The sequence below is a fragment of the Physcomitrium patens genome, chromosome 23 (genome assembly GCF_059467195.1).
Source record: "Physcomitrium patens ecotype Gransden chromosome 23, ASM5946719v1, whole genome shotgun sequence".
Classification (NCBI taxonomy): domain Eukaryota; kingdom Viridiplantae; phylum Streptophyta; class Bryopsida; order Funariales; family Funariaceae; genus Physcomitrium; species Physcomitrium patens.
Genome location: NC_143432.1, coordinates 9,865,539 through 9,937,627, shown reverse-complemented (window position 1 = coordinate 9,937,627; position 72,089 = coordinate 9,865,539). Strand labels below are relative to the sequence as shown.

The following is a 72,089-nucleotide window of genomic DNA, read 5'->3' as shown; positions in this document are numbered from 1 at the left end:
TAGTAACCTGGATGTTCCCGTAATTAGACTGCATTGGGTTGCCCGATCAATGCAGGTCTCATACTGGGTAAGATGCCCGTAGTAAGACCTGGATTTTCCCGTAATTGGATCAAATTGGTCCTTCGCGTCAAACTGGCTGAGGCCCGTAGTAAGACTTGGATTTTTCCGTAATTAGACTGCATTGGATTGTCCGACCAATATAGGTCTCATATTGGATAAGAGGACCTGGATTGGATTCTTGAAATTGGATCCAATTGGCGCTTCGAACCAGGCTCACCCGTCGTGTGAATTGGTCCTTTTTCTTCCTGCTGACTCCCGTTATTGGAATCGAACTGAGCATTTCAATATGCCCCGGCTGACTGTAACGGGATGACTGAACCTGACCACTTAGTATTTGCAATGGAGTTGGTCGTTGCTCCCAATATTCGAGGTAACTGAACATTAATAAAAGTCCCCTTTCTTTATATTTTCACGGTATACTCGTGTTACAATACGACAACGCTTCTTTTAGGTTCAGCACTATTGTGGTTTTCATCTTTTCTTGAACGATAAGATCCAATATTGGATAATCTAGAGGTTTTTCTGGTAGAGTTTCAATCCATGTATGGAGAACATGATGCAATTTGTGTTGCAACCAATAAGATCCGTATTTTACGACAAGGCAATCGATCAGTAACGTTGTACGCTTCATAATTTCAACAACTTACAACTGATATCAAGTGGGATGATGCTGCACTTATTAGCCAATTTTTCTACAAATTATAATATGAGGTAAAAAAATTAATGCTCAACTTACTTGATCCTCAAACATTGAGTCAAGCAATTGACTTTGCTGTGAAGTACGACAATCGCCTTTTTGAATTTCGATCTGAGAACCGTACAAGTGGACCTCAACATTACTATAATTCAATGGCAACACCAACACCTCTTCAACACATACATTCGGAAGTAGAGGATATGTAAATTGATGCAGTACGTTTCAAACCTCTTACTGAGCAAAAAAAGACTCGTCGCCGTCAAGAAGGATTATATTTATATTGTGGAGAACCAAAGCATACTGCTCAAAATTATCCAAAAAAATGACGCAATCACAAAATGAGGAGTATGGCTGTGAAAGAAGACAATATGTCAAAAAACGAGTTTGTCTAGCTACAATAGAGACTGTGCAGCTCGAACCTTGCACAACATCTAGTAAAGGTCCTATTTTCTCCTCAGAGCCCTCTCCTTGTTTTACATTAAATATTATTTTAGGACCTAAATATTACAAAGCCTTTGCCTTGTTAGATTGAGGAGCCTCGACGTGTTTCTTAGATGAAGAATTTACTAAAAGACATAGCATATCTTTAGTAAAGAAAACTAAATCTGTTCATGTAGAAGTTATAGATGGTCGTCCATTGTGTTTTGGAGATATTACTCACAAAATCCTTCCTATGGAAGTAATAATCAATGGTCATAATCACTTTGTAGTATTTAATATCATTAGATCTCCCTCTAATCCAGTCATTTTAGATTTATCGTGGTTAGAAAAATACAACCCTCAAATAGATTGGATTTCTCGAACTCTTACTTTCTCTAAAAGTATAACTAACAGTGTAGTTAATCAAGTAGAGAGTCATAAGTCCAGTTCAATTAAACTCATATTTATAGGTGCAAAAGCTTTCTTGCATGCTGCTATGAAAGAATCACCATATATTATTTATGCCACACCTGTTTCTACTGGTGGAAAGACTTCAAGTGGCATTCCAAGCCAATATCAAGAATTTCAAGATGTATTTGGAAAAAAAGAATGCGGATACACTCCCTGAACATCATCCCTATGATTGCTTAATTGACCTTCAAAAAGGAGCACAACCATCATTTGGACCAATCTATAGTTTATCACAAAATGAGTTGACTCAACTCAAGGAGTATATTGAAGAAAATCTTGCCAAGAATTTCATATGCCATTCTAAATCTCTGGCAGGAGCTCCAATTCTATTTGTGAAGAAAAAAGATGGATCATTGCGGATGTGTGTTGATTATCGAGGACTCAATAAGATTACCATCAAGAATAGGTATCCACTACCTTTAATATCTGGACTTCTTGATCAGTTGAATCAAGCTAAGATCTATACAAAAATAGATCTCCGGGGAGCATACAATCTAGTACGCATCAAAGAAGGAGATGAATGGAAGACTCCATTTTGAACTAGGTATGGACATTTTGAATACAATGTCATGCCTTTTGGACTTACAAATGCACCAGTAGCTTTTCAACATCTAATGAATGATGTTTTTCAAGAATTTTTGGACGATTTTGTGGTCTGTTATGTAGACGACATCTTGATCTATTCTAAGAATCTAAAAGAACATGAACTTCATGTTTGTCATGTGTTACAAAAATTAAGAGATACAGAACTCTATGCCAAGATAGAAAAGTGTGTATTCTACACTACTCAAGTCGATTTCTTAGGTTACATCATTTCAAATGATGGACTTATGATGGATCCTAAGAAAGTTCAAACTATTATAGATTGGAAGATTCCAAAAACGGTAAAAGATGTCCAATGTTTTTTGGGATTTGCCAACTACTATCGAATCTTCATCAAGGACTTTTCTCGAATTGCAACTCCACTCATACGTTTGACTTATAAAGACAAACTCCAATGGAATCAAGAAGCGGAAGTTGCTTTTGAATCTTTGAAGATAGCATTTGTTTCTGTACCAATCTTGTATCGTGTTGATTTTTTCAAAGCATTCTTTATGGAAACAGATGCATCAAACTTTGCTCTAGATGCGATTTTATCACAAATGGGAACAGATGACAAACTTCATTTAGTAGCCTTTCATTTAAGAAAATTCTCAGCAACACAAATCAATTATGGGATCCATGACAAAGAACTTCATGCAATTATAGACTCTTTTCAAGAATGACATCATTATCTAGAAGGCGCTTCCAGTCCAGTCATCGTGTATATGGATCACAAGAACCTCGAGTATTTTATGTCAGCATGTGTATTAAATCGTTGTCAAGCTCGTTGGAGCATGTCTTTATCAAGATTTGAGTTCATCATCTCTTATCAACTAGAAAAACAACAAGGTTTGTCCAATGCCTTGTCTAGACGTTCTTATCTTGCACCAGAAGAAAGAGATGTAGCTTTTGAGCAACAAAGAACGGTTCTCTTGAAGCCGAAGCAATTTCATCTTCGAGCAATAAAATCAAAATTGACTGTTGATTTAACTTTTCATAAGCAAGTCCAGTTAAGTATGTCTTCAGACCCTCTTGTTCATGATATCAAGAATAATTCTTCTAAATCTCATGATCCTTCTAAATTTGAATTCAAGAACAACCTACTCTATTTTGAAGGACGCCTATATATTCCAGAAAGAGAAGCAGGTTTATGTATTCTTCAAGCTCGTCAAGACTTCCTAGCAGCAGGACATTTTAAATATATAAAGACTTTGGAGCTGATATCTAGGGATTTTTGGTGGCCTCAAATATAGAAGGTAGTCAAAGATTTTGTACAATCATGTGATGTTTGCTCAAGATCAAAAACTCCTCGTTATCGACATTTTGGACTTCTTTAGCCATTATCCATTCCAGAACAACCATAGTCTTCTGTTTCTATGGACTTCATCACAGATCTTCCAATCTCAGGTTCTTATGATTCTATATTCGTGATAGTAGATCGTTTTACCAAGATGGCACATTTTGTATCATGTACAAAATCTATCACAGGTGAAGAAATAGCTAAGCTCTTTTTTGACAATATCTATCGCTATTATGGATTACCCAAGGATATTATATCAGATAGGGGAACTCAATTTGTATCAAGATTTTGGCGGACTCTTTTCAAGATTCTAAAAGTGGATATAAAACTATCTTCGATATTCCATCCTCAAACTAATCGACAAATGGAGCATGTTAATCAAGTTTTGGAGCAATATTTAAGATATACCATTAACTACCAACAAGATGATTGGACAACTCTTTTGCCATTGGCAGAGTTTGCTTACAATAATACGGTACATTCTTCTACAAAATAAACACCTTTTTTTGCTAATTATGGTTATCATCCACGACTTGATACTTTTCATTTTTCAAAAGTTGATAATCCTGTTGCAAAAGATTTGGCAATTCATTTATCAGAGCTACATGCAACGATGAAGGCGCAGTTAAAAGACGCTCAAGAAGAACAAAAGGTCAATGCGGATGTCTTTCAAAAGGAACAACCACCATTCTTCTTGGGTGATAAGGTATAGCTACTTCGTCGCAATATCAAGACCACTCGTCCTTGTGACAAGTTAGACTATCGAAGGCTAGGACCATTTTCTATTTGTGCACAAATCAATCCAGTTGCATATCGTTTACATCTACCGGAGTCAATGAAAATCCATCTAATATTCCACGTGTTTCTTCTTGAACCATACAAGACAGTGGACATACCAAGAAGACGACAAGCTCCACCTCCTCCTATATAAGTGGACAATAATGAAGAGTTTGAAGTAGAAGAAGTCTTAGATTCAAGGCAGCGCCAAAATAAATTAGAATATCTTGTCCATTGGCACGGATATGGTATTAGTGAAAGCACATGGGAGCCAATAAAGAATCTTGCAAATGCAGCAAAGGCGGTGGAGGCTTTTAAATAATGACATCTATCAAAATTAAGATGAAAATCTTCTTTATAAAAGAAACAACATCTAGTCAAGATAACATTCTACTTTCAATCCTTGTTTGTAGCTTCTTTACAATTGTGACACTCAGAAGATGGAGAACTAACAACCAGTGGATTTGACTCAAGAGCCTTCATTTGCTGACCTGCCAGAGGAGACATTATGATTGTCACAACTTTTAAGAAGACGCAATCGAGATGAAGATCTTCAAGAATGACATGTTCTTCTTTGAATAGATGGCGAGATACAATGCGTTTGATATCACGATTTGGGAAGGGACTCCCGATGTTTGGTGATTTTGCTAGAGGTAGGAACAACTCCTGATGGTGTTCCAAATGTTCTATTCGAAGGAAGTTATGAAAGCCTCAACAATGATCAAATAACTGGGTAGTCTTCCTGCCCTGGTATGGGACACTACTGATGGTTGAGAGGCCCTATCAATCATCTTCGAAGAGAACAAAGATTAGAGTATGTAGCGAATATAATTTTTCGCATCATAGATTTTCTCAATATATTATGACTGCTCCTCGTGGAACTCGTTCCTAGAAAGAGGGGTAATGTCACGGACATACTCATGTAAGCTAGTAATTACATATACAAATAGGTGGAAGTAAGTAAAAGTAGATAAAAGTAAATTAATTCTATAGTATTTAATATAGAAGCTTTCTAGAAGCTTCATAGATGCTGCCTTGACTTCATAAGTGTCTTTAATTGACTTTTTGGATTAGAAACGTGGTCAACAAGTTGGCCATGTGCCACACATGTTGTTAGCTTGAAGATCAAGCTAACTATGTGGCCCACACGTAGAAAAACTTGCCTTGTAAGTCAAGGCATGTGCCCTACAAAGTCAACACATATTGGAGGTCTTATAGAACGTCGCCACGTAGCTCTTAGTTAGATAGTATATATAGAGACAAGAGTGAAGGCTTCTTCACTCTTGTCAACTCCTTTCTTGCTTCCAGTCTAGTTTTAAGGGTCTCTAGTTTTCTTGTCTTTTGGCAATAGCCATTCTAGTTTCTCTTTCAATATACATACTTGTTTATTTATATTTTCTTACCTTTCTTTGAGTGAAGGTTCACTTGTCTGAATTGCTTTTTCATCGAGTTCTTGTCCTTGACAATGACATTACAAAGTACATATACATAATTCAATGTATATTTAAAATGCATATGTATGATTGAAAATATAGTCTTTTATTAATTTCTTTTTCAATATATATTTGATTGTATACTCTTTGTGGGTGTTAAGGACATGAATTTCAAAGAAAGAAATCCTCAATACACTCTTAAAATACTAAAAAGAACTAAAAAGTCACTCAAAGATGATAAATTATTAAACAAAAATGGCTATTGTCAAAAACAAAAAGATTAGAAAGTCTAAAAACAAGACTAAGGATTTAAAAAATATTGACAACAGTGAAGAAGGCTTCACTCTTATTTCTATATATATTCTTAACTAGAAGCTATATATAGAGGTAAGAGTATGTCTTTTAGGACCTCCAAAATATGTTGATTTTGTATGATATGTATCTTAACTTACAAGATAAGTTTTTTATATTTACACCAAATAGTTAGCTTAAGCTACAAGCTACCAATATGTTATTAATTTATTGACCAAGTTTTTAAGCTATCAATCAACTATCAATACATTTAAAGTCAAAGTAGTATCTATAAAGCTTTTAAAAAGCTTCTATAGAAGGTATTATGAAATTAACCTACTTTTATCTATTTTTATCTATTTCTATCTAATCATATAGGTATTTATTAGAGTACCTATGTATATCTATGACATTATCTCTTCTTTTAGGAATAAGTTCCATGAGGAGCAGTTATCATGTATTAATAAAATCTAAGATGCAAGAAATTATATTTGAGACATACTCTAATCTTTATTCTCTTTGAAGATAGTTGATAGGTCTTTTCATCTATCAATAGTGTTCTATAATACATGAAAAATACTACCTTGTTATTTGATCATTGTTAAAGCCTTCGTAACTTCTTTCAAATAAAACATTTGAAACACTATCAAGAGTTGTTTCTACTTCTAATAAAATCATCAAACATCATGACTTTCTTCTAAGGTCGTGATACCAAACATATTATAACTTGCCATCTATTTGAAGAATAACATGTTGTTCTTGAAGAACTTCATTTTGATTATGTCATCTTAAATTATCACAACCTATTGTAATGTCTTCTTTCATAAGTCAACAAATAAAAGCTCTTGAATTGAATCTGTTGATTATTGGTTCTCCATCTTCTTAGCATTACAAATACACAAAAACTACTAAAAATGATAGATGATAGAGGATTATCTTCTTTTGATCTTATTTTTGTTATAGTAAAGATTTGCTATTCTTTATCTTGATTTTGATGAATGTTGTCAATGAAAAGCTTCAACTCTCTTTACTGTATTTGCAAGGTTCTTTGTTGGCTCCCATTTGTATTTATTAATGTCATATCCATGCTATTGAACAAGATAATTCAACCTATTTTGGCTTTGCTTTGAATCTAAGACTTCTTCTATCTAGAATTCTTGATTATTATCTACTTCTATAGGAGGAGGTAGTATTTGATATCTTTTTTAGATATTCACTCTCTTATATGGCTCTAAAAGAGATATGTAAAATATGAGGTAGATCTTCATAGACTTCAGTAGATATAATCAGTAAGTAATATGATTGACTTGTTTAATAATAGAAAAAGATCCAAACCTATGATAATCCAACTTGTCACAAGGATGGTATCGTATTATGCATTGTTCTATTTAGAAATACACCAAGCATCTAGCTATAGAATGTGGAATTATATTTTACAAATATCTAGTAAAATCCTAATATATTTTACCTTTATAAGAAGAATGTAATTTGAATTTTAATTCAAAATTACTTAAATTCAATACAAAGTGCTCAAAACACTCTTATTAGTAGCCTCAAGTATATATAAATTCCAATTTCTTTATTACTTCAATAATTAGGCAATTTCAACCTTTCTTTATAAACCTTAATCCTAATCAGTAAGCTTTAGTGAACTGAAGCTTGTATTCTAATTGTTCACTTGGAGTATAATTTTGCATACAAATGCCACTATAAGTCTTTTATGTGCTTGATAAGAATCCATTCCAATCCAACTTACAGATTATGAAAAAATGCCCAAAAACCATACTAATGTTATTTGGCTACCAACTTGAAAGTTGATGCAAATGTTCCAGTAGTGATTACTCCTTCTTCAATCGTTAACTTTAATTCAAAATTTATTTGTAGCTTGATCTTTAATTTTTTCAACATCATGCCAAATTTTATCTTGATCTAATCAACAGATCTTCAGATATCATAGAAATCCTATCCAATCCTAAACTGCCAACTTTTGGTATGTTTTTGTACCAAAACCTATATATCTTTCAATTGCATTGTTAGATTATGATAAAATTTTACATACATTTAGCACACCTAATTAATCGTGTATTTTCAAGATTTGAATTGTAGATGTGACACCAATCTTACAAATTAGCTGAGAATACTAGTCCTAATTGCATTGTGTAAATTTCAAGTTGCCAATACAAACCCTGATTTTGAACAATAATTGCAAAGTCCAAACAAATCCTATCAAAACAAATCTTTTATCTCTAGATTAAGCTCCAACTTAGCTCTTAAATTCTAATCTCCAATCTTCAAATGTAACCCTATTTTGTCCCAAGCAATCATTTTAGTGGCCGAAGGTCTGATTTTGATCCTATCTCACAAACGATCAACCCCTAGGTATCAATCTAACCTATCTTAAGGATTTTCTTAGTCCAATCCTATCTTCAACTTAATCTTAGTATCAACCATATTAATTTTTTTATCTCTTTTAATCTGATTTTATCAATTTATGGTCTTTTTAAAATAATAAAAGAGTCTTTGCAACCTAGAAGGTAAAAGTATTAACCAACTTTCAACCTACTAACTATTAAGATAAGAAAATAAACTAAGAGGATTTTATAAAAGCAATGTTTAGATACCTTGAATTATTATTGAACTAAGATAATTAGATATTAATTAAAAATTTAATTTTGATTATAATTTTAGTAGATAATCGTATTATATCACAACATCCACTCCTTCTTAATATCCACATCCTGTCACATGTGCCAAATAAACCATATGTCATAATTGGCACTACACCATCTCTTCATTTTTTTCATCAAATCCTTCATTTCTATTTTCACTATTTACTTCAAAATAATTATCTTCTTTAAAAATATTGATATCTTTAGCATGATCCTCTACATTGATTTTTCTATCTTATCTTTTGGAAATCTTCACTTGCTTTCCAATAATAGGTGTCTTCAACCTTGTACCATATAACTCCTTTAATGAATATGTAGCATTATCATGAATTGTTACTACCACAAATGGTCCAAACCAATATTTTAAAAACTTCCACAAATCACTATGTTGATTATCTAGACTACTGTTATAAACAAGTATCCAATCACTTTCTTCAATTATTCTAGGCCTTAATCAATTTTGCTCATCAAATCAAGTCTTATTTTCTAATCTTGACTTTTGTAACCTTTCTAATGTTAGTTCTACATCTTTCAATGTTTGTTCAAGTTGTCTAATTCTAATAACTAATAATTCTTCTCTTGTCAACCCATCTTCTCATGGTAGTATACTCCAAATTGACTCATATTCTTCAATTGGTATAATTGATTTTTGACTTTTCATAAGTTCCACTTGCATATATCTTGTCACTGAACTATGTGTTGTTCAATCAGTCAATAATATATAAGGTAGAAGTTGAGGCCAGTCTTTCACTCTTCGATTACAAGCTTTAATTAAGGCTTTTATAATTGGTGGATGTTTACATTCACTCTTTGCATTCCCTTCTAGATTATAAGTAATAGTCAATGATAATTTAATCCCACGTTTCTTAAAAAATTCACAAGCTTCATGTGCATCCAATTCTCTATAATCTGCAATAATTTTTTTTACACATCCATAGCAACAAATAACATCCTCAATTAAAAAATTAAAAATTCCCTTTATAGACTTTATTTTTAGTGCCATGCCTTCTACTTGGTTTAACAAATCTTCACAAGCCAAAACTAAATATCCCATTTTTCATAATTTCATTGGCATAATAACCAAATCCATAATCCATTTAGAATGGATAGTTAATGGATATGTCCGATGTAACCTTTCTCGATGTCATCTATTTGAATACATCTGACAAGTTACACAAGATTCTACAAATGAAATTACATCTCAATATACATTCTTCTACTAATATTGTTCTTTTAATTTAATAAAAGTAGTCCAAATTCCTCTAGGTCCCACCCATAGACTATCATGAAACTCCTTGAGTAGTCTTTGTTGATCTTCCTTGGTACCTATTACTTGTCGTCGCATCCTAATATTTGATTTTGGCCTCTTCTATAGAAATCTTCCTTGTAATACAAACATATATATTTTTTTCTTGATTTGTATGAATTTTTCAACTGACCAATTAGTACGCTTGGTTAATGTGCTCAAATAATGTCTAATATTCAATAAATCTTCTTCATAATTTTCTTCATGAAATAGCTTATCTTCTTTGTTCAATTATATAATTGAATAAAATTTTGTATCCACATCATGTCAAGGACATATATATGTAAACTAATAATTACTAATATGATTTAAATAATAGTAGATAAAAATAAGAAAATTCCATATTATCTTCTATAAAAACTTCTTAGAAGCTTCATAGATACTACTTTGACTTTATAGGGGTCTTTAATTGACTTTTTAGATTAGAAACATAGTCATCAAGTTGGCCATGCACCACATATATTGGTAGCTTGAAGAATAAACTAACTATGTGGTCCACACGTAGAAAACTTACCTTATAAGTTAAGAAATGTGTTTTACAAAGTCAATATATATTAGAAGTCCTATAGAACATCTCCGTGTAGCTCCTAGTTAGATAGTATATATAGAAGCAAGAGTGAAGCCCTTTTCACTCTTGTCAACTTTTTTTTTGCTTCTAGTCTAGATTTAAGAGTCTCTAGTCTCCTTGTCTTTTGACAATAGCCATTTCAATTTTCTTCTAATATATATATCATAATATTTTATTTCTATTTTGCTATTTTTTTTTTGACACAAATTTTTCAAGTTTATGCATCTTTTTCTAGTTCATGTCTTTGACAAATTGACATGAACTAGAAGAAGATTATACTTATAATATTAGAGCTTTGTCTTCTCTTGATTAAGAATGGATTATCTCTTTTTCTTGATAAAACATAAACATATTAGAAATTACAGATTACTTTCTTTTAAACTAATATTGTTCTTAGTATCTTCTTTGTTCTCAAGTCTCTTCTTCTACTTGTCTTGAGTAATATTAGATATTTATTTTCTAAGTATTATCATGGCAGAGCTTCTTGAAATGAAGAAAGCAATGGCACAAACGCAAGAGCAATTGAGAGAGTTAGTACTTGCAATGCATCAAATCAGTTTACCACCACAAAGAGCAACAAGAATGACAGGAAGTGAAGACATAGATATGATTGAAGCTGCTTCAATATCTGCATCCAATCATATCCCTTCTCCTATAGTAGAACATCCTTCCAATACTAGAGAATCAAGAGTTGTCATGTTTGAAAAATTTGATGGCATAAGATCCAAATTTTGAGGATTTATCTATCAAGTATAACTTGTGATTGAACTTCAACTCCAAAGCTATCCAAATTTAAGATCAAAAGTTAGATTCATTGATACACTGCTTTTAGGTTCAGCATTATCATGGTTTTTATCATTTTTTGAATGGTGAGATTTAATATTAGATAATTTAAAGGTTTTTTTTGCAGAGTTTTGATCCATGTATGGAGAACATGATGTAATTCATATTGTAACCCATAAGATCTATATTTTATGACAAGGCAATTAATCCGTAATATTATATGCTTTATAATTTTAACAACTTGCAATTGATATCAAGTGGGATGATGTTGCATTGATTAGCCAATTTTTCTAGAAATTATAATATGAAGTAAAAAAATTGATGCTCAACTTTCTTGATCTTCAAACATTGAGTCAAGCAATTGACTTTGTTGTGAAGTGTGACAATCAATTTTTTGAATTTCAATCTGAAAGTAGAATAAGTAGACCTCAACATTATTATAATTCAATTGCAACACCAATGCCTCTTCAATACATAGATTTAAAAGTAAAGGATATACAAATTGATTTAGTATGTTTCAAATCTTTTATTGAGTAAGAAAAGACTCGTCGTCATCAGAAAGGATTGTACTTATATTATAGAGAATCTAAATACACCGCTCAATATTATTCAAAGAAGTGATGCAATTTTAAAATGACGAGTATAAATATCAAAGAAGATAGAATATTGGAAAACGAATTTGTCTAGCTACAATAGAGACAGTGCAATTGGAATCTTATATAATACCTAATGAAGGACCTATCCTCTTGTTAGAATCTTCTCTTTATTTTATATTAAATATTATTTTAGGATCTATATATTACAAAGTCTTTACCTTATTAGATTTAAGAGTCTCAATATGTTTCTTAGATGAAAAATTAGCTAAAAGACTTAATATAACTTTAGTAAGGAGAACTAAACGTATTCATGTAGAAGTCATGGATGGTCACTTGTTGTCTCTTGGAGATGTTGCTCACAAAATGCTTCCCATAGAAGTAATAATTAATGGTCATAATAGCTTTGTGATATTTAATATCATTAGATCTCTCTTTAATCTAATTATTTTAGATTTATCATGGTTAGAAAAATACAACCCTCAAATAGATTAGATTCTTCGTACTCTTGACTTTCCTAAAAGTATAACTCAGAGTATAATTAATCAAGTAGAAAATCACAAGTCTAATTAACTTCTTAGGTTATATCATTTCAAATAATGGACTTATGATGGATCCTAAGAAAATTCAAATAATTATGGATTGGAAGATCCCAAAAACAGTTTGAGATGTCTAATGTTTTTTGGGATTTGCCAATTACTATTAGATCTTTGTAAAAGACTTCTCTCAAATTGCAACTCCACTTACACATTTGACTTATAAAGATAAATTTCAATGGAATCAAACAGTGAAAGCAATATTTGAAGCTTTAAAGATAGCTTTTGTTCTTGCATCAATCTTGTATTGTATTGACTTTTTTAGAACATTCTTTATTGAAACAAACACATCAGACTTTACTTTGGATGTTATATTATCACAAATGAGAATAGATGATAAATTTCATCCAATAGCTTTTCATTCTAAGAAATTTTTAATAGCCGAGATTAACTATGAGATCCATAACAAAGAGCTTCTTACAATTATGAATTCTTTTTAAGAATGACATCATCATCTAGAAGGCGCTTCCAATCTAATCATTGTGTATACAGATCACAAGAACCTCAAGTATTTTATATCAACTCATATTTTGAATCGTCACCAAGCTTGTTGGAGCATGTCTTTGTTAAGATTTGAGTTCAATATCACTTATTGGCTGAAAAAACAATAAGATTTATTTGATGCCCTTTTCAGACATTTTTATCTTGTACCTAAAGAAGGAGATGCAGCTTTTGATCAACAAAGGATAATTTTATTGAAGCCTAAACAATTTCATCTTCGAGCAGTGAAATTAATATTGATTATTGATTCAAATTTTCTCAAAAAAATTCAATTAAGTATGTCTTATGATCCTCTTATTCATGATATCAAGAATGCTTCTTCTAAGTCTCATGATACTTCTAAGTTTGAGTTCAAGAATAAGTTTCAGTTCAAAAGATGCCTATATGTGTTAGAAGGAGAAGCATGTTTACATGTTCTTCAAGCACATTATGACTTTCCAACAGTAGGATATTTTGGATACAATAAGACTTTGAAGCTAATATTTTAAGATTTTTAGTGGCCGCAAATGTGAAAGGCTGTAAAAGACTTTGTTCAATTGTGTGATATTTTTTCAAGGTCAAAAACTCCTTACCATCAGCCTTATAGACTTCTTCAACCATTATCTATTCCAAAACAACCATGGTCTTTTATTTCTATGGATTTTATTACGGATCTTCTAGTCTTAGGATCGTATGATTATATATTTGTGATAACAGATTGTTTTACCAAAATGACACATTTTGTAACATGCACAAAATCTATCACATGTGAAGAAATTACTAAGCTTTTCCTTGACAATATCTATCAATATCATGGATTGCCAAAAAATATTATATCAAATAAAAGAACTCAATTTGTATGAAGATTTTGGAGAATACTTTTTAAGATTTTAAAGATGAATATAAAGCTTTCTTTGGCCGTTCATCCTCAAATTGATAGATAGATAGAGCATGTAAACCAAGTTTTAGAGCAATACTTAATGTGTACCATCTTTCATCAACAAGATGATTGGAGAACCCTCTTGCCATTGACAAAGTTTGCTTATAATAATATGATGCATTCTTCTACACAAAAAACATCTTTTTTTGCCAAATATGATTACTATCCATGACTTGATATTGTTGACTTTTTAAAATTTGATAATCCTATGGCAAAAGGTTTAGAAAATCATTTATTACAACTACATACAACAATAAAGATGCAATTAAAGGAAGCTTAAGAATGAAAAAAGATCGACGCGGATGCCTATCAAAAAGAATAACTATAATTCAATTTAAGTGATAAGGTATGGTTATTTTATTGTAATATCAAGACTACTCGTCCTTGTGATAAGTTGGACTATCGCAGGCTTGGACCTTTTTCTATTTGTGGATAAATTAAACTACTTGCTTATCGGTTATATCTACTAGAGGCAATGAATATCCATCCTGTCTTCTACGTGTCTCTTCTTGAACTATATAAGACTATGAATATAGCAAGAAGAAGATAAGTTCTACTTCCTCCTATAGAAGTAGATAATAATGAAGAGTTTGAAGTAGAAGAAGTTTTAAACTCAAGGTAGTGCCAAAATAAATTAGAATATCTTGTCTATTGGTGCGGTGTCATATTACGTGCTTTCATGCTCGAGAACGCACTTGACGTCTAGCTGTAGAAGATAGTATAGAGATTCGCTAATATTCAAGCAGTCTATCAGTTTTTGACTGTTGGAATATAAACGATTGCAAGAATATATCGTAAATCTATACGGATATCCTTTGACTGCTTGCCAAAATCCTTTTTGTCCCAGTCGGTAGGTCTCTAGACGTTACAGAGAACCTCAAACAACCCAATCTGCTTATCTTCGATAGTGCTTTATACTCACGACCTTGTATCCACTGACTGTCTTGTTAGATTAATCCAATAAATTTCATTCACTCTGCATACTCAATCCTATAGACACCCTTTTAATTCTTCAATCACAGACGTAACTTCGATTTCACAAAACAGTCAAGAGTATTCACACCTACTTCATTAAAACCATGATTCACCAGTACAACACATTGACTTAAGCAACGATTGCCTCAGTCTTTCCAAAATCCTATAAAAAAAAAAAAATCCCAATTCTCTGTCTTTTTTCCTCCAAAGCATGAAGCTAGCTCTCCGCCCTTTTAAAACCCTTATTCTCTCCCCTCATTTCTTAACCTATCCTCTCTTTTAACCCAAATTCTCCCCTCTTTCAAATCCTAGCCTCTGAATTTCTTCAATCTTTCGTCTTGGATCCGGAATTGGCTCCACGGTCAGAGCTTTCTCCTCCATTTTTTTGCCTTTTAAAAGGTTCTTTTTCTAGAAACAACAATCTCTGAAACAACATAGAGAATAGGACAGCCTGAAATGGAATCGAAACTCCCGTAATCAGGACCACATTGAGTCGCCCGACCAATTCAGGTCTCATATTGGCTAAGAGGTTTATAGTAAGACCTGGCTGTTCCCGTAACTGGGTCAAATTGGTCCTTCACGTCAGGCTCGCTCAGTCATCGATTTAGTCCTTTCGATTCTGTTGACTCTCACTATTGGACTCGAACGGAGCATTTCGTTACTGGTAAGTATGCCCTGACCGACTATGATGGGATGTCTGAACTGGCCCCTGAATATTGGCACTGGAATTGGTCGTTGCTCCCAATATTCGAGGTAACTGAACATTAATAAAAGTCCCCTTTCTTTATATTTTCATGGTATACTCGTATTACAACAGAACAACGGATATAATATTAATAAATGTACATAGGAACCAATAAAGAAACTTATATATGTAGCAAAGATGATTGAGACTTTTCATTGATGACATCTATCTAAATCAAGATGAAAAATAGTAAGTCTTTGCTATAAAAGAAATAAGGTCTAAAGAAGATTACATTCCATCTTCTATTTTTTTTTGTAGCTTCTGTGTATTTGTGATATAAAGGAGATGGAGAACCAACAACCAACAGATTCAACTCAAGAGCTTTCATTTGCAGATTTATTAGATGAGACATTGTGATTGTTACAACCTTCAAGACGACAAAATCAAGTTTAAGATCTTCAAGAACGACATGTCTTTCTTCAAATAGATGGCAAGATACAACATTGTTAAGGTAGAAAGAGTTTGCCTTAAGAAAGCACTAGGCTCTTAGTTTTCACTAATTGCTCAATCAAGCTTCAAAATAAGAGAAGTGTGAGCTCTCAATTATACTCTAGAATTTAATTTTTTATTATTTTCTTATTTTATAATAATTAAACATGTTAGATTAGGATTTATATAAGTAGAATTTAGTTTTATAGAATTTTTAAGATTACAACCCTTGATGGTATAAATTATAGCCTAATTCCTTCAATTAGGTTTATTAGGACTAAAGTGATAAGAATTAGAAAATTAGAATAACAACTTAGTTAGTTTAATAATTTAGAGATTTTTAGTCATTACTATAACGGTTGACTAAAAGCCTATGAGTGCATCTATAATCATTCACATGATTTAGGAGTTGGAATTATATTTCTCTAAAAGATTTAGGGAAGTTAGCAATGATAATTTTAGATTTTCTTCCAAATTTGATAAATTCAAGTAGCATGGTGATTCTTCTACTTAATGGGAGTCTTTTTAATGCAATGGTGGCACCGGATTTATCTCATGGAGTGAAGAAAACAAGATCAGCAACCTCTCCTTCAAAATACAAGAGAAGCAATGAAATTCTCATTTTGAAGAATTTCACAAAAATTGCCAAGATCCTTCTAAGTAAAAACTTCCATGAAAATTATAATTGAGCATGGATTGAGGCATATGAGTAGTAGATCTTAGCTTAAAAAGGTGTTTTGAATATAATAGTGAAGTTAGATTTATAAAAGAATGCTTTCTTGACCACTTACAAGAACCATCAACCTTGATAACAAGATTGGCTTTTGGATGAATGAAGGTCGTAGATCTAGATTAGGGATCTTAAAAATCAATGGTGAAGATGTAGCCACCCTTCTACGAGCCTCCACTCAATTGTATAAGAGAGGCTTGGTTTTCCAAGCCCTCTCTCTCTCCTCTTTCGGATGAAGGGTAGAGCCATGCCAAAATTTGGCCAAAATCCTAATCTTAATTTTATTTATATTTTAATTCTCATTGTGAACCTTGTAATTGTGTATGTATGGATTTTTCATTGTGAAGGATGGTCATCAAGTTTTAAAATATATTTTATTGAGGTAGATATCTCCTCGGCCTTTCAAATACCCCAAGGGTTTCAAGGGCCTTGGATTTTCTTCAATCAGTCAAATAGTTTCTTTTGTTTCAATGTGAGATTCTGAATAGTTGAAGCTTTTGTTGTTAGCTTTCCAACAAGATAAGAATAGCTTGATTTGGAATAAGAAGGAATTTTTGGTGAATTTTTGAGTTTAAGAGAGTCGACTACCTTTGCAGTTTGAATCAATCGAGTTTGGAAAGGCATTTCTCAGTGCTTGATGATTGGCTTTATTTGAAATTTTGGGAGCATCAAGTTTTATAAGTTAAGCTCTGAAAGGCACCAGTTTTGTTGAATTTGAAGACAATCTAAATTTTTAGTGAATCTCTAAGTGAAGAGGGTTGGTCACCGCTGCAGTTTGGATTACTCAACTTCAAAGGAGGAGTTCTCATGACTGGATCATTAGACTGCAACAAAGATTGTTGGATCAAAAGCGCCTTCAAGTTAGCCTTGCAACAAGCTAAGAATCATTCAAATTGAAGCCGATTACGAATTTTGGAAAATTTTGGAGTAGAAGGGGGTCACTGCCTTCAATCCTTACGTATTATCAAGGTACCTTCGCTTTCACCTTTCTTACTTTATTTTTACTATCATCTCACAGTGACTTGTAATCTCCACATTTCACTTTTTTGCTAATAAATTTTAAGTTTAAATTTTAACCTTAAATATTCTCACTTTAACTTTTAACTTTTAAACTAAACTTTTAATTTTAATTTTTTACTTAACCTTTAATCTTAACTTTTAACTTAATTTTTTTTTAAACTTAACCTTTTAATTTTAACTTTTAACTTAACCTTTTAATCTTAATTTTTAACTTTAACTTTTTAACTTAACTTTTAACTTAACTTTTAATTCAAACTTAAGTTTTTATTCTTATGGTCGATTAATAGTAATAATTTAGTTAATTATTTTTACTATATTTTTATAGTAAATTTCATTTAACATGTTAATTTAATATTGGTAATCATTGCTTGGAAGGTGTAAAACTAATTGAATTTTTAATATAAATATTTAAATTAATCTAACATTTATACAATTGGGAGCTCTGTAATTCCACCTCTTAGACTTGTTGTGTGGCATAGGTTTTATCAAGTGGTGAAATTTGGCCTCATAAGAAGCCCTAACTTCATATATAAAACTTCCCTTTTTGGAGCAATTACACCAAATACATGAACCTCAAGTAACCAAAAACATCCAAAATATTATAAAATCCTCTAAAACCTTGTAAACCCTTATGTGGAAATTTTCCCAAACTTCAATACCTCATATCTCCTCATCCGACTGTTCAAACTTATTCAAATTTTACATAAAGTATTGGTGTATTTTTATCAATCTCTACAACAAATTTGAATTACAAATTCATTGTGGATCTTAAGATATTATTAAAACCCTAACAATAGTTTTAAACCCTAGCTTACATACACCTACGTGTTTTTTTCTTCATATCTCACAAAATAAGTACTCAAATACTATGAAACTTTGATTTATAGCTTTTTAATCTGATAACTCACACTTACGGAAATTTTGAGCCAAAAATTCGTCCAAAGACTTAAGATATGGCTCTAACCATTACTATCAACAAAATGACTTACTTATTGCCTTTGAATTACATGTGCTGTCTTCAATGCCCTATAACTCCTTCATCTAGAATTAGAATTCATCATATAATATATATAAAATATAGGTAAGAAAGTGTTCTCTCCAAGTCTAGTCACTAATCTTTCACTGCTTTCCGTATGCATATGTTATGCTTCAAAGACTGATAGTAGGTACAAATTTGATACTTTAACTTTGAATACCTATATCTCCTTCATAAAAACTTGAAATTATACATACTCTTCATCTAAATTATACCCAAAATCCTGAACTTGCTGACTTTAGCCTCCAAAGTTCAAATTTCCTCTTTGAAGTTGCCAAAATCCTTATTAAGATCGTAGGCAGCCTCTTCAAAATCCATTGGGCATGGTATTCGACAAATAGGGATGAAGTTTCCTATTCCTTGCCTTCATTTGACCATGCCTTGCTTTCATCCCTCCCAATTAGCCTCCTAATAATTTATATATTTTTTTTAGGCTTCTACCTTCTTCTAAGGCTTCATACTATATATATATATTAAAATTAAAGTAAGTAAAAGAAATAAAGTAAGGTTTCTTATATCACTTCTTTTTATATTAATCTATTAACCAGTTTAACACACATCTAGATTTGTCAATATATAATATATTTTAACTAATTTTTATATATTATAAGTATTTATAATACAACAATATATTTGGTATCATGACCTTGGAAGAGATTCTAGATGTTTGGTGATTTTATTGGAGGTAGGAGCAATTCTTGACGATGTTCCAAATTTTTTATTTGAAAGAAGTTATAAAGGCCTCAACAACGACCAAATAACAAAGTGTTCCTCCTGCCTTAGTATGAGATATTATCGATGGCTGAGAAAGCCTATCAACTATCTTCAAAGAGAATAAAGATCGGAGTATGTGGTAAATATAATTTGCCACATCTTAGATTTTTTCAACATATGAAGACCGCTCTTTATGGAACTTGTCTCTTAAAGAAGAAATATTGTCTTAGATATATATATATATATATAAATCAATAATTACTTACATGATTTAGATCATAGTAGATAAAAGTAGGTCAATTCCATAATATATTCTATAGAAGCTTTTTAGAAGCTTCATAGATACTACTTTGACTTTGTAAATGTCTTTAATTGATATTTTAAGTTAAAAACGTGGTCAACAAGTTAGCCATGTGCTACAGATGTTGATAGCTTGAAGAATAAACTAACTATGTGATCCACTGCTATATGATCCTAAAAAAATTAACTATGTGACCTACAAGAAAACTAACTATGTGATCCCAAGAAAATTTGCCCTGTAAGCTATGGCATGTGTCCTGCAAAGTCAACACATATTAGAGATCCTATAAAACATTGCCACATAGCTTCTAGTTGGATAGTATATATAGAGGCAAGAATGAAGCCCTTTTCACTCTTATCAACTCTTTTCTTGCTTCTAGTCTAGATTTAAGAGTCTCTAGTTTTCTTGTCATTTGACAATAGCCAATCCAATTTTCTTCTAATATACATACTACTTTATTTCTATTTTCCCACTTTTCTTTTGATATAGATTTTTATCAAGTTTATGCATCTTCTTTAAATTTATATCTTTACTACATCATCAATATCCTCAATCATTTCATCTTCTCTATCAATAATTCTACCAAGCTTAATAAATATGCCCTTGGTACTAGAATTAGCCTTAAATTTTAAGGTATATGTGGTATAGTAAAAATAACCATAAGTATTACAATATTTGGATCTACACACCTAATTTCATAAGATTCAAAAGTAAATGATCTACTTTGTTTTGTCAATATTTCTTTGAAGCAAACAATTTTTCATGACAACAAAGAACCATCAAAATCAATCTTCAATTCTTCAAAAGTCTCTTTATTGAATTTGTGTCTAAAATTCCTTAGATCCTTCAAGATCTTTTTTTTTTATGCTTCTTCCATTTGTTCTTTAGAATCTTCTGGCAAAGATTCAAGAATGGATTTCACCTTCTTATCTATTATCTTATATTTTGTCTCAACTATAATCTTTGGTACTTGAAAAGATTCAATCTTATCATAAACTTCTTTTAAGTGAATTTGTATAACTTTATCATTGTTACCTAATCCAATAAATGTAATTAATTCTAAAAGATTTTCTAGTCCATTTCATTCATAAATATCAGTAATCTTTCCATTATCTTCTAATATTCCTAATCCATACAACTCTTTTTTAATAGCACATAATTCCTTTCTTTCTTTTCTTTTTAAGTCTTGAATCTTCTTATATATAATATTTTAATTTTCAAAAATGTCAATAAATCCTCCATCAAAGGCACCTATGTCTTGCAAGTATACCTCTCTTTTTGTACCTCTATAATCTTGTTTTATAGCAGTACCTCCAAAAAATCCTTGAATTCTTCAATAATCCTTGGCAATGGATTTTCTATCAATTTGTCCCGATTTTTCTCATGATTTAGAGGCATAGTCAAAAATTGTACTACCATCCTCCCATTCTTATTACAAATTCGTGCATAAGCTGAACCATCATTAAGTACCTTTGTTTCCAATCAAATTGCAACAATATATGGTTGCTCCAAAATAAGTGGATAAGACATTGCATCTTAAATACAAAAGTTTTGTTCAATTGCAACATCACCAATTCAAATTTTCACATCTAAGCAAGTACCATATAACTCACCTAGTATATTATTAGGTGCCTATATTTTCCATCCATGCTCCATATCAATTGGCGACCTTTGTTTTATGTAAAGATCCTTAGATATAAGATGTATCTCTAAACCATGGTCAATCAAAGCAACAACTGATTCATCTATAATTCCAACATTTCCTAATGCGTCTATAGTTGCTCTAGCTCAATGCTTCTAAGTTTAATGACTTAAAACCTCCCTATCTTTATTACTTTGATCAATAAAATGTATTCTTTGATTATGAATCTTATCCTCACTTGTTGATTATTTGTAACAATTATCAAATACATCTTCTTCACCCTTATATATGTATGCATCAATAGCATGATTCAATCCAACTTCTCCCATTAATTGCTTCTTTTTTTTAATATTGTTAATAATGATATCATGAAATTTTTTCTTGGTAATTTCTAAAATCTCTTTCAATGTAAATTCAACCTTAGCATTGATCACACCTTCGTCAAGCACTTCTTTTAAATCTATTGTCACTTCAATATTAGAGAGTAATTTTTAAGTTGTCAATGTACGTTTATCTTTCAACTCCTTTGCTTTTTCTTCCAATATTATTAAAGTATCCTTTGTAGATAATTTTTATGAAGCCGCTGCTCAAGCAGTATTTCCTCAAATTTACCTCTTAGAAGAATTTTCTTCTCTTATATCATCAAAATTTTCTTTCTTTTTTTCTTCCATTAAAGCTTCATGTTGGCTTTTAGTAATATATGCATGTACTGACAAAGCTTCTATATGATCCTCTTAACCTGTAGCACTACAAATTATTGTAGTAATTCTCAATAAAGCTTTCCGTGGCATCTTTTCTTTTTGCATTATAGAAATGGACAAAGACCAAAGTCTGCTTGGTTGAACATTTCAAACAAAATTTTTTCTTCCATCAATATCCATCCTAGTTCCATAACTTGCAGCTTCCATTGTTGTAATTCCATATATTGCCAAATAATCCTTAATCAATGCTTTCATACTTTCTTTACAAAAGTTGATTTGGAAAAGTTCACTAATATCCTTCAATACAACTTTTCCATCTTTTTAATAAACAATGCCTTATTATACCATCTCATCGAATTCACCACAATCTTTTTGAGAATAAGAATCATCATCACACCAAATACATCTTTGCACATACTCTTGTTTAAAAGTAGTTTTTGAACTTGTTGTAGAAGTCTTCTCCTCAAGCCTTGTAAGTTTAATTTGAAGATCTTACATCCTACATATTATTTCTTAAAATACCATATCTTCTTTCTTTGATATAGTTAATGGAGTTTGGACAATAGACATAGTCAATCGTGTAGTAGGCATTGGAATCTTTGGTACTTGTACCATTCTTTGCATACCAATCCTATGCTTTCTTTTTTCTCTTTTGGCAAGCAATCCAATAGCATCTTCAACCGCCCTTAACTTTCTTGTCTATTCTTCATCCTCTTCCTTCACTTCAAGAAGAACCTCTAACTTCTCTTATAATTTTTCATGAGAAGATTGAAGAAATAATTCAACCTTGTTTGGTCTCAATATTAACTTTTCTATTTTTGATAATCAAAAAAATTACCTTTCAAATTTTCTTAATAATTTTATAGCTTGCAAATTCTTGTTAGGTCGTTCAATCCATTTCAAGAATGATTTCTTGGTAACTCAATAAATATCGTCTAAAAAATATTCATCCTTCAACGCATGTAAAAATACCTCCCATAAACTTCCAAATTTCTCCATAATAAATCTTATATGCTCTTTTATCACTAATATCATAGCAAGCTCAAATAATTGAATCATTCTTTTTTCAAAATACTGATTCAATTCTATTTCTTGCACATAACATCTTAAATATTTTAAAATATTCCTCCCATCAAATTGATCAATCCTATTAACCACTACTTGCAATGATTTAGTTGCCAAAGCCTCTTTGCAATCATTCCTTTGTTGCTCTTGCATAAATAATGTAAATTCTTGAAACATTTTTGTACTATTTGAATCAAAGTATATACCTTCTTTACTAGTTGAAAATCCACTTGAAGCTCCTTTTCAAGATCCACTTGTAGTTGCATCCAAAGCTATACCAAAGACACCAAATTCAATCTTCTTGCCTTCTTGCACCATTAATTTCAAATAACCACAAATACAATCTAATACCTTCTACTTCAAACTTTTATGTTGGATTCACCAAATATATCATATTACGTGAAGTCTTGCTTGAGAATGCACCGGACACCTGACTATTAAAAATAAAAAGAAATTTCAACAATAAGATCCTAAAAACTCTAATAGAATTTTAAATAAACTCTAATTAAACCTCAATAATATTAATCAAGCTTTAATCAAATCTAAAAGAAATTTTGAAGAGATTGAAAAAGAAACATGAAGAAATTATAAATTAACCTTAATATATATATATATATATATATATATATATAAGTAATACTAAAAATATAATAAAAATATCTTTAAATATTAAAATTAAAAATTTAATAATCTTAATCAAATCTTAGACCAAATCCTAAATCTTAACCAAATCCTAATCTTAATCAAATCCTAATCCTAATCCTAATCAAATCTTAATCCAAATAAAATCTTAATTTAAATCAAACTAAATCCTAATCCTAATCAAATCTTAATCCAAATAAAATCTTAATTTAAATCAAACCAAATCCTAATCCTAATCTTAATCAAATCTTAATCCAAACCAAACCAAATACTAATCGAATCCTAATCAAATCTTAATCAAATTTTAAATTACAAACAAATTTCTAACAACCTTATAATAGATTTTAAAATTTAATAACTAATATTTGAACCATTGATTTCAACTCAAATTTTTTAAATTCATTACTAATTAAGTTAAGAATAAGCACAAAAAAATCAAAGAAGATCAATATTACCAAATAGATAATAATTTCAAAAATATACTTCGGAATCAGTTTGCCTCCTTCTCTGACCTTGACGCCAATCTCCAAGAGCCAATTACTCCTGATTGAACTATTATTTTGCTTCCAAATTTTACATACTTATTAGAAATCAAGCTGAACATCTTTATAAAAACTTTTGCTTCAATATAATTAGCGAATTGACAAATATCTAAGAAAACCTCACTAGTTCTTAAAACCTTGAATTCCAAGACTATAAGCCACAAAAACCTTCATGCTTTTCAATCTAACCATTTGATCAAATCCAAATTTATAATACGCATCTTTTATAACTACATCCACAAATCCAAAAAAATTCACCTAGAGATCTATTACCAAACTCTTGAAATTATCCAAAATATCAACCCTATTTTATTTTCCAAAAATCAAAGTCACCAAAAACAACATTGACTTTGCAAAGCTCTTACAAAGTCATTATCAATTCAAATCTCCCAAAATTAGCATGTATAGAAATCCTATCAAGTCTTCCTTCCAATCTCTATTTTTAATCAACAAAAGAACCCTCAAATTATCATCGGATCTCATTTTGTACCTCAGGGCCTATTTTCAATCTATGTTCATAATCGGCCCTCTCCAAATATCAATATCTAATTTTTTTTAGGTAATTTATACTAAAATCAACTCCTAAATCTTTTCTATATATGTTTATATCTTTTATTTTTCTAATCTCCCTTATTTTGCCTTATTTATGGCGCTACAAAGTAATTAAAAATCATTTTTTTAAAAAGACACTATTACTACTAAAAGTTTTATTACCTTCCTATCTTTTATCTATATTTTTTTATTTTATCTTTTAACTTGGCTCTTCTATAATAAATTCTATATTATTATCTCTTACCATATAGTCGTGTTATAATACAACAATAAATACTCTTTATATTACAACAAAGTAACTATACCTTGTCACTTACATTGAATTATAGTTGTTCCTTGCAATAGGCATCTGTATTAATCTTTTGTCATTCTTGAGCTCTCTTTAATTGCGACTTCATTGTTACAAGTAGCTCTAACAAATAATTTGTCAAATATTTTGCCATAACATAATTAATTTTTGAAAAGTTAAAAGTATCAAGTCATGGATGATAACCATAATTGGTAAAAAAATGTATTTGTTAAGTGGAAGAATGTATCAAATTATTATATGCAAACTTTATTAATGGTAAAAAAGTTATTTATTCATCTTGATAATAATTGATGGTACACCTCAAGTATTGCTCCAAAACTTGATTCACATGTTCTATTTGCCCATCAATTTAAGGATGAAAAGCCAAAGAGAGCTTTATATCCACCTTTAAAATCTTAATGAAAATTGAGTCCTTCTATGTGATATAATATTTTTAGATAATCTGTGATAGTGATAAATATTGTTAAGAAAAAATTCAGTTGTTTCTTTAGCTATGATAAATTTTGTATATGGTACAAAATGTGCCATCTTAATAAAATAATCTACTACCACAAATATAGAATCATATAAATCTAAGATTAGAAGATTCGTGATAAAATCCATAGAACTAGAAAACAATGGTCATTCTAGAATAGGTAATAGTTGAAGAAGTCTACAAGGTCAATGGCGAAGAATTTTGGATTTTAAACAAATATCACATGATTGTACAAAGTCTTTAAGTGCCTTCCATATTTGAGACTATTAGAAATTTGTTGATATTAGCTTTAAAGTCTTATTGTATATAAAATATTTGATTGCTGAAAAGACATGATAAGTTTAAAGAACATGTAATTGTGTCCTACCTTTTGGAATGTATAATTGTTCCTTGAAATTGAATAGGTTGTTTTTGAATTTGAACTTAGAAGTATATTGAGATTTAAAAAATTTATTCTTGATATCATAGAAAAGATCAAAGGACATATTTAATTGAATTTTCTTGATAAAGATTGAATCAACAGTTAATTTTGATTTTATTGCTTGAAGATGAAAAAGCTCTAACTTCAAGAAAATTATTCATTTTTTATCAAAAGATGCATCTCATTCTTTTGGTACAAGATAAGAATGTCTAGAAAGGACATCCTATAAACCTTATTATTTTTGAAGTCAATAAGTCATCTTGAAATCAAATCTTAATAAAGACATGTTCCAACGAGCTTAGTGACAATTTAAAATAAGTGCTGATATGAAATACTCAAGATTCTTGTGATCTGTATACATGGTGATTAGACTTGAAGTACCATCTAAATAATGAATTCCATTCTTGAAATGAATCCAGGATTACAAGGAATTTTTTGTTATAGATCTCATAATTAATCTTGACTTCTAAAAAGATTTTGGAATGAAAAGCTATTAGATAGAATTTATCATCTACTTCTATTTGTAATAATATTACACACAAAGCAAAGTTTGATGCATCTATTTCCATGAAAAATGCTTTCGAGAAGCCAACAAAATATAAAATTGGTGCAGAAGTAAATTCTTTTTTTAAAGCATCAAACAATGCTTTGGCTTCTTTATTCAACTCAAGTTTGTCTTTATAAGTCAAATGTGTAAGTAGAGCTACAACTTAAAAAAAATTCTTGATGAAGATTTAATAATAAGAAATATATAATATATTATTTTTGAAATCTTTTAATCCATGATAGTTTGGATATTCTTTGGATCCATCATTAGTCCTTCATTGAAAATGATGTATCTTAAGAAGTCAATTTGAGTAGTGTGGAATACACACTTTTCTCACTTGGCATATAATCTTGCATTTGTAAGTTTTTGTAACACATAACGAACATGAATTTCATATTCTTCTATGTTTTTAGAGTAGATTAAGATGTCATTAAAATAATAGATGATAAAAATATCAAGAAACTTACAAAAGACATCATTCATTAGATGTTGAAAAAGAGCTTATGTATTTTTGAATATAAAAGGCATGATATTATATTCAAAATATCCATATTTGGTTCAAAACACAATTTTTTATTCATCTCCTTCTTTAATGCATACCAAAGTATATGCTCCTTGTAGATCTATTTTTGTATAGATCTTTGCTTAATTGAATTGATTAAAAAGTTCTGAAATCAAAGGTAGAAGATACCTATTTTTGATGGTGATTTTTTTGAGTCATCAATAGTCTATTTACATTTACAAAGACCCGTCTTTTTTCTTCACATATAAGATAGGAGCTCCAATTGGAGATTTAAAAAAATGTATGAAATTTTTAACCAAGTTTTCATCAATATATTCTTTGAGCGCAACCAATTCATTTTGTAATAAGCTATAGATTAGTCCAAATGGTGGTTGAATTTCTTCATGAAGATTGATGAAACAATCATAAGGATGATACTCTAAAAGAATATCTGCATTTTTTTTTTCAAAAAAATCTTGAAAATCTTGATACTAGCTAAAAATACTACTTGACATCTTTTTACTATCAAAAATAAGTGTGGCATATAAAGCAAAAGATTACTCTTCTTTTAAAAAATGCATAAAAGCTCTCGCATCTATTACTAAAGATTTGGATGTACTAATCCTTTGTATTTCTACTTGATTAACAAGATTTTGAATTAAACTATTAGAAAAATTAAAATTATGAAAAATCCAATTTATTTAAATATTATACTTCTCTAACCAAGATAATTCTAAAATAATCGAATTGATTAGAGATTTTATCATATTAAATATTAATATACTATTATGATCTTTAAGTGCTACATCTAAAGGAATAGTCTCATGTGTAACATCTCCACAAGATAACAAATGACCATCTATGACTTCTACATGTATATGTTTAGTTTTTTTAACTAACAATATTTCTTGTTTTTTGACAAAATCTTTGTCTATAAAATAAGTTGAGGCTCTGAAATCTAACAAAGTTAAGACTTTGTGATTTTTTGGTCCTAAATAAACTTCTATTATAAAACAAGGTGAGGGATCTAAGGAGAAAATAGGACCTTTACTAGGAATTACACAAGATTCCAGCCACATGATCTCTATTATGGTTGGAGAAACTTATTTTCCAACATATTGTCTTCTTTGGCAACCATGCTTTTTATTTTGTGGTTGCATTGTTTCTTTAGACAATGTTGAGCAGTATATTTAGCTTCTTCACAATATAAGCATAAGTTTTCTTAACATTGCCTACTCTTTTTTTACTCTATGAAGAATTTAAATTATACTATATCAATTTGTATTGGTTATGACCTTGATGAATGTATTTCTAAAAATTTGAGAGCTATCATGATTATTTGATTTGTCCTTTTTCAATCAAGTCTTTATTCTTGAAGTCTTTCAAATAATCAATTATCTTATGCAATGGCTTGAGTAATAAATTGTTCCAAAGATTTTATTTTTAACATTATCAATAATAAATCTTGGACATTATCATTTAATCCATATAAAAAATTGATTGATAAGGTTTTTGTCATTCTACTCCATATTACAAGCTAGGTTTTGGAATTCAGTACCATATATGGTGGTTGACCGTGATCTTTGCCGTAAATATAAGAACTTAGTCTCTGCTATTCTTTCTTAATTATTTTTTCCAAATTTAGCTGTAAATACTTTTAGAAATGAAATCAAATCATAAAAGAGTTGTAAATTCTTTTTTTATTAAAAGTAAAAATCAAAAGAGAGACCTTCTTGATAGAACAACACCTATGAATCTGAGTTGAATAAATCCATTGGAGTATTGGAAGGCATGCAACCTTGGATAGAGCTTGATTTGTTGCAAAAATCTTAAAAATTTTGATCTTGTTCTATCAAACTTTTCAAACATACTAATCTCTATCTCCATCATATTTATAGAAGTAAAATTTTCTAGATTTAGCTATGAAGTTGATCTACTTGCTTCCTTCAATTTTACAATTTTTTATCACAAACTTTGTACTTCTTCCATAGGCATAGAAATAGTACATCCATGATTCATATTAGAAATACATGAGATTTCTATTCCTTAAGTATTAAAAAGTTCATGAAGATGTACAAAAGTTGCAAATCTATTCTCACTTCTATTGAGAGTAGCATCCATAATCTTTTCTTCTATAGACAACTCAAATAAGTATAAAAAATTAAATTAAAAGAAGGTAATCTTCAACCTCTAATATCAAATAAAATATTTTACAAAGAGATATAATCTACTTTCTTTAAAGAAAAGATCAATGTTAGAAAACAAGATTGTTTGTTTAAAAGTAGGTAGTTTGCAAACTCCAAAATACAACAATAAAAGTGAAATAATCTACTCTTTTCTAAAAAAAGATAGAAATAATAAGTTAGCACTCTTGTCAAACTGTCAAGGACATGAATCTTGAAGAAAAAAATCCTCAATATACTCTTGTAATACTAAAAAGAACTAAAAAGTCATTTAAAGATGATATATTATTGAACTAAAATGACTATTGCCAAAAATAAGAAGACTAGAAAGTCTTCAAATAAGACTAAAGAATAAAAAGGTATTAAAAAGAGTGAAGAAGGCTTTAGTCTTGCTTCTATATATATTCTTAATTAGGAGCTATATAGCAATCTTCTATAAAACCTCCTAAATGTGTTGATTTTGCAAGACGCATATCTAAACTTGCAAGGCAAGTTTTATATATATGTGGCTTATTGTTAACTTGTTTTGCAAGCTACCAAGAAGTCATTAACTTGTTAACCAAGTTTCTAACCTACTAATCAACTATAAATACATGTAAAATCAAAGCAACATCTATGAAGCTTCTAAGTAGCTTCTCTAGAAGATATTATGAAATTAATCTACTTTTATGTACTTTTATCTACTTCTACTTGATTATGTAGATATTTACTAGAGCATCTATGTATATTTGTGATAGTGGATCTATTTTTGTAAGGATCTTGGCTTGATTTAATAAAATTAAAGAGACTTGATATCAAAAATAAAGGATATGTATACTTGATGGTGATCTTATTGAATTGTCAATAATTCATACACTTCCAAAGTGATCAATTTTTTTTCTTCAAAAATAAGATAAGAGCTTCTACTGGAGATTTTAAATGACTTATAAAGTTTTTAGTGAAATTTTTATAAATACAATTCTTAAATGTAGCAAATTTATTCCATGATAAACTATAGATTGGTCCAAATGGAGGTTGAGTTCTTTTTTAAAGATCAATTGAGCAATTATAAAGAAAATACTTTAAAAGAATATTTATAATATTTTTTTAAAAAAATCTTAATAATCTTAATATTGGCTTAAAATGCTACTTGAAATATTTGCACCATAAGACTTGAATGTGGCATGAATAACAAATAGTGAACTTTTTGTAGTATGTGTGAAAATTGTTATACCTACAAATAAAGATTTGATTGTAAAAAGCTTATATTTTTTTATTCAATATAAAAAATTCTTAGTTATTTCTTTCAATAAATTGAGTTTATAAAAAATTAAATCTATTTAAAGTTTAAATATTTATAACCATGATAAATCTGAAATAATTAGGTTTGAAAGGATATATAATAATATTGAATATTATTAAGTTGTTAGGACTATTTATTACTATATCTAAAAGAATAGTTGTATAAATAACATCTCCAAAAGATAAAAATGAACTATCTATGGCTTCTATATATATATATATATATATATATATGTTTAGTTTTTTTTTCTTTATGATATTCTATATCTTTTAATAAAATCTTTATCTAAAAAATAAGCTAATGCTTTTGAATCTACTAAAATAGAGACTTTATAATATTTAGGATTTAGACAAATATCTATTATAAATCAAAGAAAAGATTCTAAAAAAAATATGATCTTTTCTAGGTGTTATATAAGATTTCTATTGCAAAATTCTTATTATAATTGAATTTTTTTTTTTTAACATATTTCTTTTTAATAGATTTATTTTATATTTTTTATTGTATTACTTTTTTGGACAATATTGAGTAGTGTATTTTGGTTTTCTACAATATAAGCATGATCCTTCTTAACAATGTCTAATCTTTTCATGTATAGTAAGAGATTTAAAACTTATTGCATCAATTTGCATGTCTTCAACTTTTAAATATATGTATTGAAAAGATAAAAATGTTACTATTGAATTATAAAAATATTATAGACCACTTGTGTGGTTCTCAGATTGAAATTCAAAAAGTCACAGTTCATAAGAAGTCAATTGCCTAATATCTAAGGATTAAGTAAGTTGAGCATCAATTTTTTTACCTCATATTGTAATCTATAGAAAAATTGGTTGATGAGTGCAGTAATATTCTACTTAATATTGATTGGAAGTTGTCAAAATTGTGGAGCAAAAATAATATTCAAATAAACTTGATTTGTGATTTTAGAATTGGATAACTTAAAGATTGAAGCTCAATTGCTATTTGTACTTGATTGATAAATTTTTAAAATTTCAATCTTATGCAATTAAAATTTTTAAGCAAGCTTATTTTTGATTTTTTGATGCTTGAATAATATTCTATAATATAAGAAATAATTTTATTTGGTACAAATATGAAAGTAGCTCCAATCATCTTTATATCTTTACTTCAAGATGGTCTTATTGACCTTTGTGATAATAAATTTAATTGATATATTGAAAGCATAAATTCTCTCATTTATATTTGAATTTGTACTATTGCACTCTTCATTTCAATAAGTTTTTCCATAATGATATAATAGAAAAGAAGTTATTTAAATGTAAATTTCTAATATGATTATATCTTATCACAATAGAAAAGAATAATTAATTCTTAATCAAATAAAAAAATCTAATATTATAAGTATACTCTTGTCAATTCATTAAGGACAAAAAAATTAAAGAATGTGAATAAATAAGTAGAAATTTTATCAAAGAGAGATGGGAAAAAATTAATTTAAAAATTATAAAATAAATTTTTTATTGCTAAAGATTAAAAAATTAAAGATCCTTGAAATTAGACAAGGAGCAAGCATAGAATTTTTAAGAATAAGAAAGGCCTCACTCTTATTTCTATATATACTACCTAAGTAAGAGCTACATGATAATTTCTATAGGATCTTTGATATATGTCCAACTTGTACCACAAGTGGCCAACTTGTTGGCTAAATTTTTAATCTATTAATCACTTATAGATATATATGTAATGTTTAATCTGCATTTATAAAGATTTTTAGAAGTTTTTCTAAGAGATATTATATAATTTATTCACTTTTACTTATTTCTATTTAATTTCACTTATTTAGGTAATTATCATTGTTTATTATGTCTATAATATAAATATGGTATTAAAATTAGAATGGTTATTATAAAATGCAAAAAGATTAGAAAGTCTTGAATCAAGATAAAATACAAGAAAGACATTGATAAGAGTGACAAAGGCTTTATTCTTATTTATATATGTACTATCTATTAAAGAACTATGTAGCAATGTCTTATATTCTATATGACACTTGTCTAACTTTCAAAACATACTTCTAATTTGTAAGATGAGTTTTTGATATATATATATCATATGACCAACTTATAATACAAATGGCTAAATGTGCAACATGAAGCCAATTTTTTAGCTAAGTTGTCAACTTATCAATCTTTTAAAAATATATATAAAATCTACAAAGCTTCTACATAAGATATTAATAATTTAATCTACTTATTTCTACTTATTTCTATTTAATTCTACTTATGAAAGTAAATATACTAATAAATTTTTTATAATGAGATATTATTAATGATTATGAAGATCTATTAATCACTTTCATATAGAATATAAATTATAGTTTGTTCCAATTATCATATGAAAAATCTTAGACTTAATCCATTTATGAAGTAATTTGATTGCTTTTGGTGAAATTTGTCTTTTCAAAAAAAGGCTAATATAAAAAATATATATATTACTTAAATAAATAAATATAAATAAAAATAGATAGAAATATATTAGATAGATAACATTTTTTTAAGAAGTTTTAAGAAACGTTTTAGACATGTCATGTAATTATTTTAACTTTTCTTGTAAATTTTGTAGTTTTAAAAAATAGAATCAAAAGTAATCTATAACTTGGTATTGGAGCCACAAGCCTTATGGTCTTTAAAAAATTACTATACAATCTTTTTAATAACTACTATATATACAAGTTAGATATAGATCATCTTTAGTCTTATCAATATTTTTCTTGTATTTTAGTTTTGACTTAAGACTTTTTAGATTCTTTGTAATTAAGAATAATCACTCTAAATTCTTTTAATTTTATATTTATCTTTTATTTTATTACTCTCTATTTTAAAGACAAAAGAATATTATTAATTGGCTTGATTAATTAAATGTGATTTTTAAGAACCAATATAATAAAGAAATCCAAATCAATAGGCTCTAGACAATAGAAGGCAAGTCAAAAATACCAATTCATATTCTATTGGTCATCAACAACTTCTACTTTGTCAATACTCTAGATTTTATAATGCTTTTAAAGATAATAATTTGAAACACAATAGAAAAAAGTCTCAACATTAAGTTTTTTTAATGCTACAATATTAATCTAATTTAAAATAAGCTTTGAAAATTTTGACACCTAAACTAATTCAAATAATAATGGACCTTATTGCAAATTGAAGATATCTTATTTTTTGGCTTTTCTTATTATTCCATAAGCCAATACCTTTGATTCTTGGACAATATTTTATTGTAACTATGGTCCATCTCAAACAGCTTTATGAGAGATGCTAATTAATTATTTCTAATTGGTTTCAAAATCAAGAATATTCTAACTATAGTTTACAACCTTGTTCACTACTACATTAAATTTTGACTCTTAAGAAAAAATAAAACCAAATTGTCTTTACTTTATAGCAATGGATCTAAGATTAAATAACCAATGCAAATTGTCAACACTAAATAAAGAACCTAATTACCTAATTAATGGAAGTACAATGACACATTAAAAACCTTCAAAGACATAAAAAATTCATCACCTCCAACAACCTTAAAATCAAGTTGTTCATAACAAGGCTAACGTGTTACACAAATTAGTCATGGTCAATATAACTCAATTCAACACTTGTTTAAGCGACCTTGAAAATGCAATATGTATGCCCTCTCACCATCACAAAGAGTGCAAATCCAAACTCCTCTTGATCTAATATGCTTACCAAAGGTTGGCTTTGGAAGCCAGCAAACTCCAAGCACCACATCTTACAGGAAGCGCATATCAACTCTAAATAACAGTTTTTAATTAAAGTCCTAGCCACAAATTCCATTTCAGATTTCATCTGAAGTCCCGCTTCTAATTCAATCGATTATCTTGGTTTTTGGAATTCATTCAGTACGAGCTGCGGCTTTGCCGAGTTGTGACAGATGAGCGATGCACCATGAGGAATCCAGGTTTGCACGACGTTCGATTTCTGGTCATAATCAGTAAATCTGAATGATTGGTAGGTTGATATATTTAGCACTTATATATAAAAGAATTTCGTTACATGTAACTTCCTGGGCCATGGCTTTTGATACTGTGCAGAAATGTGTCGAGTGTGATGGAATTATCCAGAGAAATGTAGAAGTAGCTAAAAGTGTAATTGTCTTGCCGCGTACTCCTACCTAGTTTGGGAGCTTGTGATCTACCTCCTTTACATCAAAGCGGCTAAATTGAAAGCTTGTTTAAGATGATACACGCTAACTTTTGTTCCTGGTCGGTGCTCTGTTGGTGACCTACCCGGACATCCATGTAGCTGAAACTAGAAAAGCTTCGGCAAATAGTACTTCCGTCGAATTTTTATTGGAATTCATGTTACACGAAGCAGAGGGGAGCTGGATCAGCGATTCCCAAGGTAATTGCTTTGAAACAAATGAGGAAGCTTAGCAATAGATGCATCTCAGAGGGTGAACCGACTTTGATTCTTCGAGACTCTTCCTGTTCTTTCTGGAGAGTCCAACATCTACACTGAAAAGTCCCACGTCTCACCACTTACAAATCGTATAAATGTATCACTGAGATCATCCCAAATCATATCGATCACTTTCAAATCTTCCTGTTTTGCAGCTGCATCTCGAAGAACTGAGGCACATCTGAGCTCGCAGCTTCACCCTTGACTATTTTTTTTGATTGAGCTCACTGTTCTTGAATCATCAGTCGTTTACCGTCCAGTTAGATTCGACACACTAGAGGATGGTTCTCGTTTTGTCACAGTGGTTTGGGCGAGGTTGCGCCAAGTGTTCAACGTTAGGCTTGTACAGTCCAATGTTCCCCGATCTTGTTATTGTCAAAGTTCCTTTACATAGACAGTCTTGTGCGCCAGCGAGTAGCCCTGCCGTTCACAACACCCGTGCAGTGAGATGGGATGAAACAGCAGAGGCTCATGTCTTCAAGCTTCGCCTTCCAGGTATGTATGGAAAGTTATCTTGGTCCAGAACTTGATTTTCTGAACTACAATTATCTTCGATACAAGTTTGTCCATAATTTGCAGCCAATATTACCATTGTGTGCAGTATGCATGACTTACTTTACGTAATGTACAGGACTAAAGAAGGAGGACCTGAACGTTCAGATAGATGATCGGATTCTATACATCAGTTACAACAGTGAGCCCAAAATCGATAAAAAGGAGGATGAAGCGTTGTCCAGCTCCCAGAGTAAAGAGAAGAAATCTGGAAGCTGCAGCTTTAAGCGCAAGTTCAAGCTTCCAGAGAATGCAGACTTGGAGCAAATCAAAGCTGATGTAACCAATGAGACTTTAACAATCACTGTACCTAAGCTCGCGATGAAGTCACCAGAGATTTGCATAATCAATGTGAAAAGTAGTGATCCGGCAGCAACCCCACATGCCACCTCATCGACGACTCCATCAGATAAGTCCAAGGCTGCCAATGGATCCCAATGTCCCTCAACCTAGTGCACAACCTGACATCATCGCTCAGTTGTTGTTGTAAAAGTTCATCACTACTCAATGAGCTTAAATTACATATACGTTAGGAATAGATCACAGCATGGATACATACCAGACAGGGCTGATTCTATTGGTTGGGACCTTAAAGATTTCTAAGAACTAAGTTGCTAGGATCCACCAAGAATCAAGTGATTAAAGATTTTCAATAACCATCTCTTTCCTTTTCTTAGACTTTTGATTTAGCTTTGGAAGTAAACAATCATTTCAATGGATAGGTTTGATTTCAAATTTTTAAACCAAGACCAACCAATCTCTAACTATTACAATTCCATTAATAAAGATGATCATTTTAAGGACTTCAAACCTCCAAATACTTAACTTATAACATTTAATTTGATAATATCTTTTAGAGAAGCTTCTTAGAAGCTCTATATATGTAGATTTGTCTTTCAAAGTACATACAAGAGATAAATAAGATGAAGACTTAGCAAACACGTTGACTATGTATTGCACATGTTGATCACTTGCTTTATAAGATGGCCTCATGTTGCACATATTGATCACTTGTATAATTTGGCCATGTGGCACACATATTGGAAACTTATATTGCAAATTATATACATGTTCTATAAGTTGAGCACATGTTAGATGATCTGTAAAATGCCACCATATAGGTCTTTAATTAGATAGTATATATGGAGGTTAAATTTATAATATTTGTTATTGTTGTTGACTATCAAAAGATATTATATTAAAAATAAAGACATAATTTGTATCTAAATTTTAAAGAACTTTTTTTAAGATATTAAAGGTTGATATAAAAGCATCACTATCTTTCTATCTTAAAATTGATAGACAAATAAAGAAAATAATTCAAATGTTAGAATAGTATTTTTAACATACTATCAATTGCTATTAAGATAACTAGATAATTTTTTAAAAATTAGAAAAAATTCTTGTACTAACATGATATATTCTTCTATTGAAGAATCACCATTCTATGCTAATTATGCTTATTATCTATATATTATTTCATTTTATTTTTTTAAAATAGATTATTTTTTAGTAAAAGATTTTATAATTTTATAAAATCAATAAGAAAAAAATATCAATAAGAAAAAAATCAAGGCATTATTAAAGGAAGATCAATAAGAAAAAAATATCAATAAGAATATTATTGGTCTTTCTATAATAATGATTGATAATTATTTTAATTGATATTTTTATTATTAATTTCTATATAAAATAAATAAAACAATGAAAATATAAATAAAAATATCAAATTCTATTCTAAATTAATAAAAAAAATATGATTACTTTATTGTAATAAAACACTAATTAAATATTAAAAAAATTAGAATTTTATAGAATTGGACCATTTTTTATTTGTAAAAAGAATAATCCAAATGCATATCAATTACATCAAACAAAGTCAATAAATATTAATCTTATTTTTTATGTATTTCTTTTAAACCTATACAAGATAGTATATATTTTAAGAAGAAGAAAATTGCAACATCTACTAATAGAAATTTAAATTATTTAAAATATAAAAAAGAGGTTTTAGACTCAAGATATTGCTTCAATAGATTAAAATATCTTAAATATTGGCACAAATATGATATTAATACATGCACAAGATAATCATTAAAGAATCTTACATTATAAAATAAAAATATCATTGCTTTATATTAATAACATCCTTCAAAACCAACATAAAGAGTCCAAAGATCTTATCAAATAAAATAAAAAAAAGATTAATTTAGAATCCACTTTCTTGTAAATACTTGTACATAAATTAAAAAACAAAGAATATGCTATAGGTATCTATATTTATTTTTATATATTTTTAAATAATTATTAATAAATATAATTAAGTAGAAATAAATAAAAATAGATTTTATTAATAATATCTTTTTAAAAAGATTCTTAGAAGTTCTATAGAGGCAAATTTGACTTTAAAAGTGTTTTTAGGTGATTGGTAAGTTCAAAGCTTGATGAAAAAGTTGTATACATGTTGCCCATGTTGGCTATATGGTATACATATTAAAAACTTGTTCTATAAGATAAAATATATATTATATGGCCTATGTTGTCATATAACTTTTTAATTAGATAATATAAATAGAGGCAAGAGTGGACCTTCTTTACTCTTATCAATGCCTTTCTTGCTAGCAATCTAGTTTCAAGAACTTTTCATATTTAGCAATAGCCATTTTAGTTTTTTGTTGAATATATGTATTTTTTTAATATACATATTTTTTATTTATTTAAATTATTTGAATTTTTATCCTTAACATATCATCATTTTAATAAAATAAAATAAAATATATAATTTTTATTTATTTAAAAACTAATACTTCATAGAAGATTATAATGCCTATAATATTATCATTTTTAAATTCTTAATATTACTAATATATATATATATATATATATTATTTTTTATCAAATTTTTCAACTAATTATTTTATGTTTTCAACTTTATAAATCTAATAATAAAAGTCATTTATAAATAAATAGCTCTTTAATTTTAATTTTTAAAAAATTAAATGGATCTAATTTAGTTATTTTTTATAAATTTAATATTTTTAATTTTATATGAAAGTATTTTTTTAATATAATAATAAATTATTTTTAAATATAAAAAAAATATTGATTGAAAATAACAAATCTTAAATAAAAACATATATTTAAACTTTTAATAATCTTCTAGTATAGTCATTTAATAATACTAATAACAGATTATACATGTACCAATGGCCATGAATCATACATCCACAACCACCAAAAACCAATTATAAGAGGAAAATACAAGCAAGTGATCAAATTCTAAAGAGATTACATCTTGCAAAAATTCAATTAACATCAAAGCCAATCCATAATTATTATCCATTCAATAACAAACAAGAGTTGAAAAAAAATGTTTGATAGGGTGTTTGTTCTACCACATTCCATTTTCATCTCTTTCATACTTATATTGGCTTTTATTTTATTATATATATATATATATATATATATATATATATATTCTTTTTTGAAAGCAACCATGTTTTGCTCCCTTCAATGGCACTTGCAATCTTTTTGCTAATCTATGCCAAATAAGGTTAATCTTTGTTCTTCTTTTTTGGAGCTAAGTTTGTCCATAAATGCAGTAGTGGCTTATATTTAGTCATTATTTAAAATGCTATCAAGAGAAAAAAAAAAAAAAAAAAAAAAAAAAACAATACAATGCTCTTTTACAATTTCTTGCCAAGCCTCTATTCGTATCTTTTGCTACAATTGAAAATTGAGGTTCCCTTAGAAGAAAATAAAAAAGATAAAGAAGATTGAGACTTGTACCTTCACAAGGTTGATAATTTATTTGCATTGGCACAACTCACATTTAATATAAAGTCACTTCAAAACAAGCATTTGAGAAAAATTGGAAATTAATTTTTTTCAAATGCAAAATCAAATTGCAAATATATTTGATATTAAATTTTATATTTTAAAATATAATAAAATATAATATTTAAAAAATAAATAAATAAATAAATAAATATATAGGTTTACAACTACCTATTTTGTTTGTAACAAAGATAAGTTATATGATAGTATAATTGATGTTAAGATTGCATCTTTATACAAATATATTTTCTTACATCTTCTATAGAGGGAATGAAATATGTGATTGTCTATCTTTTATAAAAAATAAAAATAAAAATAGAAAAATAACTAAAATAATATATCATCCAACTTTAAAAAATGTATTAAGAAAATTTCAAGTGTTAACTTATTTTTTAGTATTTTTCAAACTAATTTTAAAAATACTTCTATTTAAAGAATATATATATATATATATATATATATATATATATATATATATATATATATATATATATATATATATATATATACTTGTATAATAAAAATATAAGCTATATTATGATATTTGTAAAATTTTATTAATAATTTGTTTATTAAATGTTGAATTTATCAAAAACCTTTAGCTCAAACATAGAATTTCTATCATTGGAAGATGAGAAGTAAAATTCTTAGCAATGGATGATAGAAAATATTATGGAAAAAGTAATTTTAGTAAAATTTGATAAAATAAAGATTTATTTTTACAAATTTTTAAGAAAAATCTTTTGTAGAATTTATAAGAATTTTGAATTTTCAAATATTTTAAAAATATTAAAAATTTTAATTTTTTATAATAATCTTTTAAAAAAATTATCACAAATTAAAAAAATGAGTTTATGCATTTTATATTTTATTTATGTTGAATTTTTATAATTACATGTGTATGGTAATAGGAGTAACATATAATACAAGTACACCAAGATGAGCAATATAATGACTACCACAAGATACATTTCACTTTCTTTTAGAAGAATATTATATATTGTAGTTCAAAAAGAAAAGTGAAGAAATATCCCCTGTAAGGTGTTGCAAAACTTTCTTACTCCCCTTGTCTGTTTCTTTTTGAATACCTTATATAGTGTACCAGCTCCCTTTTTTTCCTCTAGATTCATCCATACCAATTATATATATATATATATATATATATATATATTGGCTTCTTTTATAAGTTCAAAAAAAAAAAAAAAAAAAAAAAAATGACAATATGTTGATATTACTGATATAGAATAAATCAAAAGAATTATTTATTAAAAACTTTCCTACATAAATCTGATAATTTTAATAAATCTTTAAAAAAAAACATAAATAACTAAATAAATGAAATCTCAAAGTGAAACATGTGTACAAAAACTAAATGTATTGAATACTAACAGATTTTTACCTCATAAGAATGCATCAATAAAATCAATCTAAATATACATTTTAAAATTATTTTTATTTTTAGAAATATAAAAAACAGATTATAAATTTAAAAACGAACTAAAATTAAGATAATAATTTAAAAATAAAAATAAATTATTAAAATATATAAGAGATAAATAACTAATTAATAAATATAGTTTTAAAGAACTACGAAATTTTCAAAGTTACTAGAGTCTTTTGATTTTCTTACAGAATAACATGTGAAAAGTGATTATTTGGATGAAATTGGAGTATAAAAGATAAATTTTACGTCTAAAATACTTCATGATAGAAACAATTACGTAATATATTGGTGATATCTATCACCACATAATAAACTAATGTTTTATTTGGATTTTTCTTGTAAAAATTAATATATACTTGTCTACAAAAAAAAATTGAACAATAAATGTTTAAGACATAATTTTTTTTATTTAAGAGCATACTGAGATTCATCAATTGTGATATATAATATTTTTTTTAATTAAAGTTTATTTTTTCATAATTTGAAAAAAAATTTAGACTTAAGAATTTTATATTTATTTATAAAACAAAGAATTTTATTTTTGGGATCTCTTTTTATAATAATACAAAAAATTATAAGAAGGTATATTTTAGTAAATAAACTATGTATTATATTCTATAATTTTATTATAGATGCTTTAGTCGTTTGTTTTAAGAAATGTGGTAAAAATCTATTAATGATTAGAATATTCAAAATTACAGTAAAATAAATCATAAAATGATTTTTATCATTACCAAAAATCAAGTTTGTTGGATAAAAGTTTACTTCTTTATTCATAATTTTTTTTATGATATAAAAACTCAACATATTAATATGGATATTAGTGGTAGATAAAAATTGCACAATTTATAATTTATTTTCAATTCAATGAATATTTTTTTAATAGTTCTATACAAGTTTTAATAATCAAAAAAATATCACATATTTATATAAGATATATATCAAAAATTTAAATTACATTTTTTTTTATTTAGTTTTATGATTTTTATTTTTTATTTTTACTTCAAGCAAGAAACGTGCAAGGTATTTGTTTTCATCTTATTTGGCATCACTAATAAAATTTATTGCAATCAATATGAAAAAAGAGTCTCATATACAAGTGATCACTACTTTTTTTTAATATTAGAGGATATTAATGTTATTGAATTGAAGCACAAATTACGAATTTATATGCTTGAAAATTTATAATTTATTGTGTCATTTGAATAATTGTATCATTTGCATACAAAATAAAGTTAAAGGTTGCATAAGTTAAAGCATAGTCTATAATTTTATGTTTTGCAATTACTTATTGTGCATATTTTTTATTAAATTTTAAGCATTAGACTTTGAGTTTATAATCTTTAATTAGTAGCAATATTAAGATATGTTTGCATTGAGATTTTGAGAGTTCAAATTTTACTTTATAAAATATAATATGATAAATATATTACTAAAAAATTTGAATATAATTTTTTGGATTATTTTTTTTAAAGATATTCCATAAATATCTTGAGAGGTAATATGTAAGGATATTAAAAATAGACATAAGTGGAATTTTTTTTCTTTATATATTTAAATTGTACATCAAAGTTGTAATATATGGATATATATGCTATAAGTTGTATTTTTTAGAAAAGAATGAGTTAAAAAATATAATGAAAATTTAATGTTACCATTAAAATATAATTAAGTTTATATATAGAGAGATTTCTAAAGTAATACATAAACTAATTATTTAGTATATTATAGTAGAAAATATTTGAGAAATAATTTAGTAATAATATAATATTAGTCTAAATTCTACATCTCATTTTAATTAGAGTTTACAATTACTAAAGGAGGTATATTAAAAGTAAAAAAGTAACATAAAATTTTATAATAATAGTTGTTAGGAAGAAAATTGATTAAGTTTAAATAATTGAGGTTACTCTAAACTTTTAGAAGTTTAGAGTAATTAAATTCTTTATTATACTTTAAGCTAGTTAATTGTTAATTTATATATATATATATATATATATATATATATATATATATATATATAGAATGTAATATATAATTTTATCAAACTTCAAAGAATTTTGGTGTCAAATTTCATAAAATTTTATTTTAGATTTTAATTTATCTTATATAATATCTAAATATTCTTAATTAATTTTTTAGTTTATCAAGTAATAAAAAATTTAAAAATTAAAATTAAATTTTAGTCGTTACATTTTATTTTTCAAAAGTATTTCATGCATAATTTATTTTTGTAAATATTTTATTTTTCATTATATTATATTTTTATTAGTATCATTTTTATTTTAATAAATTTAAAAATTTTATTTTTATTCATATTATAAATTTTATCATTCTAATAAAATATTATATTAATTTATAGTTCTTAAAATTAATCACTACTTAGCAAGAAAATGTTAGAAAATTAGACATAAGAAAATATTGTATACAAAGAGATTTTAGAAGATAATATTATAAAGCTATATTTTGGAGATTATTTGATGAATATTATTAAGCATTTTATTTTTTATAAGTCTTAAATAAAAAAATATTTTTAAATTGAAAATATTATATCTATATATATATATATATATAGAAATTTATTTTCATATTTTTTTAGAAATATTTAATAAGAATTGTATAAATGCGCATTAATAAAAATAAAGTAGAATTAATAAATTATATGAATTTATACTTCAAATAAATATTTGAATATTTATTAATCTTATGTAATGAAAAAAATTAAAAATTATTTTAAAATTATATTATAATAATACATCTCCATTGTAAATATCTACAGGTATATATGTGTAGTTTTTAGAAGATTTTATATATTTGTATAGCTAAATTTATAGGATAAATTTATTAAAATATAAATTATTTAAGCTTAAAAAATGTAATAGATTTTTTTTGAGGTATGAAATATTATAAAATAGAATGTGGTATACTTTCAAAGTACTCTTTTAATAAATTTGTAAACAAAAAATTTATCTTTTTCAATATTGCAATATGTGATGATATGAAAGGCAATGATAAATATTTATAAAATTAGCTAATCTATGCAATTTATAAAGAAGATTTTAAATATTATTAATTTAAAAAAAAATCTATTATAAAAGTTAAAAGACCTGTATTACATAAAAGGTTGAAAATCACATGATTTAAAATTATAAATATACATAAAGACTGTTAGCTCTAATTATATTGCATAAATCCAAAGTCACCAATACAAACCTTGAGTTTAAACAACAATTAAAAATTCATTCCAAATCCAATGAAAACTGATCTTACGCTTTTTAAACAAGCTTAAAGCTAGCTCTTGTCAAGGACACAAACTAGAAAAAAATGCATAAAATCATCGAATCTGTGTCAAAAAGAAAGTGACAAAATAGAAGAAAGTATATATATTCAAAAAAGAACTAGAATGGCTATTGCCAAAGACTAGAAAATATAAGACTCTTGAAACTAGACTAAAAAAAAGGAATTGATAAGAGTAAGGAAGGCCTCACTCTTGTCTCTATATATACCACTTAATTAAGGAATATGTGGCGATATGCTATACGACCTCTAATGCACGTCCAACTTGCAAGACACATGTCTAATTTGTAAGACAAGTTTCCTAGGTGTGCGCCATATGTCTAACTTGTACTATAAGTGGTCAACATGTTGATACATGGCCTCCTTGTTGGCTAAGTTTTCAACCTATCAATCACCTGTAGACATGTATAAAGGCAAAGCAGCGTCTATGAAGCTTCTAAGAAGCTTTCTACAAGATATTTTCATATTTATCTACTTTGACTTACTTCTACATATTTCTATTATCTAGATAATTATCAGAATAAATATGTATGTCCGTGACATTATCTCCCCTTTCTAGGGACAAGTTCCATGAGGAGCGGTGATTATATGTAGATAAAGTCTAAGATGCACCACACTGTATTTGTCAAGTACTCTGATCTTTGTTCTCTTCTAAGGTAGTTTATAAGTTCCTTCAACCATCGATAATGTCCCATACCAAGGTGAGAAGACCACCTTGATATTTGATCATTATTGAGGCTTTCATAACTTCCTTCAAACAAAACATTAGTAATACTATCAAGAGTAGTTCTTATTTCCAAAAGTATCACTAAATATTGGAAGTTCCTTCTAAGGTCATGGTACCAACCGTACTTTATCTTGCCATCTATTCAAGGAAGAACATATTATTTTTGAGGATCTTCATCTCAATTTTGTCATCTCAAAGGTTGTGATAGTCACAATTTCTCATCTGATAGCTCATCAAATGATAGCTCTTGAATTGAATCTGCTGATTGTTGGTTCTTTATCTCTTAAGCACTAAAAAATCCAAAGAAATAATGATACAAGATAGAATAAAATCTCCATTGGAATTTTTTTGCTTTGTAGCAAAGAATTTTTTGACTCTTCATCTTGGTTTTGATGGATGTTGTTGATGAAAAGCTTTAACTTTGGCTAATACATTTGTTAGATTCTTGGATGGCTCCCATGTGCATTCATCAATGTAATATCCATGCTAATATATTAGATATTCTAACCTATCTTGGTGCCGCCTTGAATCTAAGACTTCTTCTATGCCTTGAATCAAATTCTTTATCATTGTCCACTTTTATAGGAGGTGGTGGCATTTGTCTCCTTCTTTATATATCCATTGTCTTATATGGCTCAAGTAAAGATATATGGAACACAAGATGGATTTTCATAGACTTTAATATGTGTAATTGATAAGTAATTGGATTGATCTATTCACAAATGGAAAATGGTCCAAGCCTACGATAATCCAACTTGTCACAAGGATGAATAGTTTTAATATTATGATGAAGTAACCATATCTTATCTCCCACATGGAATTGAGGTTGTTCCTTGTGATAGACATTTGCGTTGAATTTTTGTCATTCTTAAGCTTTTTTTAATTGTGCCTTCATTGTTGCATGTAGCTCTGACAATCAATTTGCCACATCTTTCGTTGTATGATTATCAACTTTTGAAAAGTCAAAAGTGTCAAATCATGGATGATAACCGTAACTGACAAAAAAAGGTATTTGTTGAGTAGAAGAATGTACCAAAATATTATAAGCAAACTCTGCCAATGGCAAAAGAGTTGTTCAATCATCTTATTGATAGTTGATGGTATATCTCAAATACTGCTCTAAAACTTGATTTATCCATTTTGTTTGTCTATTAGTTTGAGGGTGGAAAGCCAAAGATAGTTTTATATCTACCTTCAATATCTTGAAAAGAGTTCTCCAAAATCTTGATAAAAATTATGTTCATCTATTTGATATAATATCCCTTGGTAATCCACGATAGCGATAGATGTTGTTAAGGAAGAGTTTAGATGTTCCTTCACTTGTGATAGATTTTGTACATAGTACAAAATGTGCTATCTTGATGAAATGATCTACAATCACGAATATAGAATCATATGAAGTTGAAATTGGAAGATTAGTGATAAAATCTATAGAGATAGAAGACCATAGTTGTTCTGGTATAGGTAATGGTTGGAGGAGTCCATAACGTTGATAATGACGAATTTTTGATCTTAAACAAACATCATATGTGTACACAAAATCTTTAACAGCTTTCTACATTTGAGGCCACTAAAAATCTTTAGCTATAAGCTCCAAAGTCTTATTATATCCAAAATGTCTTGCTGTAGGGAAATTGTGACGAGCTTCAAGAACACGTAATTGTACTTCTCCTTCTGGAATATATAAGCATCCTTCAAAATAGAATAGGTTCTTTTTAAACTCAAATTTAGAAATATGTTGAGATTTAGAAGAATTTTTTTTAATATCATGAACAAGAAGGTCTAAGGACATACTTGCTTGGATGTACTTGAAAAAAGTCTAATCAACAGTCAATATTGATTTCATTACTCAGAGATGAAATTATTTTGGCTTCAATAAAATTATCATTTGTCGGTCAAAAGCTCCTTTTCCTTCTTTTGATGTAAGAAAAGAATGTCTAGAAAGGACATTAGACAAACCTTATTTTTTTTTAGCTGATAAGTAATATTAAACTCGAATCTTGATAAAGATATATTCTAAAAAATTTGGCAACAATTCAAAACACTTGCTGACATGAAATACTTGAGGTTCTTATGATCCATATACATAGTGACTGGACTTGAAGCGCCTTCTAAATAATGACACCATTCTTGAAAAAAATTTATAATTGCAAGAAGTTCCTTGTCATGGATCTTATAATTAATCTTGACTTCTGAAAATTTTCTTGAATAAAAAGCTACTAGGTGAAGTTTGCAATCTACTTCTATTTGTGATAAGAATGCATCCAAGGCAAAGTCAAATATACTTGTCTCCATAAAAAATGCTTTGGAGAAGTCGACATGATGCAAGATTGGTACAAAAGTAAAAACTTTCTTTAAAGCTTCAAATGATGCTTCTGCTTTTTTACTCCACTCAAGCTTGTCTTTACAAGTTAAGCATATAAGTCATACTATAACTTGAGAAAATTTCTTGATGAAGATTTGATAGTAATTGATAAATCCTAAAAAGCATTGTACATCTCTTATTCTTTTTGGAGTCCTCCAATCTAAGATTGTGTGAACTTTTTTAGGATCCATCATTAGACCATTTTTTGAAATGATGTATCTTAAGAAGTCAACTTAAATAGTATAGAAAATACACTTTTTCATCTTAGTGTACAATCCCGCATTTTTAAGTTTTTGTAACACACAATGAACATGAATTTCATATTCTTTTGAATCCTTAGAGTAGATTAAAATATCATCTAAATAACAGACAATAAATCATATGGAAATTCATGAAAAATATTATTCATAAGATGTTGAAAAGTAGCTAGTGCATTCGTGAGTCTAAAAGGCATGACGTTATATTCAAAGTATCCATACCTTGTTTGAAATGGAATCTTCCATTCAACTCCTTCTTTAATGCGAATCAGATTGTATGCTCCTTGTAGTCTATTTTTATATAGATCTTAGCTTGATTTAATTGATCAAAAAGTCCAGATATCAAAAGTAGAGGATATCTATTCTTGATGATAATCTTCTTGAGTCCTTAATAATCCATGCACATTTACAATGATCCATCATTTTTCTTCACAAATAAGATAAGAGCTCTTGTAAGAGATTTTGAATGGTGTATGAAATTCTTGGCGAAGTTCTCATCAATGTACTTCTTGAGTTCCGCCAACTTATTTTGTGATAAACTATAGATTGGACCAAATGGCAATCGAGTTCCTTCTTTAAGATCAATTAAACAATCATATAGACAATGCTCCAGTAGAATAATTGCATTCTTCTTCTCAAAAATATCTTAAAGATCTTGATATTGACTTGGAATTTAACTTGAAATCTTTCCATCATTTAAAATAGGTGTGGCATAAATAACAAAAGACAATTCTTTTTTAGCAGCATATAAAAAAGCTTTTGTACCTACAAATATAGATTTGATTATACTAAACTCATGGCTTTTTATTAAATTAGAAAAATTCTTAATGATGTTTGAAAAAAAATCAAGTTTACAAGAAATCTAATCTATCACAAGATTATATTTTTTTAGCCACAATAAATCTAAAATAATTAGATTAGAAGGAGTTTTAATTTTATTAAAAATTATGCAAATATTATGACCATTTATTGCTACATCTATAGGAAATATTTCATGAATAATATTTCTAGAAGATAATAGACAATCATCTATGACTTCTATGTGTACGAGTTTAGTTTTTTATACTAATTGTATATTATGACTTTTAACAAATTCTTCATCTAAAAAATAAGTAGAGGCTCCTAAATCTATTAAGGTAGAGGCTTTGTGGTTATTAGATCCTAAACACACATCTATTATAAAACAAGAAGAGGTTTCTCAGGAGAGAATAGGACCTTCATTAGGAATTATGCAAGATTCCAGCTGCATAGTCCCTATTATAGTTGGACAAATTTGTTTTCTGACATGTTTTCATCTTTGATAGCAATACTCCTCATTTTGAAGTTGTGTCATTTCTTTTGATAATATTAAGCAATGTGCTTAGCTTCTCCACAATATAAACATAGTCTTTCTTGATGACGACAAGTCTTTTCTTGTTCGATAAGAGTTTTAAACTATATTGCATCAATTTGCATATCTTCTACTTTGAAATGCTTAGATTGAGAAGTCATTAGTGTTGTCATTGAATTGTAATAATATTGAGGTTTCTTTGTGCAATTCTCAAATCGATACTCAAAAAGTCAATTGTCACATTTCACAGTAAAGACAATTGCTTGATTCAATGTTTGAGGATCAAGTAAATTGAGCATTAATTTCTTTACTTCATATTGTAATCCATAGAAAAATTGGTTGATGACTGCTGCATCATCCCACTTGATATCTATTGCTAATTGTCAAAATTATAAAGCATATAATATCACTGATCAATTTTTTTGTTGCAAGGCACAAATCTTGTTGGTTGCAATACATATTGCATCATTTTTTCCAAAAATAGATCAAAACTAAGTTAAAGTTACTTCCAAATTATTCAATATTGGATCACGTCATTTAAGAAATGATGAAAATCATGATAAGGCAGAGTCTGAAAGTAGTGTTCCAATAAACTTGACTTATGATCCTTGAGTTGGATAACTTTGAGGTTGTAGTTCAATCACTAATTATACTTGATTGATGAATCTTGGAAACTTAGATCTTATGCCATCAAACTTCTCAAGCAATATAATTTTTGGTTCCTTGAAACTTGAATGATGTTCCATTGTAAGAGCAGTAATATGGCTTAGTATACATGTTGAAGCAACTTCAATTATCTCTATATCTTCATTGCATGATAATCTTGTTATTCCTTATAGTGGTAGATTAAGTTGATACATTGCAAGCATTAATTCTCTCATTTGCTCTTGTATTTGAGCCATTACACTTTTTATTTCAGCAAGCTTTGCCATGCTAGCACAATAAAAAGAAAGGTGTCTATCCTCATAAAATATAATACTCAAGAATAAAGAAAAGAAATTTTAGAAACAATATGAGTTTAGAAGGGGGTAATCCCTAACTTCTAATATGCTTATGTCTTATCCAGAGAAAGAGATAATCCACTCTTAATTAAGAAAAGATAAAGCTATGATATTATATGTGTACTCTTGTCAATCTGACAAAGACACAAACTAGAAAAAGATGCATAAAGTCATAGAATCTGTGTCAAAAAGAAAGTGATAAAATAGAAGAAAGTATGTATATTCAAGGAAGAACTAAAATGGCTATTGTCAAAAACTAGAAAATATAAGATTCTTGAAACTAGACTAAAAAGCAAGAAAGGAGTTGGCAAGAGTAAGGAAGGCCTCACTCTTGTCTCTACATATACTACTTAATTAAAGAATATGTGGCGATATGCTATACGACCTCTAATACACGTCCAACTTACAAGATACATATCTAATTTGCAATGCAAGTTTCCTAGGTGTGCGCCATATGTCCAACTTGTACTATAAGTAGTCAATATATTGAGAAATGGCCACATTGTTGGCTAAGTTTTCAATCTACCAATCGCCTATGAATATGTATAAAGGCAAAGTAGCGTCTATGAAGCTTCTAAGAAGCTTTCCACAAGATATTTTCATATTTATCTACTTTGACTTATTTCTACCTATTCTTATTATCTACATAATTATCAAAATAAATATGTATGTCCGTGAAAGCTCTCCAATTCCGATTGTCAATCTCCAAATTTTCTTGTACTTTGTAATAAATGGCCGTTTTAGAGACTAGAGATCTAATTTTGACCTTGTTCCACAAACGGTCAATCCTTGAATTTCAATCTAATCTAATTTAGGAAGTTTTTAGCCCAACTATATCCTCAACTTAATCTTCGTATCAATTATACTAATTATTTATATCTTCTATACTATAATTTATCAATTTATGGTCTTTTTAAGGTAATAAAAGAGTTTCTACAACCTAGAAGGTAAAATTACAAACCAACCTTTAATCTACTAACTATTAAGACAAGAAAATAAACTAAGAGGCTTTTATAAAAAGCCATGTTTAAATGTCTTGAATTATTATTAAATCAAAATAATTAGATATTAATTAAAATTTTATTTTTTATTATATTTTCACCATATATTCATATTACAACATGACATCGTAAAATTGATTTTTGACAATAGATATGCAAATGAGCAACTTTGTTCTTAATTTTAAGGTGTTTTTAACAATTAAGTTGCAAGATACTAGTCTATACCTACAAAAGGATGTTATATAAGAATAAATTAAGGTTGGTTATTTATTCTTATATATTTGAAGATTGAGACACTTGATAAAGCATGTTTTTGAAATATTAACAAAAGGCATGAAATTTAAGCTATACATAAAGTATAAGAAGAATTACATGGCTATGTTTTGAAATTTGACTATAATAGTTCTTCATCAATCTTAGAGTAAGGAGTCAAGCATCATCAACAAAGTTCTTTTTGCAATATGTTTCAATTTGTATGTTAGATCTTTTGTAAAAGTTATGAGTTTATGAAAAGAAAATAAAAATGTAACATATATATATACATACATACATAGAAAACCAAGGTAAATGTTAAAACCAATAGAAAAATATAATTGACATGATTCATATGTTACATCAATTCATAAAATAGAATTCTTCTCTTCCAAAAATTAAATTATTCTTTAGTGAATCATTGTTGGCAACCATTATTAAGTTATAATTGTCTTATGCACATAATACCAAAAGATAAATTGTTACCTCAACCAAAATATATCACACAATCTACTTAAATCCAAGACCGTTTCAGACTCCAGGGAAGAGTTTGGAAGGTTGAGCAAGCATGGGTAGTGGAGGTGAACAACGGCAGAAACAGTGACGAAAGAAGAGAGCGGGGATAAGAGAGGAGGCCAAGGCGAAGGAGGAAAGCCAGAAAGTGCGATAGCTTATCACAGCGTGCGGGGGGACAGTGTCGGACGTGTCCAGGATGGATGGATAGTTAGTTAGTTCCAGATGCTGCTGCTGCTGCGGGGAAGGGGAGCAGCAGCATGGAATTGAGGGGTGCCGGCCATGCTTCCTTGCTTGCTTGATTAAGGCGCCATCCATCCATCCATCGCATGAGGACCGAACCTCCTGGAGGTGGTGCAGCTCACCATTTGGAGCAGCAACCCCAGCGCCTCCGAGACTGCCTTCCGGCCTGACTGCGTTGCCATCCGGCTCCAGCAGTGGTAGCTATGGTGGTGGTCGAGGCAAGCTTGGGCTGGGGTGGGCTGGGCAGGGCTGGGCATCAATCTGCATGAATATGAGCGAGAGAGAGAGAGAGAGAGAGAGAGATGTCCTGCACGGGGATTCCGTTCTCGTCTATCCCCCAAGTTTCTGTTGGGCCCCTCGGGTCGCTGCCAGATGGGACCCCTCCTGCGCGCCACGTTCGACGCCGGTGGAGCCTTCGACATGGCGGCACTGCCACTGCGGTGGACAAGTGTCGACCAGCGACGATCCACTTGTATTGGTGTCCACTGAGCCTGTCGCCCCCGTTCTGCACTATATCACCCTCGCCCAACTCCTCTGCTCATCGCAACATTACCACCCTTCGCTCCCTCGCTCGCTCGACATTGATCGATCGATCTCATTCTTTTTCAACCCCCGATCCCGTGCTTTTTCGGACAATCGTGCACGTAGTGTTTAGAGCGCGTGGAGTAGTCGAACAGCCATGAGTCCGCTTCGTTTTCTCGCCGTTTTGGTGCTGGGGGCGCTCGTCGTGTGCGCCGCTGCGGACACGGCCGACCACGCAAAGGGCAAAGGCGACGAGGCGCAGGCCAAGGTGGCGGAAGGCGCCGCCGCCGCGCACGAATCTGCTCAGACCTGGACCGAGATGGCGAAGGAGAAGCTGAACATCTTCTCGTCGGATGCGCAGGAGAAGGCAGGCGACACCGTGGACGCCGCCAAGGACACTGCGGGTTCCGCCAAGGACAAGGCAGCGGACACCGTGGGAACTGCCAAGGATAAGTCGGCGGAGGGCGCCGCTGCAGCCCACGAGACCGGGCACTCGTACCTGGACATGGCGAAGGAGAAGCTGAACGAATACATCAAGTAAGTATCCGCGGTTCCTTGGTGCAATTGTTGATTGGATGTTTTGTGGTGTCAGACGGGATGTGTCGATCGTGGGAATCCATGCGGTGGAGCGTGAGCGGGGAGACGTAGACGGTTGGGGGTGGTGGGGGTGTGGAACGAAGTGAAGCGGGATGAAGTGCAGGGCGGTGGGTTTGTGAAGCCGTTGTAGCGGTTGATAGATCGGATGGTTGCGTAGGAAGTGCGAGCAGGGTCGTGCAGGGACAGAGTCGTGGGTGTCGTGAGGGTCGGCACGGGGCAGGAGGAGAGGGAGCGAACGTGAGGTGTCATGGGTCATGTGAAATGTGGAGGGAGCCGGGACATGGTGAAATCGCCGCGATTAATTAATTGGTGTCAAGTTTCTGTTTGGGCAAATTCAGGGGAGCCTCCGAGACCGCAGAGAGCGCCAAGGACAAGGCTGCTGACACTGCCAACACCGCAGCGAGCAAGGCTGGAGAGGGCAAGGATGCAGCTGTCGACACCGCTCATGGTGCTGCTGATGTAGCTGGAAGCAAGGCGAAGGCTGGAAAGGACGCAGCTGTGGATACAGCATCAGGTACTTCTTGACATTCAATCTTTATTCGTTATTTGCTTATATTTCAACAAGCATGTTCTCGTAGGCTCGGTGGCCTTGAATACGGATCATGTTACGAGGTATTTGATGACCATCGTATAGTGACGATAGATCTGCGTAACCTGCGGAAGCGATGTGCGGTGAATTGGAGTTCAGATCATTCTACTGTGCATTTGACACTTATGTCATGGTCTGGATTGGAGTTACAGGTGCAGCTGAAAAGGCTCAGGAAGGTGCTGGGTATATCAGAAACACTGGAAGTGATGCAGCATCCAAGGCTGCTGAGGTAGCCGGAAATGCGAAGGATACTGTTACCGATACCGCCAAAAGTGCGGCAGAAAAGACTAGGGAAACGGCCGCAGATGCCGCTGGCAAAACCCAGGATGGATATGAGGCTGCGAAGGACACTGTTGGTAAGGGATACGATGCTGCTGTGGGCGCAACCAAGGACGCTGCCAAAGCTGGCTCAAAGGTGACGAGTGATGGAGCGGAGAAGGTGAGGGATACCGCAGCTTCGTCGCACGAGGAGTTGTAAATGCAACATGGAATTTGATTAGGGTTTGGGGAGAGGATGATAAGGTAGTGGAATTGGAGACGAGGTGAATGTTGGTTGGGAGTCGGAAGTCCAGGTGTGAAGCGGAGCAATGTAGAGTGGGCCATCCAGCATTTGTGTAGCAAGTTTTGAGCGGATGGATCGCGTGCAGCTTATAGTTGTGGCACGAATTTGAGTTTTCGGAATGGTGTAAATAGAGGGGGATTATAAAGATCTCGCTCGTCTGTGTAAATCTGCTACCTTGGGCGTAATATGTATAAGACGGATCCTAACTTGATCATATCCATGTCGTTTCATACATTTATTATTGAGTTACGTTGTACTGAGTGTCGGACTGAACTGGGGAATTTGTGGTGATTGTGGATATTAGAGTATGTTTGTATGGACTGGCATGAGGGTGTTTTTGTGAAAATTATACTGAGTGTGTAGTGTCTTGAAAATGTGAGCAAGATTTTCATGAAATGCTTCACACAAGATGGGCTTGGAGATGTTAAGTGTGTCAGGGACATGCCACCGCTGAGGTCACGCAGCTCGCAGACTAGTATTGGTTAGAGAGAACTCTTTAAATGGGTTATAGAAGAGAAATGTGAACTACCGTCGAGCAGATTGGAGGAGGATGTGGTGTTGTCATCATGGGCAGTTCCAGTTGTCGTTGTTTGATTACGAAAGTGAATGTTTCAGAGAATGTCGGTACATATTCGAGAAGATTTTCCTCACCTTGGCTTAGAAGAATTTCAGGATTTGCCTTTAGCTGTCCTAATCAACAGCTAAATGTAAGTAATTTAATGGGTATGATTTGCTTCAAAAAGCCGTCTTTGAAGAAAATCAGTGTTTTATTTCATGGTGTGTAAAATCATAGATGCACTTTTGTGACTTCAAGCGTAAGCCAAGTTGATGAAATTGTGTGGGACTGATAAAGAATACACATCATCCTATGTAACTGCAGGACATCTGTCCGCCGCGATGCATGGCACGATGAGATTAAGTGCAATTCCATTTTGACAATGTCAATTGTCCATAAAACGTAGGGCTCATGTTTTTGGATTTTTTGTTGAGATCTGGGCAGTGCTGTTCTTGTCATATTATGCCTACCTTTGCAACAATCCTTTTGCCGTTTGGTGTGGTTACCGACGAGGATTTTATCCAGTTTGTATTGAGCATATTAGGCACCCGTGACGCCTTGCAAGTTTTATCGATGCTATCGTTACGCATGTTTTGGACTCTATTTCGTCTGTTTTTCAGCGGTTCTCGAATTCCAATTTTTAATCACATACTGTGTTCTTGGACCGACATCAGCCTGACAATGCACCCTCAGCGTTAAGAAAAGTTCGTCTTGCTAGTAAAACATCTAGCACTTGGTATTAGCCACGTCTATGACTAGTGAAAGGCAGACGAACGAAAATCTGTGTGAAACGGACACAGCAGAAAAGAGGCAGCACGACACTGAAATCTCATATCTCAAACCCGTTACTCTGATTCTATCATCCATGCACCTTACTATGAAGATCAGTTTTACCCACTAGTGCCAGGTTCGTCGCTGTAGGGCCACAGTAAAGTGACCCAGTTGATAATGTGTCTTCAGACATGATCCTCTCGTCACAGGTTTAATGACGATAAAGCTTGCAGATTGTCATACAATATTGACCATGTGAAAACTGACGTTCGTAGATGGAGAATCGTAGGGAGAATTCAACTATCTGGCTGTGCAAGACTGTCAATTAGATGAATCAGATCAGCATCTTGTAGGAAAGACGAGAATCTTAATCCTCGACCCACACCTCCAGGTCATACCGTTGTGTGTAGCCATTCAACTGTGTAGGTAACACACTTGCCTTTCATGCTTATCGAGCTACATGGTATCAGTGCATTGGTTTTGATTCCCTTGTGCCTGTATGGATCTCGTGTGGGTCCTTCATTTGCCTAGCCTATGGTTGAGTTTCTTACTCAAGGAGCGTTAGAATCTGCTTATGGCGTCTTCTTCAAGCTCTTCTACCCGAGCTTCCTACATGTCTCCTGATGTGGTCCTGCTGTGTGGTCCTGCTGGTCTTACACAAGAAGACTTTTATTGAGTATGTGGAATACAAAAGAAACCTCACATCAGTGACACTTACTGAATATAATCCTTGGTATAGAAATTTGAATTCAACTTACAACTGCTAAAAAGAATTGCTTCAACGATACCTCGTAAAATTTTAAAAACAAATAAATAACAAACAATCAATCCATGATTTTAGTGCGATTTTCTTAGAATCTGCTAAAATTGCCCATTACATTGTTTTCTTTAAAGCCACAATTATGTATAGTTTGTGCTGAATACAACTCTTTTTCCCCTTAGCACTCAAGAATCTCAACTCTTAAAAACATTAAATAAGATTCAAGTCTAATTTTAGTTATTTGCAAATATTGGTTGTTGGTATTAATGTGACCTATTCAATACGCAAATTTGAAATCTTACAAAATGATTATAATGCATTTATAGAAGCTGTGACAAATATATTTTGATTAATGACATCTTTTAATTATATGAATTTTTAATTTTTTTTTTTTAATTACAATAGAAAAAATTAACAAAACTCAAAATAACTTAGGTGTATAAACATATACACCTTATGTATAAAAAATAAATAAGATAAAATAAAATAAAATAAAATAAAATCTTTAAAGATAATATATGAAGTTTTAAAAATATGTCACATAAATAATGGTAAAAAATTATAAAATTATAAAATATAAAACTTAATATGTATTTAAATTTGTATATATAAGAGAAAATAGAGAGTAAAATAATAGTTAAAAAAAATAGTCAAGAACCATTTTATATTTTATACTCTGATTTTCGAACAAAAATTTGTCATTTTTTCATAATTGTTAAACAATCTTTCCATTCTTTGAAGAAATAGAAATGTGGAAGTTTTAATTTTTAATTTTTATAACTAACAAGATTAATTAAATTTTTATTTATTGTGATAAGTCTTTTGAGGTGTATATAGATGCAAATTACTTTGCTGGTAGAAGATTGTTTATTCAAGACAAGAAATAACATGTCTATAAGATTACAAAGAGAAATAGTAAATATATGAATAGTATATACTATTCATATAATCATATATGATTATATGAGTAGTATATATATGTAATCATATATGATATTATATATGATACTATATATAATTGAATCATATATGATACTATATATGATACTATATATAATTGAATCATATATGATACTATATATGATACTATATATAATTGAATCATATATGATACTATATATAATTGAATCATATATGATACTATATATAATTGAATCATATATGATACTATATATGATACTATATATAATTGAATCATATATGATACTATATATGATACTATATATAATTGAATCATATATGATTACATATATGAATCATATAGATATATATATATATATATATATAATTGATACATATATGAATCATATATATATATATATATATATATAATTGATACATATACGAATCATATACGATATTATATATGAATCATATATGATTACACTTAGTATTACATATCTATACATATATATATATATATATATATATAAAGAAAGGAAGAGAGAAACATATATATATATATATATATACATATGTATAGATATGCTTTTTCTTTGGTGTATAGTAATACTAAGTGTGTTTGTCTTTCTATTTCCATGATGCAAAATTTCTTTGTTTTACATTCATATATAAACCAATTTAATTATGAAATCATAAAAATATGTGAATGTATCTGTCTAATAGGATGGCAAAGCAGTCAAAGGTGTTGAAGTTAGGGTCCACCGTAAAATAATGTGGATTCAAATTCAAAAATTAACACGTAATTTTTTTGCAAAGTCGTTTAGGATCAACTTGTAGATTTAAACAAAAATATTAACAAAATAATTATGGTCTTTAACCACAAATATATTTGTGTGCGATTTTGATATTGATGTGTGTGTGTGTGTGTGTGTGAATATATATATATATATATATATATATGATTTTGGGTTTTAATGTTTGCATTGTGATTTTTTACTGTATTACTTTAACAAAATCTTTCCAAACCAAAGCCTCTAATGTTAATAAGTTTTACATTTTCAAATCAAAATCCAAAAATTTAAAACACTTTATTTAACAGCAGTAATTATATATGTATCCATATATATATATATATATATATACACACTGCAGATATTCAAAATATTTCATCTACTTATGAATTATTATTAGTTCACACACTTATTATTATTTTTATTATTATTCACAAATACACTCGATGCCCACATTTGAAGAATACTTCCAGCCTATTTCCATGGTTCCCTAAAACGTTCACGTCAACATTCTACGCACATGGGAACGAGAATATAGTCCGGGAACGGCATATTTTACGGTACAGAGCCCCACACCAAATGAATCTCGATGAGACCAAAGGAAACGAATGAACGAATATCTGAATCATGAGTTCATTCATTCATCCAGAGGAGAATCTCCAAAAGGCCTCCAGAAGTGACAGAAAATTCTACACACACCAAGTGGAAAGGATAATCCATAGATTGGATATCCAGTGGAGCCCCACTTGTAGGCCTCCACCTCGCCCTATCCGATTCCCCTCACGACGGAACCATGGCCCTCTCCCAACAAACGACTGTTCCGCCCACTCCCTAGCCACTTTCCAGACGGAACAGTACTCTGAATCGTCGTCCTGACCAAGGCACTTGCTGGTATGTCCCCACAGGTGCCGGTTTTATATTTTTTTGTTGTTCGCTCGGAGCTCTGCAGCACGGCTCTCTAAAGCAGCTGTTCCATTGGGAGTGTTAGTTTCTGTTGTTGGTGTTGCGAGTTCAATGGCGGCGAGGACGCAGACCATCGCTACGGGAACCAGTCTGGTTGCCGCTCGCTTTCATGGCTTGAAAGGCTGCGAGGCGAAGAGGAGCTCGGTGGGGGTGTGTGGAAGCAAGCTGAGAGCTGGCAGCATGGTGGTCGTGCGGGCCGCCCATGAAGCGAGCGTTGATGTTAAGGAGAACTCTGTGTCGGCCGGTATTCTCCCCTCCGGCGAATGGAGTGAGAACTTTTCCCTGTTGAACTACGAGGATTTGACCAAGTATTACGAACCCAAATTGTTCAAGCCGGAGGTGGGTTGTGCATGCAGTTTGGGTGTGAAATTATGGTTCTTTCGTGGTCAGGATCTGAGTGATGCCGAAGGCTTCAGTGCAGTTCCATAATAGTCTTAGTCTTTCTTTCCCCGAGGTTCTTGCTTGGCCGATCAAGATCGCGTGGTAGCCTCTTGTGGGGTGTGCGCAACTCTCATCTGCTGGAATGTTGAGAATGATCTTCGTCAACCATGTTTCGAAAAAACTGTCACAATCGGAGTTGCATGAAACCAGTACATCCAACTTTGTTCGCCTTTCAGTTGCTTACAAGCCAAGGCTGATTCATGTTCGAGATCTCGAAGGACTACGCAGCTTTAGTGTGGCATTAGTAGGCTAGTCTAGAACTTGGACTGATAATTATTTTGCGCCTTCTTTTGTCTCGCTGACTCTTAGTCTTGGTGGAAATTGCGTCGGCCTTAAAAAAATTTAACGTTATGTTTGTTCTTTATTTAATAACTTGCACTTCGTTTTCGGTGGGTCATATTGCGGTTGCTAATAAAGCTCCTACTCGTTTATTTTTTGCAGGCACAACCAGACACTATCCTAGCAGAGGTAATGTCGAAGTTAATGTACATAGCATTCCCTGATCAATCTCTTGAGGAAGTCGACTGTCACTTCGCTGAAATTTCTGGCCTTCCCGTCGTTGATACCGATCACAGGTGTGTAGGAGTCCTATCTAAAACGGATCGATCCAAAGCGTCTGATGTAAGCTCGATTTTACACCTATCCCTCGTAAACTGGCTATTCACTGGCCATTTTGTCTTGTATGTAGATTCTTATTTGTGGACTTTGTCAAGACTTACTCTTCATATATATCAATTCCTCTCATAAATGGGCTCAACTACGGATTTGGTAGTCGATTTAGTATTTCTAACTATATCTATGTTTTGCTCGTGGTAAACAACAGTTGAAAACGAAAGTGAAAGAAGTCATGAGCTCTCCTGCGATCACCTTATCAGCTGACAGGACAGTTTCTGGTATGCTCTATTTTGAGATCATCTTCCGGACTTTCTTTGTACTACGCAAAAGTACCTTTACAAAGTGGAATTTTGTGTGATGTTACTTGAATAGGCCACCATAGTTATCACTGAGGTTCATGTGGTTTCCTGTATTCGATGCAGACGCTGCAGTGCTAATGCTGAAGCACAAAATTCACCGTATTCCAGTGATCAACTCCCAAGCACAAGTTGTAGGTAAGTATAGCCTTTTTTTCAACGGCACAGAGCTCACAGTGCTGTGCATCAAATTCTTTTCTAACTTTTTCCTACTCCATTCTTTCAGGTATTGTGACAAGAACCGATATATTTACCGCGTTGGAAGGGGGAGTCTGAACATGATCCTTCTCTTTGAATGATTGTCCAGTAGTGAGTCGATATTGAGTTGCGATCCTTGATTGATAAATACTGTGCTAGACTACCAGCAAGTGTGCCTGAGGTCGACTGTAGCTAAAGATAGCAACCTTGTCAATCGAATTTGCCGAATTTTCTGAGTGACTGCCCTACACTATACACAACCCGTCCCATCCAGGGCTTTCCTCTTTGACCATGTGGAGTTTGCCTCTGACGTCTCGGAGTCTCATGGTCTGTGAATACGAGCTTCCATGAAAGTTATCTATATGGATATAGTTTTTCGACCAGCCTCTAATAAAATATGATGATGGTAAGCAACCAACAGTGCATGGATGTGTTCTGAATTGTCATGTATACGCAACTTGATCCACATCCAACCACTACATCTTGTTAAACGATATCTGAGAACTATCGAAAATCTAAACGTATTGTGCCGAACTTGAAGGACGCCACACATCACAGCAAAAAATCTGTTTCTCGTGGGTTAACTTCATGTGAAAGGAATGGTGGGTCAGCGATCCTTTGAATTGCCTGGTGAAGCCAAGCGGCGGAATTGTGTAATGAGGTGCAAATTAAGTAACATATTTTTCGGAAGCACATTAGATTTTTCTATTGAATGGTGTAAAATTTTCAGATATTTTCTTTCCATACAGTTTAAATCAATACTACTACTGAAAAAAATTGATTTATGTGATTACAAATATTTTATTAATAACTTATCAGATTGCAATTTGTCCCTTGTCTGCTTTTGATTCTGTTTGTCTTTCCATCGTTGTTTAAACATAAAAATGTCTAGTTGGTTAGGATTTAGGGAGAGGGAAGAAAATGTGATAAAATCATAATAATTTTAAATCAATATTGATTTTCTTTGTTTTCAGAGTAATTGTTTTGTGTTATTGCAACTACAACCAATTTAAAATAAGAGATAATATTGATAATTGAATTTATATGAATAATAAATATTTATAAATATATATATATATATATACAGTAGTGAAAATAATGATAAATTTATAACGAAAGTTGTGATGATGCAATTTGTTATTTGTTTGGTACTCGCGCGGGTTTTTGTGATCCGCCAGGTAGTCTCCTGGTAACTTGGGGGGGGCTCGGTCGATGGGCGGCACTAGTGCTGTGACACGAACAACTAGCACAACGGCGGCAGCGGCGACAGACTGGCGGGACATCCGCAATCTCCATCGGTTGGAATCTCAACTATCAGAATCCTCAGCTCACACCTGAGCCATCCTGGTTCGCATCCCAGAATCGGAAATTCACTAGAATTGAGACAGATCACGTGACCGTTTTGATGTCTTTCATTTCTTTCCTTGTCAGCGTTGAAGTCCTCCCCGGCGCGAACCGAAGCTGAAGCCAATTGTGACCGAGCCGAAGTCAACGCCACGTAGGCAAATCCGCCGCTTCAGCAAAAGCTTGCGGCTCTAGAATCTTCCACCCGCGTCCTCGGCATTCCTTCGAATTGCAGCAATGGGCGAACTCTTCACGCTTATTCATGCCTTGCGTGAGCGCAACAGTAGTTTACGGTGTTTTCTGACGTGCATGATGCCCCACTTGTCGGCTTTGTTTTGTAACTCTCGGTCGAGCTTTCTGGAAATCTTTTTGTCAGTGCGGATTGGTGCTCATTGCGTACTAGCCTCGTTTCAGCATGTCATCTTAGGGTTTGGTGGAAATGCAGAATGTTGGCCATTGCTCTGGTGTGATAGTTGCCTTCCATGCTTCAGGTCAGTGAGCTTGATACTTCCGCTCCGCTCTCGAAGGCGTGAACAGTTCACTGGTTGCACTTACACAAACCTCCAATCACAGCGCGTGCGTTGTTTTGAAATTAGCAGATGTCTAGATCGTTGCACCACGCGAAACAGGCCTCAATGGCAGGTTTGATTTGAAGCTGCTGTTGTGAGTCACTGCATATTCGTCGATGCATGAGTATGGCGCGGTTGGTACTCAACATGAAAGCTGGCGATCAGCTTGTTGTGCGGCCAGCTGACCTGGCCTGCGCGTTCGCATTCAGGTTCGGTCCGCTTAGTAAGTAATGAGCCTCGAGGCACGATGTGTAGCATAAAATAAGTGCGCAACTTAATCTGAGATGTATAATTCCAGAGGATTGTCTTAGGATTAGTGGCGCTGCTAGTCGCGAACATATGTTCGTATTTCACACCCATGGGAGTTATGAAACGAATGCGTTGCGCTTTTGTTAGAAGGGTAACCCGTAGAACAATTACGTTTCTCCTTTACAGTCGAGTAATTCCGACGTTCATCCAATAACGGTTATTTTCCTCCGCTGCAAGGTTGTGTCTCGTAACTTCAGGAAGCAATGTACCAACTTGAAGAAACATTATTTGAGTCTTACTAAGAAGCCAATACCTTTGTCAGGAGAGAAGAACAAAGAAAGAAAGAAATAAAGATCATCCAATAACCAGCGAGAGAGAGAGCGAGAGGGAGGGAGAAAATAAAGAGGAAGCTCAGGACTTATAAGTCTAAATGCCAGTTTCTCCAGGGTTAATATATTCCGAGTTCTGAACACGCAAAAGAAATGCTTAAGTGGATCACGCTTAGCTTATCCTTCAAAGAAAAAGAGACTCCTGAGAGGAAGAGAATTTGTGCACAGGGCCTGTGGTAGTGTTGAGGATTACCTAAATAAAAGAAAAATTCAATACTAGTTTTTATCAATTAACCGCAAGATACATAACCGCATGCATATACCTAAACCCTAATCTTCAACTTCATAGATTTGCAAGCTGAAAAACATTGCAGCCAAAGAATATCAAAGGAATAGAAAGAAACCTGTAGTGAGATTCCTGGTAGTTCCACAACCATTTCAAAACATTAAATGCTGCACGTTTTACATCAATTATCTAGCCAGATGATGAAATTTTTGCAGTTAATATTGGCATCAGCCATCGCCCCCATGTGACCCGGGCCCAAACCCTAAAGCTCCGCTGAAACCCTAAATTCGAATCATCACAAATTGCTGTCTATCATATTCTAACCCACCACTGCTCGTAAAAATCAGAGACCGGGATTCAAGGAGCAACACGGCTATTGCGAGGCGCTACAACTTGAAACAATCAGACTTTGCGTACATGCAAAGACACTTGAAAAATGAACAAAAAATAGCAGCTCAAACCCCCATCACTTGACGGCCGGCGCCGATCCTGGTAGCGGAGGCGCACCCAGAAGTCCTGCTTGCTGGCTCTCCATGTCCACCATTTGCTGCTCCCGGTCCATCTCAATTATAAGCGGGACAACCAATATCAAGAACGTAGTTCCGGCGATCCACGCCGCCTTCCCCGTGCTCCACAGCAGCTTTTGGCTGAACCGCGAAGTGTTGCTGGCTGCTCTGCGTGCCTTGTCCGCCAGGCTTGTCCCGGCGGCATTACTAAAGCTCATTCCTCTCCCCCATCCCTTCCCTGCGCCTGCTCCCGCTACCGCGCCAGCTTTCTGAGATGCAGCGCTGGGGACCGCCATTGCGCAAAACCAACTGGTTCTCACTCAATTCTGAACCCCTACGCGCAATCCGTGGCTCGTTGGGACCTCAGAGACCTCGCGCACCTCTCCGGCTCCTCGCAATCGACGCCCCAAGTACACAGATCTCGGAATCTGGGGCAAACACGGCCAGCTCGAGAGCTTGCGCAAAGCTCGGTGACGAGTCATGCCCTAGAGGCGCAAAGTAATAAGTTGGTGGGATCGTTCGAACGATTCGCTCAGCCCTTCTCGCACGACCGATGTCGTTGTTCCCCTCATCAACTTCTAGTTCTCATAAGTCCCATCATTTTCACCGTGGGATCTCATGTTTTTACAGTGATGTTAATATTTTATATGTTTTAAACATATGTTTTTTGCACCTACACCCTTTAATGGTATTCTTTCATTTAATACAAGATCCTTGTATGGCATTGAAAACTCTTACAGGATTTGGTACTATTTAGTTTTATTTTGTTCATTTTTGTTTTTTTATTTTATTTTTCTCCTTGCTAGTTTTATTCGTATATATATATATATATATATATATAAACATATTTTAAAATAATTATGCATATATATATATATGTATAAAATTTTTAAAATAATTATGAATATATATATATATATATATATATATTCAATAAATATTAAATGAATATTAAATATTAAATATTTTATTTTAAATGGCCAATTTTTTAAATATATATATAATATATTGATTTTTATTTTTTAAATTAAATTCCTAACATCAATATTGATTAATTTAAAAATGTATATATATATATATATATATATATATATATTTTTAATGTATTTAAATATCAAAGATTTAAATAGAATTCTTACAAATATAAATCTACCAACGATTAGTAACTTTCAAAGGCACAATATTTTAATTCAACTAAGAATGAATTTTGTTATGACAAAAAGATTAAGATATCATAGCAAAAGAATAAAAATGTAATAAAAAATACTATGTGGTTGATGTCTAAAAGAATCATAAGCTATAAAAGAATATGAATTAAAAAATAAAATAAAATTACCATGACTAATAATGACATTAGTCTTTTTTTTATTTAAACTATTTGTAAGGTTAAAATATTGTTGTTATATTTCTAATAATTGCCTCCTCACCTACCATAGAAGTTTTTTTTTAAGAAGTTTAATCAAATTTGCTATCCAAATCATAATATGAAATATTTGTCAAATTACTGGAATAAATTTCTTAGAAAAAATTCTTAATACGATCTTTCTATTGTAAGCTTTTACAAATTAATAGTGTTAAGAGGTTCTAAACAAAGTAGGAAGATTTCAAAGGTTTTACAAGATTCTTAAAGTTATTCAAATTTTGAAAACAATCCAAATTTAATACATATAATAAAATTCTAACATGATCTTAAATAATCAAATAATCTTGATATTTGAAACTAAAAAAAATATTAAGACCTTACAAGATCTTTCCTAGCTCTTCATAAAATTCTCATAGCTTCTTTGTGTTAACTTAAATCTTTAAGCATTTGTACTAAATATAGAAAAATAATTGAAAAAAATAGGTACAATATTTTATAATTTTTATAATATACACTGCTACATTTGTGATAATATTTTATGCAAGATTAAAACATTGTTTAATGTTATAGGACATTACTTATAAAGAAAAGATGCTTTATAAAAGCTAGTATTTAAAAGCTAAATAAAAGATTATTATATAAGACCTATGTTTCTTTAATCAAATTTTTTTTTGACAAAATAAGAAAAAAATAATAAGATTTGGTGTCTTTATGACTACTTGATTTAAAGAAACAACATTAATCTTTAATTTTTGTAAAAAATCTAAAGATTCATTTATTTTATTTTTAAAATCTTGAATATATATATATATATATATATATATATATTAATTTGAAAAAATATACTAAAAAATTCAACAGTATTGGATCATAATTTGGTTGACTAAAAGCTTTTTAAAGGTAATGAATACATTTATTAGCCATTTCAATGAATGCATTAAATAAGAATTTATATCAATCTCTGTATCTCTAAGTCAAATTTAAACAATTTTTATGCGTTCTACTACATCAAATCCAAAAGCAAAACTTATAAAGGCTCTTATGTTGTGGTTTTGAAAATTAGTTATAACACATTAAAAAACCTTAAAATCATATCCATCTTCATGTAAAATTTTAAAATCATATAAAATTTATTATTATTATTTTAAAAATAAACCCAATAGAATCAATCACCAATCTTCTTACATCTGAGTATTTTGAAATGAAATTATAATACAATATATATAAAAACAAATAGAGCAAATACATTGATAAAAGTGAAAAAAAAAAAAAAAAAAAACATAAAAACATAAAAACATCAAAACATCAAAACATCAAAACATCAAAACATAAAGTCTATTGTTCTTTAGTTAAAGTTATATTTTTTATATTATTAGACTACATTTTAGTATTTTAATATTCCATTTAATTATCTTCTATAGTCTAGAGCTAATTAAGAGTTTAGCCATGTTAAACTAATTTCACTTGTTAAAGAATCTTTCTCATATTCAACATGTTTTTTAAGTTTCTTCTTTATGCTTGTCCAATTAATTTTTCTATATTATATTAACCCCTCCAAAATCAATCTTCTAGCATGGATGTTATTCTATACTTCTTGTTTAAAAGTTGAATTATTTTTTAGATTTAAATTTTCTACAAGTAAAGTCTTCTTAACAGTGATTTTTTTTTAAAAAATATTTAAATTAAAAAAGAATATACTTTGTAATAATAGCTTGCTTCTATACAAAGGAATTTTTTTTAAAGATTAGATATTAATTTCTATAAATTATAATTTATTAAATTTTAGATTTTAAAAATTTAGTGGTAATTTCAAATTTTAAATATAATGGTTTGTGATATCTAGAGAGGCCATATGACACAATCTATGTTGATGTGTGGACTAATTTGTCCTTTCTATATGTTGATAGCGATTCCTTTATACTAGATAAACATTGTTTCACAAGCCCAGGTTTAGACTAAGTATTGTAATACTCAAAAGAAAAGTCATGTTCTAATACAAAGTTCCATATGATTACCAACAAATTCATAGTAGGAATATTTCTTTGGAATAATTTTTTTCTAATATTAATTGAGTAAATCATAAATTCTTCTCTTAATACTCAAGAATAAGAATTAAGGTAAATAGTCATCTCATTTATTGGTCCATAAAATAAATTCATACCTTCTTCTTCCTTTTGTATTAGAACTATTTTAGAGCCACTCTAATAAATTTTAAAAAATTGGCCACTAAATTCTCAATCTCTCCAAATTATAAATTATCTTAGTTGAGTAATCTTAGTTAAATATCATCTTGAAATAAAATGGTTTCATGATTATTTTATATATATATATATATATAAAAATTTATATTCATACATTTTCAGTCATTCAATTAATCATATATTATTTTTTAAGATTTTAACACTATAACATGAGCACTCTTTTAACACACAACAACCTTTGAAAGCTTAGTACAAATACGGCGTTGCCTCTTTGTGATAGGAAAATAATTCCTGGCTTAAGATCTTGACATTCATTACAAAACTTATTTAATAGCCTTCAAGCTGTTGTCCACATCGAGTTGCACTCTCCTCAACCAGAAATGCTTAACATTTGCAGATACTACTAAACAATTTATTTACATCAGTTATACATCTTTCTTCTTTCTCAATCTTCTTAATGCAAAACCCAAGTTGTCCGTAGCAAACAGACACTGTAACTGTAGTTTTACTTTTCTTTTTCCGTATAATAGATGATCTTTGAAACAGGATTGTTCACGTGCTACCACTGCTCAACAATTCCACACAAACAAACTTTCATGAAACACAGAAGTTTTATGACATCGAACTCCAAAGTAAGTTATAAGACCGGGTTAAGATGGTTGTTCTATCAAGCATTAGAACTGCAGAAGCAAATAACGAACAAGGAGACTACTGTCCAACAAAGATCCGCAGCGTCCGAATCGTTGAGTATGCGTCTAATATGATCCAAGAGCAAAGAAGGTGGGATTGCAAAACTTGCCGAATGAGCATTCATCGTGTATGCAAAGAGTTTTGCTTTTATTTTTATTTTTAATGAAGCATTCGTCTTTTACAGTCGTCCCAAAAACGGTAGCACAGTTGCATCAGCAACCTTGTGATAAAGGCCGACGAAAAAATCACATTTGCACAATACCTCCAACAAATCGTTTGAGCTTTCAGACAACCCCTGGAGGATTCTGAAAAATATACCTTCCGTTCTCATATCTATCACTGTTCAAAGGGATACAATTTCTACAATCTCCTCGCCGGTGCAGATGAGACAACCCAGGAGACTCTCAACATCTCAGGAATCATCCTGAACTTTGTGGACGTTGCTCCTTGTTACAGTCCGCAAGGCTCGAAGGTTTACACGATGAGAGCAGCGGCCAGAGCTCCAGAGAGAGCAAAAGCCCAGGCTCCGATTCTCGAGGTGGAAGCCGCGCCAATACCTGCTCAGACAAAGAGTTGATCAAGTCATCAATCCAGCCGGGAGGTATGAATTCTGCTTCTGCAGGTCAGGATGTGGCAACTTTAGATCTAGGTTCAACCCAACAAGGTCTAGAAGCTTTGCCGGGAGTTGGAGTGTTTCCCTCATCGTAAGCGGGGATGTTTTCTAGGGTAGCGTTCGGAAGCAACACGCGGTTGACAACGTGCACGATCCAGTTGCACGCATGGAGGTCACCGGTGACGACAGTGGCATTGTTGACCGGTCCGACGAAGGTCACTTGGGGCTGCAATCATCCCACGCACATAACCTCTTAGTTTAATCAAACTATATCGAAAACTTATTGGTAACACTTCATTAAGCTAGGTCGAGACTCAGCGGCTGGAAGAACGCATTCCATCAAAGATTTCTGAATTAGCAGGTATATTCATCAAATTATGGCAATAGATAGATTAGCATACCGTGGTAGAGGTAACGTTAATCTTCGAAACAGTGAGGTTGCGTGCTCCTTCAAGTGAGGTTTGAATGCTCTGGCCATTGGTGAGCTGCGCAGCGGTTAGATTCCTGGGGATAATGTGGTACAAAACAATGCTCGCAGCGGGGCTGTTGTTCCTGCAAATCATGCAGGCGCAGAAGTTAGAGATTGTGACAAATTGGATAGTGCATTGAGAGGGGTTCAGTCGCCATGATGAGTAGTGAAAACGAACGATCGGTGTGCGTACTTACTCGTCGGTGACGTTTGCAAGGGTCCAGTTTCTGCGGGCAAGCAAACTGTTGAAGCCTCCAGGACCTTCGAAAGCAGCATTGTTTGGTGCGAGGAGGGTGACGTTCAGATTGGTCGAGTTCAACTTGTTCGTCAGGCGAGTAGCGACGATGACTTGTGCAAGTTGCAACAACTGAGAATTCATTTGAACGTATTGCAAGAGGGTGATGTTGCAATTCTGTACAAAACAACAAAGTCATTAGTAGTTTGATCATTCTTGACTATAATCCTGAAACGATGATGAACAAGTATTCGTCCCCTCTTAAATCGTCCTGGAATACATTGCTTCCACGCCTATAAACACTGCGAAAACTATGCTCTTTCATACAGATGAATCCGCTGGCAGTATACAAGGAGCCAGTTGCGGATACAAGTATAACAATGAGCAGAAAGTGATTGCCGACAGGTTCCATGAACTAGAAACTGATTGACAAATCGCCATGCACACTTCGTCTTCCTGAGATACCATCCTAAAAGTCACGTCACATCTCGGAGGAATTTACAACACACTACGAATGAAAGAGCTAGATTCGTGGTACCTGCTGGGAATATGCAATGGGCACGAAGGCGAGAAGCACTAGTGCAAGTACGAGTAGTCATTGAAGAAGCCATTGCAAATTAAAGTATTTAGAGAGGAGTTTGATAATCTAGAAATGACTAAAAATAAGTCCAATTGCAAACCTAAAGGATTGTCTGAAATGTGGAATATGTGTGAGCAGGGAAAGGGTTTTATAGTAAGCAAAGAGTTGTTCGAAGAAACCAAGGGTTGACATGAAAGTGTGCGCCAACTCAGGCGAGTGTTAACGTCGCAGGCTTAACTTCAAAGCACGACCAATGTTACACATTGCACTGCTGGTATGGATCAACGTTACTAGCGGGCCATTTTCAGGGAATTAAAATTCACATGATTAACGAACATTTCGCTGCTAGAAAGTATCGTTAATCATCGTTTAGGGTCGTATAATTGAATCTCTTCAAATTTCTCCACTAACCAAACTTCAATCTTGTTCCAGAAACGGGGATGGTAACCTGATCCATTGTGTCAACCCCTCTGACTTACAAAAATAGGGAACCAGAACGGGAAACGTTTGGGAGACAGATCTTTGATACTTTGCGAAAAAGGTATTCATTAGAGCCATTAGGCACGAGGCCAACACAACCTTGTCGCCGTTCCGATACATATGGATACATTCGCACTGATCGACAGTGTGAACCTGAAGACTAGGTGGCTTTCCCCCACTCCAACATGCGATGCACACAACAAACTAGCCTCATGCAACAGTTGGTGGCTTCCATAACTGCAGTTTATCTCCGCAACAAACGAGCAAAAAATCTGCTTCACTCTCCACGTCTACAATCCCAGCATTGCAGGAAACCAGGTGAAGCGCCAGCGATCAGACTCCATTATCGAACCATGCTGGAACTTCACCAATCCTCTCAACATCTTCGAGTTAACCAGCAACCTGATCGACAAACACTGATCAGGTGGGTTTGTTTCCGTCCCAGAAGAAACTGATGTTGCAGTTGTAAATATTCCAATGAACATGTGTCACCATGTGCTGTCCCCGTAAAAGCCTCGAAAAGAGTTCAAAAAAAAAGCCCGGAGTCCGATCCAGGCTGTACAGGAATTGGCAGCTTGTGAAGCGGAGCTAGCTGCACTGATAGGGATAACACACGGAGTATCAGTAGCTAAAGAAGCTGCATTAAGACCAAGGTAAGGTTGCAGAAAATGGATTAGGTAGCATGTCTGAGCTGGCATTAGTTCTTGCGAGGGTGCCAGTTGTTGAGACTTGGAAGGCTGAATGTATTGAGGTATTGCAGAGTGTGTGTTTGTGTGTGCATGTATAGATGAGGTCTGACAATTTCAACCTCATCCATTGATTGTTACTACTCATGGGCAATTGAACCCACATCATTGTTTCCATTGTTCAAGTAATAGTTGATTTATGAATTATGTGAGTTTTTGCATTCAAATTTGGAGTGGAGTGTTTTACTGCATTTTCACAAAATTGTGTGACCTTCATTTTGTTTTGAAGCTGCTAATATCAACAAGAAATGAAATGCAATGCAATGCAATGCAAATGGATCTGTACTGGATTTTGTTTGACTCCTAATTGCATCGACAAATGTGTGATTTGAATTGTATCTTCATAGACAATAAAGATGTGTGTTAATGTCTTGGTATTCAAATAACATGAAGATATTCTTTTCATTAGAATGATTTTTTATTATTATTATTATTATTATTATTATTATTTTAATAAACTTAATTTTAAAAATCCATCGCTTGTATATTGATTTGGTTAATGAGTTGAACTTGCAATTACAACGTTTATCAATAAGATGCAACTTATTGAATTCCATTGTTAAATGTATTCAACTATAATATTAAAAATTAAGTTATTGGTGTCTACAATAAATTTCAACAATAATTAAATAAGTAAAAAACTTTGTATAAGTAGATATAATAACATTAATTTTTAATAAATTTTTATAAATTGACATTTTAAATAGTCTTAGTGTTTCTTCTACACATTCAAATACCAAAATATGAGGTATGTTGTATATAAGGTT

At 31.2% G+C, this 72,089-nt stretch overlaps 3 protein-coding genes and 1 pseudogene across 5 annotated transcripts; 3 read left to right on the top strand and 1 right to left on the bottom strand.

Annotated features, from left to right (window-relative positions):
• Window positions 1–35,333: 35,333 nt before the first annotated feature.
• On the top strand, window positions 35,334–36,434 carry LOC112275786 (18.1 kDa class I heat shock protein). Its single transcript, XM_024506426.3, has 2 exons — window positions 35,334–35,714; window positions 35,851–36,434. The coding sequence occupies exons 1-2, from the start codon at window positions 35,501–35,503 to the stop codon at window positions 36,222–36,224; spliced, it is 588 nt and encodes a 195-aa protein (XP_024362194.1). The 5' UTR covers window positions 35,334–35,500; the 3' UTR covers window positions 36,225–36,434.
• Window positions 36,435–52,593: 16,159 nt separating this feature from the next.
• On the top strand, window positions 52,594–54,522 carry LOC149986523 (uncharacterized). Of its 2 annotated transcripts, none has more exons than XM_090246766.1 (3): window positions 52,594–53,097; window positions 53,496–53,671; window positions 53,899–54,522. In XM_090246766.1, the coding sequence occupies exons 1-3, from the start codon at window positions 52,718–52,720 to the stop codon at window positions 54,222–54,224; spliced, it is 882 nt and encodes a 293-aa protein (XP_090102892.1). In that variant the 5' UTR covers window positions 52,594–52,717; the 3' UTR covers window positions 54,225–54,522. The 2 variants fall into 2 exon arrangements, with proteins under 2 accessions (XP_090102892.1, XP_090102891.1); XM_090246765.1 differs by having other exon boundaries at window positions 53,475–53,671.
• A 4,565-nt stretch (window positions 54,523–59,087) lies between these two features.
• LOC149986522 (uncharacterized) lies at window positions 59,088–61,076 on the top strand. The gene is made up of 5 exons (XM_090246807.1): window positions 59,088–59,391; window positions 59,935–60,114; window positions 60,317–60,386; window positions 60,531–60,602; window positions 60,691–61,076. The coding sequence occupies exons 1-5, from the start codon at window positions 59,104–59,106 to the stop codon at window positions 60,738–60,740; spliced, it is 660 nt and encodes a 219-aa protein (XP_090102933.1). The 5' UTR covers window positions 59,088–59,103; the 3' UTR covers window positions 60,741–61,076.
• Window positions 61,077–63,537: 2,461 nt separating this feature from the next.
• On the bottom strand, window positions 63,538–64,598 carry LOC149986521 (mitochondrial import receptor subunit TOM9-2 pseudogene; annotated as a pseudogene). Its single transcript, XR_016500426.1, has one exon. The product of XR_016500426.1 is annotated as a mitochondrial import receptor subunit TOM9-2 pseudogene (transcript).
• Between the last annotated feature and the right edge of the window lie 7,491 nt (window positions 64,599–72,089).

Coding starts and splice junctions, on each gene's coding strand:
- LOC149986522 (XM_090246807.1), top strand. CDS start 59,104: ATGGCGGCGAGGACGCAGACCATCGCTACGGGAACCAGTCTGGTTGCC. Junction 60,115..60,316: donor ATCGATCCAAAGCGTCTGAT/GTAAGCTCGATT, acceptor GGTAAACAACAG/TTGAAAACGAAAGTGAAAGA. Junction 60,387..60,530: donor AGCTGACAGGACAGTTTCTG/GTATGCTCTATT, acceptor TATTCGATGCAG/ACGCTGCAGTGCTAATGCTG.
- LOC149986523 (XM_090246765.1), top strand. CDS start 52,718: ATGAGTCCGCTTCGTTTTCTCGCCGTTTTGGTGCTGGGGGCGCTCGTC. Junction 53,098..53,474: donor AAGCTGAACGAATACATCAA/GTAAGTATCCGC, acceptor ATTGGTGTCAAG/TTTCTGTTTGGGCAAATTCA. Junction 53,672..53,898: donor AGCTGTGGATACAGCATCAG/GTACTTCTTGAC, acceptor TTGGAGTTACAG/GTGCAGCTGAAAAGGCTCAG.
- LOC112275786 (XM_024506426.3), top strand. CDS start 35,501: ATGGTTCTCGTTTTGTCACAGTGGTTTGGGCGAGGTTGCGCCAAGTGT. Junction 35,715..35,850: donor CTTCAAGCTTCGCCTTCCAG/GTATGTATGGAA, acceptor CGTAATGTACAG/GACTAAAGAAGGAGGACCTG.